Genomic DNA, 72,089 nt, shown 5'->3' on the forward strand with positions numbered 1-72,089 from the left:
TTGGTTTACACAAAGCAAATATTTTATCTTTTCTGCAAAATATATGAAGTTTACATTCAAAATATTCCCTGATCTGCAAGGAATCCAGAAATGTCAATTATATTATCCTAACTTTAGTCTGAAGTATTATTTATTACTAAAAACGTAAATATACTGTTTTCTCCCAATATATTTCTCTGGTAGGGAGGGAGAGAGGGAGGGACCGACCCAGCTAGGGCGGAGATAGGGTATTTTGATTGACAGATAGTGTCGGTGAAGAATATTTTTTTTTTATTAACTGAAGATATTTGTTTTAACTCATAAAATTCATACAAATTACCCGGCCAGAATATAATTTTCATTGCTGGAATTCTTACAATATGATGATCATTTTGAATATAAACATCATGGATTTTGCATTAGACATACAAATTTTAGATGTAATGTAATAATTTGGTTTACACAAAGCAAATATTTTATCTTTTGTGCAAAATATATTAAGTTTACATTCAAAATATTCCCTGACCTGCAAGGAATCCAGAAATGTCAATTATATTATCCTAACTTTAGTCTGAGGTATTATTTATTACTAAACGTTAAAATCTAGTGTTTTCACCCAAACATTTCTCAGAGAGGTAGGAGCTAGTGAGCTGGGAAGAGGGGGGGGGGATTTGAGTCCATTATTTGAATGGACATTAACCTGGCGACTGTATTTCTCTTAAATATTAATTGTGTGAGCATACCATCAAAAAATTTAGATGTTATTTTTACTACAACATAGGTATTGTGTCGGAAAAAGTGGAGTTTGGGGGTCGGGCCAGTCTCTATTGGAATTTATCCCATATGTTCTGTTGTTCACTTTATGCGGTTTTCACTTTCTGCGGTACCCTGTGGGTTCAATTGACCGCGTAAATCGGGGTACTAATATATATATATATATATATATATATATATATATATATATATATATATATATATATATATATATATATATATATATATATATATATATATATATATATATATATATATATATATACACAGCCCGACCCCCAAACTCCACTTTTTGACGACAAATAACTATGTTGTAGTAAAAATTCTATCTTAACTTTATGGTGGCATGAAAAACAAGTAATATAGAAGAGGTTAGGTTAGGAAAGATAAAGGTTAACATAGGAAAAATAAAGAATAGGTTAAAAAACGAAAATTTTTGAGGAACACTCACGGTAGTAGAAGAGATGGGTCAGCATACGGGGATGGAGGCTGGTTCCGAGGCAGAGGGCAGATTACTGCCCCTCAGGTGAATCACCATTACTAGGTGAATCACCATTACTAGGTGAATCACCATTACTAGGTGAATCACCATTACTAGGTGAATCAATATCACTGTCACTTACAGTTGTTATGGCTTCCCTGACAAATCCCTCAAAATCACTTCACTATCACTATCACTGGCTTGGGCTGGCTGTGGTGGGTTGCGGGCGAAGAACTCGGTTATGCTTTGCTGACGGCTGGCTTTGATGTTGTCATGATACACCGTGATGTACGGCTCCATAGCCTGCACCAGTCGGGTATGGAAGACGTCATGGCGTTCATCGTCAGTGTCGCGGGAAACGATGGACTTAATTTTTTCTGTTAACTCTATGAGACACTTAATATCACTATGACTTAAACTAGGTTCTTCGGAGAATGACGCACCTTCTTCCTCCTCTTCACTGGCGGGTTCTTCTTCCAACATCTCGTCGGCAGTCACTTCAGGATCTCTGATCACCTCCATGATGTCTTCGTTGGTGGTCTCGGAGAAGCCTTCAGCTGTAATACTGAGCGCAGCTTCTCTGGCAAGGTCCACTGCTATTGCAACAGTCTGAACCTGACCAGTCACAGGTTCACTCCTCCTCTCACCTGGTATGCCATGCAACACATGTCTCCATGCGTGACGAATCGTAGCAATAGTCAGCAGATCCCATGCCTCCACCAAGAAGTCTACAGCTTGTTTGACGTTAAACTTCTTCCAAAATTGTTTGACGAGAAGTTCTTGAGTCGCCGCCTCTTGTTCCTTGTCCTCGTCGCTTTTACTCTCGCTGTCGGTGTCACCCAGCTTACGCAACTCATCCTTGGTGTTGGTAGAGTCGTTCAGGAGCTTGAATTTCTTTGCCGAGTATGCAGCTTTAACATTGCAGATTAACTCCTGGTCCATGGGCTGGATTAATGACGTAGTGTTGGGAGGAAGGAAGACCACTTTTACGTTGGGGTGATGATCCATAAGTAGGGGCGAGTGTCCAGGTGCGTTGTCAAGGAGCAACAAAATATTGAAAGGAACATTCTGTTGCTCGCAGAATTTCTGCACGTCAGGAACAAAACAGTTGTCAAACCAGAAGAGGGACAGAGAAGAGGACATCCACGCCTTACGTGCGGTTAGCCAGTGGACATTAAGCTTGTTCATGTCCATATTCTTGTAGGCGTGCGGCTTGCGGGCTTTGTGAATCACCGATAACTTTGGTTTACAGGTACCGGAGGCATTGGTGGTAAACAGGACGGTGATGCGTTCCTTCTGCATCTTCCGGCCCCTTACCTTGCTCGCAGACTGGACAACGAAGGTCTTGGAAGGTAACTTTTTCCAGAAAAGACCAGATTCGTCCATGTTAAACACCTGGTCGTCAGTGTACTGTCCTTCCTCCATAATCTCACGTAAAAACGGAGGAAAATCTCTAGCCGCCGCACGGTCAGCACTCGCTTCCTCACCAACAATGCTGATGTTGGTGACCTTGTTCCTCCTCTTAAACCTATGCAGCCAACCATGGGAAGCATTGAAGGGTTTGGGCTCTGCAATTCCCAGTTTACGTGTCACTGCTGCGTATAGCTCACGTGCGTACTCCTGCACTGAGCGCGTGTTCACCGCCATGTTGCGTCGCGCCTGACGCACCAAATAACTCACCAGCAAAGTTTCCACTTTTGCCAGCACCCTGTTCTGGCAATACCTGATAGATGAAGCACCTGCAGACTTTGTGATCTTCATGTGCTCCTTTATCTTGGCTGCATCCTTCTTTATTGTACGAATCATAGATTCGTTGACGCCATGCTGGCGCGCGAGATCAACTTGGCGTCTTCCTTTCTCCAAATCTTGAACAATTTGGTACTTCAGCTCGTAGCTTAATGAACGTCGTGTCTTCTTTGGTTTAGTGCCGCTGGGTCCAGGTAAGGAAAGGTTTCTCTCTGGGGGTGGTGGTCCGGCGGAAGCCATTTTACGGAACAATGGATGCGCGTTAACCCGGCGTGGCCTTGAGGGATGAAACTGCCGCGGCTAGGTCAAGCGTCGTCTCTCCTCCCTCCCTCCCTCCCCGGGGTAGTCACGTCATAATACTTTAAGCCAATTACAGCTAGCAGCAGAGGGGGGTAGGGCTGCATGGCCAATCACAGTCCGAGACGTCATATGACGTCAGTGATAACGCAACAAAGACACACACTGCGCAACCTTACCGCGCCGCTTACCCAAGCGGAGGGAGGAGGAGGGAGAGGCAGGCAGGCAGGCGGGCGGGTGGGTGGCGCGTGGCGCGTGGGCAAAATCTAAAAATAGCATCCGAGCCGGACACTCACCGCGTATATGTGGAAAAAACCCGCGTTAAGTGAAAGTTCAGCTTTGGCAAGGCACCGCGTATATGCGAAAACGCGTTAAGTGAAAGCGCGTTAGGCGGGGTAAAACTGTACTGTAATAATTAATTCCAACAATTCGTTAATTATGTTGATAACTATAATGTAAATAATTTGCAAGTAAATTCTTCTTGGGATGGCAGAGAAATTTCAAAATGAGTTTTCTTGAAATTTTGATTTTATTTAAAAAAAAAAATAATCCCAACCAAAATGCTTTAAACTTGGATACAATCAATACTGTATAGATATGCAGAGCATATATAAAAATGATGATAATTGGATAATAAATAGAATTGTCCAAGTTGGTATCCTTAATTCAGGTTATGCAAATTAGCAGTGCCCAGACATGGGCTTGGACCAGTGATTTTTCGTATCCATGTGCCTGACACTTGCCCGGCAGACAAGTTAATATTTTCAGAGGAAAATACCTAGATGGGAATTTGTTAAGAGCTGCGTGACCCTGCCTCACCGTCAATGTTTAATTAGAGACGTCTATCAACCGGCCGCTTTTCATCAGTGTACAGTATCAGGATTAGTGACCTATATTAGATGAAGGTAATATATCTCGACATAAAGCCGTCAACCCGCCTCTTGTCAGTCAGTGTCAAGCTGTCAACATTTCAAAGAAGCCACCAAACTGTGAGGCTGTAGACATGAGGTGAGAGGAGTTATGACCTCACATGACAAGTGTTACTGCCACTGACACCAGTTAGATGGACACAATTGATCTGTGAGTTGATACAATAAATTTTGATATTTTAAGATATTTATTCAACTTTTCCCATAAAAAAATCAGGCAAGTAAATTTCCTCCAAAAAATTGTCAGGACAAATAAAATACATACTTGGCAAATAAATTTAAAAAATCATTTGCCTAATCTGCACAGGTTATTTTAATTAGTACCCTTCCACTAGTTCTTTTTTCCATGCTCATTACTGTTTTAAGAAAATAACTGCAGATGCTTTTCCTTTTTGACAAGCTTAAATTGCTTTAGGGACACGATTCAAATGCACAAAGTTTTTAATTCACATCAAATTGATCATTTTGTATGTTCATGTTGATCTTTTTCTGACCACTATGTTGATAATTCATCCTCTAATACTATTTATAAAAAGTATATATTTTTCAACAAGTGACACATTTGGCATGATGCATTTAGGATTACATTACTTATCTTCACCACTGATTTGCCTGTTAGCTGCTTGGGCAGTTAATCATGTCTCTGTTATACACGGTTGGCAAGTATTGGGCATGTACTGGTAGATTGTTCCAAGAGTTCACAACTCTCGTTCTAAAAAAGTTTGTCCTGACAATATCTAGTGTGTACTACGGAAAAAAAATTCATGATTACATTTTGTCGGTACTGTATACATTAGGTAGTTTTAATCTCTTCCTCACTATGTTTATAACCTTTCTAACAATGTTAAAAAATAATGGATTCTGAAAAGTTAGGAACCTTACTTGAAGATTAATTAATTCCCCATAATGGTACCTAGAACAATTTTTTTTTAAAGGATAAGGTCACAAGTTTGAAAATGGAATCACTTGGTGTAAACTGACATATTGTTCAATTACAATTTACTTTAAGCTTGTGAAGGTGCATTAAGCTTCTGTGTAGAGAGAGTAAAATTTTTCATATAATTTGTGTCATAGGGACATCAGAATGACATAATTAACAAACTTATGGTAGTTTATCATAATTTTGGTAAGCATAACACAGTGGTATCTTCGTTAGCCTAAACAGTTGGTGCAGAGCACTTCCGGGAATGAGAGATTTCTGGGTAAAGAGATTACTCTCTCAAAGCTGGAAAAAAATCCCTCATCCCCGGAATTTTCTGGGTAACGGAAAAATTTTCTTGGAAGTTCCAGAAATTGACCATAACTTCATCTCTCAAAGCCGGGAAAAAATCCCTCGTCCCTGGAATTTTACGGGTAACGGAGAAATGTTCACGAAGTTCTAGAAATTGCCCATTACATCATCTCTTGAATCTAGAAAAATATCCCCCTTCCCCGTAATTTTCTGGGTACCAGAATAATTTTTCTCGGAATTTCAGGAAAGTGCGCCTGATTTTCATTTCTCAAACCCAGAAAAACTCCCCATCCCCAGAATTTCCAGGTGGTATCTGGAAATTTTTCTTGTAATTTTCCAGAAAAAATGCCCCCAGGAAAATCTTTCCAAGAAAATTGCAATTCCAACTATCGGAGAGTTCCTGGTTTGAGGGATTCCAGCTAATGGAGATACAGTAATACTGCACAGTATATAGGTGTATGTCAGTGTTTATTACTCTCTTTAATAATGGGTGATTAATAACAATTAGAATTTTATGGTCACAGGTAGCTAATATGTCTTGTCCAGCAGATGTTATGATAGTATGTGCTTTCATTAAGAAAAAGGGGCCAGTATTGATCTGTAAACTAATTCACCTTGTAGATATTTTTTTAATCTACTGTAATTTTTTTTAAGTAACTAAAATGTACTTTTCAAGTGAGGATACAGGAAAAGCTTTAGTATCTAGCATCTGCCTGCGTGCCAAATATGAGATTATGCTGGTTATTAGAGCATTTCCTTTATATGTACAGTGTTCCAAAAGTCAATTTACCCTCCTCTTACTCTTTTCTTTTTCTTCTTCTTCTTCTTTGCCTCGCAACTAATACAAAATGTGTATTAGATTATTAATTATGAGAGATCCATCTCTCATTTGAGAGGACGGTAAATTGACACTCGTAACACTTTATTTTACTGAAAATTGAATGTAAAGTATTTTAGATAAATGTACAGAAGCTCTCCAGTTACAGTACAGTAGTTAAATGCTGAATAATAAAACTTGTACTGTACTGTACTCTTAGTTGGCCATAATATTAGTGATTACTTCTTGGTTTGGGCTTACTACAACTAGCACATTATTAACTTTTGTTCTGCTTTATGGTTTTAGTAAGACATTTGTTTAATATTCTTATCAGTCTTCCATTGATGTTGTGTTGTTGTTTGCCATAAATATTTAACAAAGATGTACTGTACAGTACATAATCATAAAAGAACAGTCAAAGAATTTCCAGCAAATTCTTTATGAATCCGTAAATAAAGATGAATAATTTTTTTTCTTTTATCTATATTGATTTTAAATATTTTCCTACAACTAACTATTAATAGTAATATTCCCGAAGCCTGAATTCCTGGTCCCCGGAACTCTCCAATACCCAGAATTAAAATCGGCCTTGAAGTTTTAGGGAAAAATCTTAATTCTGGGGATGAAAATCAGCCGTAAGTTCCGAGAAAATTAACAAAAATCTCTCCCCCACCCCCTTTTTTTTCCGAGGGTCTGGGAACAAATTCTGAGGATGAAATGATGTGCAATTTCCAGAAACATTCTTGAGAAAATTCCAGAAAATCTCTCCAAACTTTTCTGTTCCAGTCTAGGGACAAAAGTTCAGGGAGTTTCAAAAAATTGCATAACGCTTCAACACATCTTCACGTGGGTGGAAGAACTGTTTGGGTAACTTGTACCATAGTCTTGCATGCTATGGCTAATGCTATCATGTGATTGCATGGGATGCTTTTGATATACTGATACATATCCTAGCTTATCTCCCCGCGGTTGCTGGAGGATCGGCTTTTTTCACACTTCATTTTTCCAACATTCGCGGCCTGAGATCCAATTTTCCTTCTGTGGAGCACCCTCTATTAGCCTCTTCCCCAGACCTCTTACTACTTTCCAAACTTCAACTGTCTAAAGCAGCTTCACCCAAACCTTTTCAAGTCTCCAACTACAACCTTTATACCTCCTTCCGTTCTAAGGGAGGTGTATGAGCCTACTGCAACACACGTACACCTATAGCTCTACTCACGGATCTTGAATCTTCCCTTTATGATGTCATCTGGCTCAAAATATCTCTACCAACTGTGACTATTTTTCTTTGTTTCCTATACTGTTCTCCCAACTCTACCAACTATTTCAAACTCTTTGACTATCTCACTTCTTGCCATGAGTCATTGCTATCCACACACCCCAACACCAAGATCCTCTACCTAGGGGATTTCAATGTACATCACACAGAGTGGCTTGGCTCTGCAAGGGATGACCCCGGTCGAACTGAGGCACTCTCTTTTGTCCTACTTAATGATTTGGAACAAATAATCAAACGCCCTACACGTGTTCCCGATCAACTTGCTAACATTCTTGATCTATGTTTTACCTCTAACCCCTCACACTATTCATACTCAATTTCTGCCCCCTTATGGTCTTCTGATCATAACCTTATTTCTATTAAATGAAACTGGGCACGACTACCTACCCCACCCCCCTCTAAATGCCAACTATGGCATTATCAGAGGGCAAGCTGGCAATCCTTGCGAGAATTCTTCACTGACTTTCCTTGGGATGAATGTTGCTTTTCCACTCGGGACGCCTCGGTATGTGCTGACAGCATTGTTGGGGTTATACAGGGCGGTATGAGTGCATTTATCCCATCTTCCACCAAAACTTTCACATTACAATCATGGTTTGATCGCTCTTGCTCTCTTGCTTGCAGGGTGAGAGATAGGGCATATCGAGCTATGAAACTATCTCCTTCTCCTTTTACCCACACCTCCTTCATTACTTATAGGAATCGTTGTAAGGCTATTCTTCGTAGGGCCAAGCGGAATTTTATAAAAAGAAAGACCGCTGTCCTGACTAACTCTTCCTCTAGTAAATCCTTCTGATCCTTAACCAAAAACATCTGTAACAACTTCTGCAATCCTTCTTTTCCTCCTCTCTTCCGACCTGATAACTCTACAACTCTCCCCCTGACAAAGCCAACCTCTTTGGCACCTTATTCTCCTCTTAATTCCACTTTAGACGATTCCCACTCTATCCCTCCTACCTCTGCACCTCCTGCTGAACCTGTGCACTTTCCTATAATCTCTTATCGCAGGGTTGCTGGTGTGTTATCCAGGATGGATGTGAGTAAGGCGCATGGACTGGACGGAATACCCCTTCGTATTCTGAGGGAGTGTGCTGAAGCTCTGGCCCCTTTGCTTGCTCGCCGCTTTTGCCTTTGCCTCAAAACCCAAACTTTTCCTTCTTCTTGGAAGCATGCCTTGGTTCAGCCTATCCCAAGGAAGGGTGACCATTCTAATCCCTCTAACTATCACCCCATTGCCCTAACTTCACCCCCTCTAAGATTTTCGAAACTATCTTGAACTCCCATTTTCTCCGTCAACTTGAACGCCTTTCTCTTTTGTCGTATCACCAATATGGCTTTCGCCAGGCGAGATCTACTGGTGGTCTGCTCTCCTATTGCACCCATCTTTGGTCATCCTCTCTTAGGGATTATGGGGAAACTTTCATCGTGGCCCTCGACATCTCCAAAGCATTTGACAGGTCTTTGCTATCTAAACTTCCCTCTTTTGGTTTCTCTCCCCTACTTTGTTTTCTAATTTCTAGCTTCCTTGAGCACCGATTCATGACAGTTGCTGTCGAGGGATCGATCTCTTGCTCTCTCTACCAATAGTGGTGTCCCACGGGGTTCTGTTCTTTCACCTACTCTCTAACTTCTTTTTATCAATGATTTACTTCACACTACAACTAATTCTATCCATTCTCACGCTGATGATTCTACTCTTCACTCTTCTTCACATTTTCCCCTTCCTCCTAACTCTCAAACTAGATCTGTTTCTAGAGCTGATATCATTACTTCTATCAATGCGGATCTGTGCAGCATCTCTGTACACACTTGGTTAAGTTCAATAGTAATAAAACTCATTATTTACCAATTACACTTTGTAAATTAGACGATCTCCCATCAGTTACATTTCAGGACGCTTTCATCCTGCCAAATTCTGAAATAAATATGCTAGGCCTCACCATTTCCTCCAATGTGTCCTGGAAATCACACATCCTTAATATAGCAAAAGCTGCCTCCCGAAAGTTGGGAATGCAGTACAGATGCCGTAGCTACTTCACTCCTGAGCAATTGCTCCAAGTAAATAAGGGATTCATTCGTCCTAACTTGGAATACTGCTCTCATATCTGGGGTGGCTCTTCTTCTGTCCAACTATTAGATTGGGTGGAATCAAAGGTATTTCGTCTTATTAACCCTCCTTCTTTAGTTGACAATCTCTCTTCCCTTTCTCTTCGCCGCAATGTTGCTTCACTCTCTCTTTTACAGGTACTTTAACGGGCAATGTTCGGTGGATTTGGCATCCTGTGTACTGCCGGCAAGGCCGTGGTCTCGTAACACGTCTTGCCAAAGGTGCCTACCGTTTCTCTGTGGATATCAGTCACATGAGAATAACCCGTTATAGTATACCTCCTTCTTTCCTCACACAACCAAACTGTAGAATGCTCTGCCTTCTTCTGTGTTTCCATACTTCTACAATCTGTCTCACTTTAAAAAGCTGGTTTCTGGCATCTTCGTGGTGTAGATTAACACAGTATACAATACTGTACTTTATTAATGAGATACTTTTTTACTTCTACCAGAGTATACATTGAACTTTGGATATACTTCTACTTGAGTAATATTTTGCCAATGTAACTATACTTTTACTTAAGTAACAAAGTCTGGTACTATTTACAACTCTGCTATTTATGAGTTGCAACATTGCACCATTTTTCACATGACTAGGTAGTTAAAGGTAAATTTATAATAATATTTACAAATCTCACCTCTCAATATCATTCCATGCTTTTACTTTCATATTTTTCAAGCAGGCCTGAAGTTCCTGTGTCATTCTTCATTGGATGTTGATATTTGTATTGTATTGCTCGATAATTTCCTTCCACTTGTTTGTCTTGCATAGAATCAACACCGCACTTGTCTTCTTTGATTCTATGTCACTTTTTTTGGCAACTAAACTAGCTAGGAGAGATGTTTCCTCCAAGAATACATGTACAGTAGCAACGTATTTGCTGCCATATTCTTGTAAATATTGCTCTCGACGGTGGTTGGCAGCAGTAATAGTGTAAATGAAATGTGAGTTGGCTGGAATTTCAGTGTTCGAGTCCTTGCTTGAAACTGAATGACATGCATCAGACTACTTGATCTTGGGCTGAAGCTGATGTTCTAAATATTGGTAAAACTCTGCATGAAACCTCATATTGAGGATCCCTATTCACACACCTGATCCTAACTCTAATCACAGACTCAAACAACCATTCTGTATTCAGCCCAAAGTATTCCATATGTGCAGGTAACCATGTGCCCACAGCAAGGCTGGAGAAACTCAACAAACAGGATATGTTCCTAGATTGTGTCGATGAATTCTGTTACCAGGGTAACATGATCAGTGTCAGTAGGGGCAGGGCCATCCCTAGGAGGGTGCGGGGCCCGGGGCAACTCAGCCACTGTGGGGCCCCAGAAAAAATAATTATATATACATATATATATATATATATATATAGTTATATATATATATATATATATATATATATATATATATATATATATATATATATGTTGTTGTTGTTGTGGGTGTTGTTGTTGTGTTGTGTTGTTGGTGGTTGTGTTGTGGGGTGTTGTTGTTGTTGTGTTTTTTGTTGTTTGTTGTGTGTGTTTGTGGTGTGTGTGTGTGTGTGTTTTGTGTGTTGGTTTTGTGGTGTGGTTGTTGTTGTTTTTGTGGGTTTTGGTGGTGGTTTTTTTTTTTTTTTTTTTTTTTTTATATATATATATATATATATATATATATATATATATATGTTATGCCCCACTTAACGCTGTCTAATTGGAACCAGAGGGTCCCGCTGCTATGTGAACTGCTATGAACAATAGAATATGGGTTTAATTCAATAGAACCCAGCCCTAATTCCCCAAACTCCACTTTTGACGACACATAACTATGTTGTAGTAAAAATTTATTTTAATCTTTATGATGGTATGAAAACAAGTAATATAGAAGAGGTTAGGTTAGAAAGATAAAGGTTAACATAGGAAAATGAAGGTTACCAAGAGAAACTAAAAGTTAGGTGTGGAACATTACGGTAGTAGAAGAGATGGGCTGCATAATGGGATGGAGGTTGGTTCAGGCAGAGGGTTGATTATCTCAGGTGAATCACCATTACTAGGTGAATCAACATCAATTGTTACTACAGTTGTCAGCTCTGACAAATCCTCAAAGTAATTCACTTTCACTATCACTGGCTTGGGCTGGCTGTGGGTGGGTTGGGCGGGCTAAGAACTCGTTGGGTGCTTTGCTGACGGGTGGTGTTGATGTTGTCGTGGATAATACCTTGATGTAAGTGTCTATAGCCTGTGTCAGTCGGGTATGGAAGACTTCATAGCTGCCGCACGCTGGCTTTGTCGCGTGGGAAAGGACGGACTTAATTTTTTCTGTAAACTCTTGATACACTTAATATCACTATGATTTAAACTAGGTTCTTCGAGAATTTACTTAATTTTCTTCCTCCTTCACTGGCGCTTTCTTCCAAAATCTCGGTGGGCAGTCACTTCAGTGATCTTTGATCACCTCCAGGATGCCCTCTGGTGGTCTCTAGGAGCCTTCAGCTGTAATATTGAGCTTAGCTTCAAGGTCCACTGCCGCAACAGTTGAACCTCACTGTCACAGGTTCACCTCCTCTCACCTGGTATGCCATGCAAACACATGTCTCCATGCGGACGAATCGTAGCAATAGTCAGCAGATCCCATGCCTCCACCAAGAAGTCTACAGCTTGTTTAACGTTAAACTTCTTCCAAAATTGTTTGACGAGAAGTTCTGAGTCAGCCGCCTTTGTTCTTGTCCGCCGCTTGTTCTCGCTGTCGGTGCTCACCCAGCTTACGCAAACTCATCCTGGTGTTGGTAGAGTCGTTCAGGAGCTTGAACTTTCTTGCAGAGCACGAGCTACATTGCAGATCAACTCTGGTCCATGGCTTGATTAATGACGAGGTGTTGGGAGTGAAGGAAGATCACTTTTACGCTAGTGGACGATCCATAAGTAGGCTAGTGTCCAGGTGCGGTGTCAAGGAGCAACAAAATATTGAATGAACATTCGTTGCTCGAGAATTACTGCACGCCAGAACAAAACAGTTGTCAAACCAGAAGAGGACAGAGAAGAGACATCCTTACGCAGTGTGTGTTAGCCAGTGGACATTGCTTGTTCATGTCCATATTCTTGTAGGCGTATGGGTTATGTGTTTTGTGAATCAACGATAACTTTGGTTTATAGGTACCAGAGGTATTGGTGGTAAACAGGACGGTGATGCCTTTCTGCAATTCGCACCCCACTTTGATGGCATCACAACGGGTCTTGAAGGTAACTTTTTCCAGAAAAGACCAGATTCTGTTAAACACCTGGTCGCCACTGTACTGTCCTTCCTCCATAATTCACGAAAACGGAGGAAAATTTCTAGCCGCCAATAATGTCAGCACTCGCCTCACCACCAATGTTGATAGCAGGATCTTGTTCTTCTTCAAACCTATGCAGCCAACCAGAGGAAGCTATTGAGTTTGGGCTCTGCATTCCAGTTTACTTGTCATCGCTGGCAGATAGTCACACGGCGCATTCTGCACTGAGCGCTGTCCACCATGGAGGCCGCTTCGACGTGACCAAATAACTCACCAGCAAATTTTTCCACTTGCAGCACTCTGTTCTGGCAATACCTGATAGATGGCAACCTGCAGACTTCGTGATTTTTATGTGCCTTTGGATCTTGGCTGCATCCTTTGATCGCATTTAACGTAGATTCGTTGACGTTATGCTGGCGATCAACTTGCCGCCTTCCTCCAAATCTTCTGAACAATTTGCACTTCACCTCAGCGCTTAATGAACGCCGTGGTTTCTTTGGCTTAGTGCCGCTGGTCCAGGTGTGGAAAGGTCTCTCTCTACCGCGAGCTATTTACGGAATAATGGATGCAAGTAACCCGGGTGGCTCTGGGAGGATGAAATTGCCGCTAGGTCAAGCTGCCGCCTTCTTCCTCCCTTTCCCTCCCCGGGTGGTCACGCCAATACTTAAGCCACCACAGCTAGCAGCAGAGGTGATGGGCGGCCAATCACAGTCCGACTACGCCATATGACGCCAGTGATAACGCAACAAAGCACACACACACTGGCAACCTGGTCGCTGCTGCTCAAGCCGGGAGGGAGGTGAGGAGGAGAGGCAGCAGGCGGGTGGGCGGGTGGGCGTGCGATGTAAAATCTAAAATAGCATTCTCGAGTCGGGACACTCACCGCAGATATGAGAAAACTGTTAAGTGAAAGTTCAGCTCTGGCAAAAGTAATCGCCAGATATGCGCGTAAAAACGCTACTAAGTGAAACCAAGGTTAGGCGGTATATTGTATAGCATATATATATATATATATATATATATATATATATATATATATATATATATATATATATATATATATATATATATATATATATATATATATATATATATATATATATATATATATATATATATATATATATAAGTTGTTGTTGTTGTTGGAGCATATATAAGCATATGTTAGAGCAGTAGTTGTTGTTGTTACATATATATATATACATACATATAAGGTTATGTTAAGGTTGTTGTTGTTACATATACATATAAGGCTGTTGCTACATAAGGCTGTTGTTGTTATGTTGTTGAAGGTTGGGCATACATAAGGTTGTTGCTACAGCATACATACATACATATAATAAGGCTGCTGTTGCTGTTGCTAAGCATATACAGCATATATATGTTGTTGTTGCTGTTGCTGGCTACAAGGCTACAAGCAAGGCTACATGTTGTTACAGTGTTGTTGGCTGCTGCTGCTGGCTGCTGCTACATACACATGCCATGCCACCTACAAGATCTGAAATTTGAACATTAAAAAAATTCGCCCAAAGTTAGGTCGCCTAAGCAACAAATATAAAATTCTACATCTTAAATATTGTGGTTTACTGTAAGAGTGGTGATGGAAAACATCAGAAGCCACTCACAAAGTCCTACCAGTAATTATTTTATACCGAAACTTACGCTTTGGCAAGCTGGATTCCAAATTAAGATTACCGGTATATTAAGGTATCAATAAAAATGTGTTATAAACCTGTCTAACATAAATTCTGTAATAAACACAGTTGCTATCATCACACACCCCTCCCCACGCCCCCCACCTATTTGCCGCAGTGAGGAGACAAGCAGGGAAAGTGACCGCGTAGATTGCCATATTTTAGTCAGTTGAGGTGATCATAATGCATACCGGTATCGGGTATATTTACACTACACCAGCTGGTAATATTTGATGCCATTACTTGAAGTGAATTGGCCTTATTTTAAGTAACTAACTATAAATAAATACAAAAATTAAAAAAAAAGATCAAAACTGAGAAATAATATACTGTATGTATGTTGTGTTGTCAAAGTAAGAGGAACAATTGAAACTGCAATTGTGTGTAAATGAGGCAGAAAGTCAGGTCAGCAACCTGGGACTTGGTCACAATTTTCGTTATGCCATATAGCAGCAGGGTCTACCATTAGACAACACATTATGCTTCCAATATCTTCCCAGGCAGTAGTACCTCCCTGTTTGGTAGCTGCCTACTACCTACACAATTTTTAGTAATATTAATTTGATACATGATAAATTAGACAAACTGAAAATAAACATCAAATTTAATTACCAAGACGCTTCCCATTGGCAGCTGTAAGAGGGGGAGATGGGCTATTTTTATCCCGTCTTTGTGTCTGAAGTGGCCAGTAATACCATATATTTATTGATCATAATACTTTTCTCCTATAAATAATTAATTTAAAATTTATTTTTTTACATAGAATATTCAGTAAATGACTTTTAATTCTTTTAACTACCGACAGTGGTAAATTTAGGATGACAATGATGAAGAAGAAGTCAGGTCATCTGATTCGGAGTTTGATTCTTAATGATTACCATATATGTGTAAGGTGACCACGTTCAGGTCATGTTATCTATCCCCAAACGTGATACCCCTTCTCTCATTTGCCTTGTCCAGTTGTTGAGTTATCACTCCATAAGCAATAGCACTCTCTCCGTGTGAATACTACAGTATATTAATACTGTATCCAGCTTCCATAAAACCTCACCATGGCTCCAATTGTTAAACGCAGGAGATATGAAGCTTGTTTTAAGCTGAAAGTGATAGCATATGCCCAGTCACACAACAATTGTGCTGCTTCAAGAGAATACGGTGTAACTGAGAAGATGATGCGGGATTGGAGATCAAAGGAACACTTACTACGAAGTATGCCCAGGAATAAATGTGCAATGAGAAGAGGCACTGCACACTGGCCGATTCTAGAGAAGCACGCAGTAGACATGGTCCATGAGCAGCGTCAAAATGGGTATATTGTATCAAGAAACATGATACGTATGTGGGCACTTAAGTGGGCTAAACAAAATCAAGAGCACAGCAAAGACTTCAAAGCCACGGCTTCATGGTGTAGCCGTTTTATGGAAAGAAGCAATCTGGTACTGAGGCAGACAAAAATAGCACAAAAATTACCAGCAGATCTTAACTGTAAAATTGTTAATTTCCATCGCTACATAATACAACAACGTAAGAAACATTGTTATCCATTAAGCAACATCGGGAACATGGATGAAACACCTATGAGCTTCGACATGGTCGGTAATCATACTGTTGATACAAAGGGTGCAAAAACAGTGTTAGTGAAAACAACAGGACACGAAAAGACACGGTTTACAGTAGTACTTTCATGCATGGCAGACGGAACCAAGTTGAACCCAATGCTAATTCTCAAGAGGAAAACAATGCCCAAAATCAAGTTCTCGGCTGGAGTTTTTGTTCACGTCAACGAGAAAGGGCGGATGGACGAACAAGGAATAAAGTTATGGATTGATCATATATGGTGTAGGCGACCTGGTGGCTTTCGAAAACAGCGTAGCCTCTTAGTATGGGATATGTTCGCGAGTCATTTAACAGAGGGAACAAAAACCAGCATGGCGAGGAACAACAGTGACATTGCAGTTATTCCTGGTGGATTAACTTCAGTTGTACAACCACTTGATGTTTGTCTAAACAAACCATTCAAGGACCGCGTTCGTGAACAATGGAACAAGTGGATGATCAGCGGCAAAAAGTCTTACACGAAAGGTGGGAATATGCGTGCTCCCGAACTGGATGTACTGTGTGATTTTGTTATCAAGGCATGGAATGATATTAATGTGGAAACAGTTATCAAGTCTTTTAAAAAGTGCGGAATATCTAATTCAATGGATGGCATGGAGGATGATATGTTGTGGGAGGACGAGGATGAAACAGAAGCCGAAGCCACGTCATCTGATTTGGAGTTTGATCCTTATGATGAAGCAGCCATAAATGTATCTCAGGATGTACTTGAAGAACTTATGATATCAGATGTTGATGATGTGGATTTTGAAGGTTTTTAATACATGATGACGTCAGTAATAATCATGTGCTAATAAAATTTTTAACTTGTCGGGTAATTTGCTTTTAAAATATTGTGACTTAGTAAATTAAATGTGTGCATGTGTATGTATGTATACATACAGTATATATAAATATGTTTGTGTAATAAATGTATGTAGTAAGTACGTAATATTTTTTCACTCAAATCCTATTGAAACACTACTGGAGAACATTCCTTTGTCGCAAAACAAGTTTATAAATTAAAGAAAATAATTACAGTGTGTTTAATATATTACAGTATACACCTAGACCCCGACTTACGACGGGGTTAGGGACCCAAATCCAGGTCGTAAGTCCATATGGTCGTAAGTCCGACATAGATAAATTTTTTTTTTTTTTTTTTTTAAATCTACAATGAAATACAGTACAGTAAAAGTAATGAATAATGATGAATGGATACAGTACAGTGAAAGTAATAAATAATAAGGAATGGATACAGTGTGACTGAGCACTTAACCTTTAATGTAGTCAGCTGAATGGACATGGGGCCCCATAATTTTCTAATTATACGTGGAGACTACATTAACTGGAAACGTTTCGGTATAGAAAATGCGTGTGTCATTTAAAAAATTTTAGATTTTTTTTTTTTTTTTTTTTATCTATATCTGAGGCGGTCGTAAGTCCACGTAGTCGTAAGTCGGGGTCTAGGTGTAGTTCATTTTTAATCAATATATGTTTGTGGAATTCTAAATATATTATTAGCAACACAAACAATAGCATTCATTAAAAATATACGGTTCATAGGAAAACCAGGTATTCATGAATTTCAAGGAGTAGCTAGCCTAATTTCTATCACGCTTCTTTTTACTTTTATCCTCTTCGCCACTGATGGGCTTGTTAGCCGCTTGGGCGATCGGTCACGTCTCTTTTCATTTATCTTCTTCACCGAAAGATCGGCTCGCTAGCCGCCCGGGCGATCGGTCACGTCTCTGTCAGGCACTGTTGGCAAATACTGGGCATGCACCGGCTCCTGAATGTACCTGAACCCGCTCCAGTGTTGGTCAAGTCTTGTCTTGAAAGAGCTCACACTCGGTGTCGTCACAACACTCTCTGGTAGATTGTTCCAAGAGTTTACAACCCTCACTCCAAAAAAGTTTGCCCTCACTGTTTTCTGGACTTGCGGCTTCTTCAGTCTTGAGCTGTGACCCTTGTGGGGCGAGCGTCCGCCAGCTCCAAGTAAGGACACTCGACTGAGTAATGCCCCCTGAGATGCTTATATACCTCAACTAGGTCACCCCTTGCCCGTCTGTAGTATAAGCTAGGCAAGTTCAGGCGCTCCAATCTCTCAGGGTAGCTGAGGTGCTGAAGTGCAGGCACCAGTTTGGCAGCCCTCCTCTGAACATTTTCAACCAACTGACAGTCCCTAGCATATCTCGGGGACCAGATGGGGTGACAGTACTCCACATGGGGAAGCACTTCACTCGGGGAAGCACTTCACTCCTGAAGATCGTTACGAGGGACGGACCGTCTAGATATCTGAACAACCTTCTTATAAGACCCAATAATTTATTTGCCTGATTTACCTTCTTCTCACAATGGCCCGAGAACTTCAGCTCATTGTCAACATACACTCCTAGGTCCTTCTCACATACACAGTCTCAACGTGATGGAATAGATAAACATGAATTTTAAAGAATGAAAATAAAAATAATCCAAATGAATAAACAAATAAATAAAATATTGTAATATGTGGAGGCCCCCAGATTGTGGAGGCCCCTGGGCAGCTGCCCACTTTGCCCACTCCTGAATCCGGCCCTGTTGTCCGTATTTATGTGCTATCTCTATGTACATTGCATTTTGCTATGAATAACGGATTTTATACACCCACTCAGTCCTTTAGAAACACAGAAATATGAAATACAACTTTCTTGGGGCGGTAATAGAATATCTTTAAGGATAGCCAGTTAAACTAGTGCAACCGGAAGAGTTAATATATATTTTTTCTTTTACTTGAGAAGAGGGTATTTGTAAGGGTCATCCAGCAACAGCCTAGAAGCTTTGATAAATATGAAACAAGCAAAATATTGAAATAAATTAACAGACATTATTTTAAAAGTCTATTTTGTTGTTTATACATTTTGAATTTGCTATGATTGATGGCTAGTTTACTGTGTATCCCATACTCGTCCTGTATGTATGTACAGTACTGTACTTATATGTTATACAGTACTCGACTCAAGGTAACAGCAAAGAGATGTATGTGTCTGTGTGATTGACCTTACAGTCAACAAGAAACTATTTGTCCTCATGGCCTTACGATGTGGGTTGCATTTAGCCCTGTAATTAAACAGGAAACTTGTGACTGGGACCTGAAGGATACTTTCTCTCTTTTCCTTTCACTTTGGCCAGTCATGGTTTGGCTAATGTCACTTTAGACATTAAACTGATGATTGATGTTTTAAACTGGGGTGATGCATTAGTTATCATTTATCATGTTACTGCATTATTTATTTATTTTTTTATAGGAGCTTATTTGAGATTGCTTTTGAGTAAGCAAATGGTGTTCACAGATAATAAAATAAAATTCAGACATCTTATTATTTAGCACTTTATTTTGAAAATAATACTCTGTGTTCCATCTTTCACATCAAGGACAAGTTCATATCCTTTAAGCATCTACAGAAAGGTAAATTTTTTAAGAACACAACCATATTTACAATTGCTATGGGTCTACTAAGCTGAGAATACTTGTTTTATGTTCATTTGCTAAATCTTGCTCAGTTAAATCAAAATTTAATATTTATTCAGTACAGTACTGTATATGTCATTAGAATTTGAGAGCAAAGGTTTAGCAAATGGGAGCAAGAACCAGAGATATGAGTGACAATCTCCCAGCGGTAGGACGCTGCCAGTATCGGCCACCTTGTAAAGGAGTTCCACTATACAGCCAGTACTCCTCCGTCATAGTCACTCATGATTCCTGACTTCCGACACAAGAAATAGAGGAAATATTGAGCAGTTTGAGCTGATACAGGCCAGCTTATTTTAAGTTTCCCAAGCTATATACAAAGATGCCACTGTCATCACACATCACGTTGATAGAAATTACTGTACATATGATGCCATACCTGATCACCATGAAGGTAATACGTATTATTCTTTTTACACCTTTGTACTCACTGTGCCCTTACATCTGGGCCACCTTGCTACTCTTCATAAAGTCAGTCCCCCTATCTTCATTCTACGACTAGATGAGCAATACTACTGTAGTTAATATTATATGACAGTACCAAGCTGGTTTCCACCTACAATATTTACAAAGTCGTGAACATGATATGTACAATGACTTAAACTAATAATTTGCATTTATATACAATTTTGATTCACTTATTATGCCTCACATCCTCTCAATATGTTAAAGTTCAAATATACAATTCCTTTTAAAAAGAAAGGCAAATGCCAGTGATAATAAGAACATCAGAAGGTCCAACCCTTTTAGTACCTGTATTTATGCTCAGAAAAATGAGGGAAGTGAGATTTTATTATTGTACAAGGAGTGATTACATGGATAATTTAAATATTATACACCTTTCATCTGCAGATTTTAAATTGCTGCAAATGATGCCGTTTCATGATTAGGCTTTTTGGGTATATCCAATATTGAATTAAATTTTAGGCAAATAACTTACCACTGAATGGATCAGTCAAAACTTGATAGTTTAGATGGTAGGGAGGGTTGGCAGGCGAGCAGCATGGTGGTTGAAGAAGACAATCTTGGCTGCCACAATGTCAGGGGCGTCGTTGGGATAGATGAAGCTTTGGTAGCGTGGGTCTACCCTCATCACGGGGTTCACAAGGTTTGTAGCTGCTGGGGTAACACTGGCCTTAGTGACAACAGGAGTTCCAACAGAGATGACAGTAGGTGTGGCAGAAACGATCTCTGAAGCTGCTACAGCTTCATCTCCTGTAACCTCATTTCCTGGGGCCTCTTCAGCTTGGGTAGGTTCAGCAGCTGGAACAGATTCTTCAAGTGGAATCTCCTCAACTGCAGCAGCTTTCTGAGCTTTGATGGCTTCAACTGGAGCAGCCTCTTCAGCTGCTGCAGTCTCCGCAGCTGGAGCAGCTTCCTGAGCTTCAGTGGCCTCACCTGGAACAGTCTCTTCAGCTGCTGCAGCCTCCTCAGCTGCTGCAGCCTCCTCAGCTGCTGTAGTCTCCTCGGCTGGGACAGTCTCCTCAGCTGGAGCAGCTTCCTGAGCTTCGATGGCCTCACCTGGAGCAGCCACTTCAGCTGCTGCAGCCTCCTCAGCTGCTGTGGTCTCCTCGGCTGGGACAGTCTCCTCAGCTGGAGCAGCTTCCTGGGCTTCGATGGCCTCACCTGGAGCAGCCACCTCAGCTGCTGCAGCCTCCTCAGCTACTGTAGTCTCCTCGGCTGGGACAGTCTCCTCGGTTAGAGCAGCTTCCTGAGCTTCAATGGCCTCACCTGGAGCAGCCTCTTCAGCTGCTGCAGCCTCCTCAGCTACTGTAGTCTCCTCGGCTGGGACAGTCGGCTCCTCGGCTGGGACAGTCTCCTCAGCTGGAGCAGCTTCCTGGGCTTCGATGGCCTCACCTGGAGCAGCCCTGCTGCAGGCTGCTGCAGCCTCCTCAGCTGCTGTGGTCTCCTCGGCTGGGACAGTCTCCTCAGCTGGAGCAGCTTCCTGAGCTTCGATGGCCTCACCTGGAGCAGCCACCTCAGCTGCTGCAGCCTCCTCAGCTGCTGTAGTCTCCTCGGCTGGGACAGTCTCCTCAGCTGGAGCAGCTTCCTGAGCTTCAATGGCCTCACCTGGAGCAGCCACTTCAGCTGCTGCAGCCTCCTCAACTGTAGTCTCCTCGGCTGGGACAGTCTCCTCAGCTGGAGCAGCTTCCTGAGCTTCGATGGCCTCACCTGGAGCAGCCACTTCAGCTGCTGCAGCCTCCTCAGCTACTGTGGTCTCCTGCTGGGACAGTCTCCTCTCAGCTCGGCTGGGACAGTCTCCTCAGCTCAGGAGCAGCTTCCTGAGCTTCGATGGCCTCACCTGGGCAGCAGCCACTTCAGCTGCTGCAGCCTCCTCAGCTGCTGTAGTCTCCTCGGCTGGGACAGTCTCCTCAGCTGGAGCAGCTTCCTGAGCTTCGATGGCCTCACCTGGAGCAGCCACTTCAGCTGCTGCAGCCTCCAGCTGCTGTAGTCTCTTCGGCTGGGACAGTCTCCTCAGCTGGAGCAGCTTCCTGAGCTTCGATGGCCTCACCTGGAGCAGCCACTTCAGCTGCTGCAGCCTCCTCAGCTGCTGTAGTCTCCTCGGCTGGGACAGTCTCCTCAGCTGGAGCAGCTTCCTGAGCTTCGATGGCCTCACCTGGAGCAGCCACTTCAGCTGCTGCAGCCTCCTCAGCTGCTGTGGTCTCCTCGGCTGGGACAGTCTCCTCAGCTGCAGCTTCCTGGGCTTTAATGGCTTCACCTGGAGCAGCCACTTCAGCTGCTGCAGTCTCCTCAGCTGCAGCTTCCTGGGCTTTAATGGCTTCACCTGGAGCAGCCACTTCAGCTGCTGCAGTCTCCTCAGCTGGAGCAGCTTCCTGAGCTTCGATGGCTTCACCTGGAGCAGCTTCCTGGGCTTCAATGGCCTCACCTGGAACAGCTTCTTCAGTCTCAACTGGAGCAGCTTCCTGAGCTTCGATGGCTTCACCTGGAGCAGCCACTTCAGCTTCTACAGTCTCCTCAGCTGGAGCAGCTTCCTGAGCTTCAATGGCCTCAACTGGAGCAGCCTCTTCAGCTGCTGCAGCTTCTTGAGCTTCAATGGCATCAACTGGAGCAGTCTCTTCAGCTGCTGCAGTCTCCTCAACTGGAACAGCTTCCTTAGCTTCAATGGCCTCATCTGCAGCAGTCTCTTCTACTGGGGCGGTTTCTTGTGCTTCTACCATCACAGTTGAACCCGCTTCGTCAACAGCAAGTTCAACTTCAACTGCCGGTTCTACAACCCCAGTGTCTGCAGGAGCTTCAGCTGGTTGTGATAGGGACACCTCCGAGTCGGCTACTACAGGGGCATCACCCTCAGGCCCGACAAGTGGCGCTGCCTGAGCAGCCAGGAACAGTGACAGAAGGAACTGTAAGGAAGAAAACCCATCATTTTCTGACCACAAGTATAAGAGATAGCAATAAGATTACAACAAGTAACATTTAATTACGCAAGCTCAACGCCTTCATCAAGTAAAGGCAATTAAATGAAAACAAAATAAGAATGGCAATATCAATAACAATATTAAGACTAACTATTTGAATATTGTGCTAGTATCCGACGGGCTAGAAGTGTCAGCAGTAAAGAACACAAAAATAATGTAGATAAAGTGATTACGTTTAACCAAAATTTGTTAAATCCCTTCCTTTCCAAATTTCATATGAATTGGACAACGTGAAAGTAGTTTCCAAAGATGACTAGGGAATGGGGGATAGACATCATATGCTAAATATAAGTTTATCATGAGAAAAGAATAGTGGCGTGGAGTATTGTCTGGTTCCCGAGCCCGAGGTTTGCTAGAGACTGTCAATTGATTGAAAATGTCCAAAGGAGGGCCACCAGACTGCTGCCTGCTCTACGGAACCTCAGTTACCCAGAAAGCTTGAACCAACTGCAACTACCAAGCTTATATTACAGACGGACGAGGGACGTCCTAATCGAAGAGTATGCACATCTCAGGGGGCACTACTCGGTTGAAAGCACAATCAAAGACAAAAGTCGTGTAGCGGTTTTGTCCGAAGATTAAATATAACTTATGAAACATTATGATAGCCCCCTACCACAAGGCAGAGCGTACCAAAGGTTTAGCCCTTCGGCATATGTTTTCACCAAATTTCACGACACAACTTTTGTCTTTCATTGTACATACCTGGAGCTGGCGGATGCCCGCCCCACAAGGGGTCACAGCTCATGGGTGAAGAAGCCATAAGTCCAGAAAAGTGAGGGCAAATTATTTAGGAGTGAGAATTGTGAACTCTTGGAACAATCTGCCAGAGAGCGTTGTGACGGCACCGAGCGTGATCACCTTTAAATGCCAGACTTGACCAACACTGGAGCAGGTTCCGATATATTCAGCAGCCAGTGCATTCCCAGTATCTGCCAACAATGCGTATCAGAGACGTGACCGACCGCCCAAGTGGCTAACGAGCCAATCAGTGGCGAAGAGGATAAAATTAATTAAAAAGTAAGAGAAAGTCCAAAATTACTTAATCGAATTTCCACTGTAGAAAACACGGAAAAGTATAGCTTTACGACAAACTAGAATTAATGGCCTGCGAATGCAAGCAATACAGTAAACCATTACCTCACTGTCCCAGTCCTGTTCATCCACATCAGAATAAAAGCAGGGCTTAAATAACCAGATTTCACGTGTAATGACTCGCCCAAATCAGATAGTCAATATTTCCCCTGACACACTGAACTAGTATGGACATTTGGAGGAATAATGTCGCGACTAAGTTTCATGAAAACCAATCAACCTTATGAAGAGTTATCGCGTGTACATTAGGGATACAACAAGGAGGCCATGTGATTACAACAATGTGAGCTAATTCGGGGATGTAATGATACAATGATGCAGTTCTATTTTACAAATTGCTCATTCGCGGAAATAATAAGACAAGGCACGAGGTTGTATAAAATTGAAATTTGCGAGATTCATAAGATTGGGCTAATTTTGGCGTTTTCAAGCGATAATCGGTAAATTTTTACATTTGCCCATAATTTAACAAATTAATGCGATTTTCTCGAAAACGAATTATTTGCGACGGAAACATTACTAAGAAAAGCTGTTAGAAATGGCGAGATATACCTAGAACTGGACACAAACCTGCGCACTAAAACCGTAGTGAAAGTGTATTTTTTGTATTTCATTTAGTAAAATGTTGCATCAGACTGGCTTGACCTTCACTCCTGCCGGGGCTGACACGAAGGTGACACGTGTGCAAGTTTCCCCTTACGAACAATACAATGCTTATTAGACATGATTACATGTCTTGAATAAAGACGAAAGCTAGGGTGCTCCATTGTTTCCCTTTTCATGTGTGGTTTTATCGATATATATATATATATATATATATATATATATATATATATATATATATATATATATATATATATATATATATATATATTATGAATAATCATGTAATCATGTCTAATAAACACTGTATTACATCTTTTATTGTGATAGACTAATATATCGAGTAGAACAACGAAAATGCAGTATGATTTGGTGCAATAAATAAAGGAAATTCGATGGTCAGGAGAGATTTTACATCTAACAAATGGAGTTAGCTTTATCATTTATAGCCTGAAAATTTTCTTTACTGCATAAGTTGTCCGTTAAATAGCACAACAAAAACAGGGCGTATGGAAAGTCCAAAACCCATAGAATGTTATCCTTTTATTCTGATAAAATGTCACTTAAAAAAGCATTCGAAGGAACCTTACATGAAAGAATAGATAAGTGTTTACTTGCCAATGGTTTTCAAATAGAACATTTAGAATAAAAAAAATAACGTGAAAAAACTTTTCTTATGCATTCGAACTTCTGAGATACCGTGTATTATCTACTGAACAGAGCCACATTTGTTACCAGATTTAAAACTAGTCACATTGCAACTTCAATTTCCCATTATCGCTAAAAGATGAGCTTTAACATTAGCAAAACTGACTTTCACAATAATCCATATTTTAGAGAGCACACTTAAGAGTACATCCAAGAGATCAAATAGACACAAGCAGCTTACGGATAAAATTCAATTGTCACTAACAGTTAACACTAAGTGTACCCACCAGAGCTCGCATGTTGCAGTCACTCGCTGGGAGATTGTGTGCTTGCTCCTTGTCGACCGCCACCTTATATACCCGCGCCGCTTACCATCCCTCCCACTCTGCCCTTTCCTTGAACCTTCTTTAGGCACCCCGCAGTTGTCCCGGGCCTACCGCCTTTAGCACATTCCTAACACCACTCTATACGTCAGCGGAACTTGAAACACCATATAGTTTCTCGACGAGCTATGCTTATGTTATGGTTTTCTCTCGGGCATGTAATCTTATGAAATTTTGGGAGGTGTCTAAATATTACAGGGTTCGCAATTGAGGTCTCGCACCCATTTTTTCCCAGTTTTGATAATATCAACTGGCAGCTTCAGATGAATGTTTCTCCTTCAGTACGTCCGCGTCGAAGGATCCCGCCCCTCCCCGCGTGTCGAATGATCCCCCTGACCCACACGATACAATCATCTTAAGCCCTCAGGGAATTTAGTAGAGTCCACGTTCTTGAGTCCATATTCTCCATTAGTTTATTAAGTTCTTGTGTCTAATTTTATCTATAGTTTATCTGTCACCGGTGATCTATCCAGGCTGTCAGGTGTAACCAGTGATATAAATTAAGTTTCTTCACTGACCTGATTCACAAATAACACCAGTCATTTAGATCAGACATGCCTCCAGTAGTCTAGGTCACATGTGTCTCCAGTGCGTATGTATACGTCCATCCCTATACTGTGTATATATATATATATATATATATATATATATATATATATATATATATATATATATATATATATATATATATATATATTTTTTTTTTTTTACGGGATTAGCCCACCCGGGCATGTCATTGACCAACATCGCGGGGCCTGGGGGGCGAAAATTTAATAATAATAATAATAATAATAATAATAATAATAATAATAATAATAATAATAATAATAATAATAATAATTCATAGTAAATAAAATTTTTAATAAAAATACAAAATTAAAAATAAAATAATAAAACAATAATGATAATAATAATAATAACACTGTAATAATAATAATAATAATGAACCATAAAGAAATACAAAAATGAAAAAAAATCAATACTAGTGAGAAACGATATATGTATGTTGTGTTGTCACAGAAAGAGGAACAATTGAGACCTGCAATTATTCGATTCATACAAATAAGCTGTGGGAATCTGATGAAGTGACGCAACAATGATTCATTATACATAATGGAGAATTAAAAAAAATATGAGGTCTACAGGATGAACAATACTTGACGTTACAATGGCAGAAATAGGTCGTTTTATGTTGCGGTAATCTATATTATGGCCGTAGCGAATTTCCCTAGAATGGGATTGTGAGACGAAACCTAACCAAGCCAAACCTAACCCAACCTAACCTAACGTAATCTAACCTAACCTAAGCCAATCGAAGACAGTATTAAAACTAAAGACAACTGGTGAGATTTTGTCCATTCTGTTATTCTGGTGGTAGGATTTTGTCCAGTCGGAAATATATTTCGATTGAGTTTTGTTTGTCCATCTTTACACAATGAGACGGCGGCTTCGATCGGTTTTCTCGATCACCTTATGTGAAGTTATAATTTATAGAAAATTTGACATTAATGTGTTCTATACATTTGGGGCGTTACGATGAACTGGGAAGGCAGATAAAGCTTCAGTAACTTTACGCAATAACTCTAAATTCATGTTTCATTATAGAGAACTAACCACACCCTGCAAAATACAGTGCACTTAGCAAATGCTGCAGCTTCTGAGAATGTGGGGGGAGCGGGTTTATTACTAAGAGCAGAGACGTTACCGAGAACAAATTCTGGCTTGAATGTCATATACACTAACACTGACACGTTCCTTGATAAGAGGGAGGAGTTTGAAACACTACTAAGAGTACACCAACCAGATATTGTAGGAGTTGTAGAACTGTTGTACAAGAACAGGAGAATCGACCCAGAGGAATGTGAGTTCAGTATTGCTGGATATGACTCATTTACGAACCTATCTCAAGAAACTTGCAAAGGGGTGTGGTTATCTACGCTAGGCAAGACCTTAGAGCCAGCCAGGCGAGGGTACAGGGAGAGGATGTTTTTGAAGAGTCCAAGTGGTGTAAAATTAAATTAAAGGGAGGGGACTTACTTATCGTCGGGTGTATCTACAGATCCCCAAACTGTGGCCCACTAAATCAAAGGAACTTAAGAACCTTAATAAACAATGCGGCGATGCTCAACCCTAGCCACCTCCTTATCATGGGGGACTTTAACTATGGCGACATCGACTGGAGAAACGAGTCCACCCCGAATGACTTGAATAACCCTGCTACTCTTTTCGTAGAAACTCTGAGAGATAATTTTCTGTTCCAACATGTTAGAGACCCGACACATTACAGAGGGGAGCAAACACCCAAGCCACTTGACCTCATCATAACAAACGAGGAGGGTATGGTGGCCAAACTGGAACACCTTGCCCCAGTTGGCACCAGTCACCATACAGTGTTGTCATTCAGATTTAACTGTTACCTAGTTCAAGATAAGGCCAGGCCAAGGTGCAAATATTACAAGGGAAATTACACTGGGATGAGGGAAGAGATGAGGGGTATCAACTGGCCTGACTTATTAAGGTACAAGAACGCAGACACTACGCTGAATATCATAACTAGTAAAATGACCCATTTGATCGATAAATATATACCCAAGACCAAACCCAGTGCTTCTAGGAATACGAGGGGATCACTACACATGAACCATGCGGCGGTCGACAAAATTAAGAAGAAAACCCAGAAATTCAAGACTTGGGTTGGGTCAAACGATGAGCAAGACAGGAGGATGTATGCAAGAGCCAGAAACCAAGCAAAGATAGAGTCTAGGAGGGCTGAAAAGGAGTTCCAGAGGCTGGTTGCAAGCGAGGTCAAGTCAAACCCAAAGGCGTTTTACCGCTATGCAAAGTCGAAATTGAAAACGCGAGTAGGAGTATCAGACCTGAGGCTGGTGGATGGTAGTTACGCAGATTCTGACCAGGATAAAGCTGAGGCATTGAACAGCTTCTTTTCCTCAGTGTTCACAAGAGAGGATGCAACTAACCTTCCTGCGTTTGAGGACAGACGGTTCGACACAGCACTGACCCACATTGTGTTCACAGAAGAGGGTATTAGAAATAAACTGTCCAGGCTAAAGGTCCATAAGAGTCCCGGCCCTGACATGGTGCATCCTAGAGTGCTAAGAGAGTTGTGCAACGAGCTTGCAGAGCCCCTGAAGATCCTGTTTTGTAAATGCCTGGATGAACAAATGGTCCCCAGTGAATGGAAAGTGGCTTATGTGAGTCCTATCTTCAAGAAGGGCGATCGTCACTCCACGAACAACTATAGACCGGTGAGCCTGACCAGCATAATATGTAAAGTACTTGAGAGTATTATCAGAGATGCCGCAATGGAACATTTAATACGAAACAACCTTGTAAAAGATTGCCAACACGGCTTTATGCCGGGGCGCTCTTGCTTGACACAATTGCTCAAGGTATTGGATATTTGGACCCATATTCTGGAACGGGATGGTAATATTAACCTAGATTTTGCCAAGGCTTTCGACAGTGTACCCCACGAAAGGCTGAAAATCAAACTGGAAGGGTACGGAATTCGGGGAAATGTTCTAGCGTGGATAGAAGACTTTCTACATGACCGCAAGCAGTGTATGGTGATTAATGGCACGAAATCGATATCTGTACTTGTAACAAGTGGGGTACCACAGGGCAGTGTATTGGGCCCGCTGTTGTTTGTTTGTTTCATAAATGACATGCCTGACGTTGTACACTCCTCCATACAAATGTTTGCCGATGACGCCAAGTTATTTCGGGAAATTAAGAACCAAGCGGACTGTGAAGAGCTGCAGAAGGACCTCTGTGGGCTCCAGGAATGGTCGAAGAAATGGCTGCTGAGATTCAATGTCACGAAGTGTAAGAGGATGCACCTGGGGCGTACCAACGGTAAGGAGGCGTATCATATGTCCCAATGGGATGAAGAAACTGCACTAGTTGAGACTGTGTGTGAGAAGGACCTAGGTGTGTATGTTGACAATGAGCTGAAGTTCTCGGGCCATTGCGAGAAGAAGGTAAATCAGGCAAATAAATTATTGGGTCTTATAAGAAGGTCGTTTAGGTCCGTCCCTTGTAACGATCTTCAGGAGTGAAGTGCTTCCCCATCTGGAGTACTGTCACCCCATCTGGTCCCCGAGATATGCTAGGGACTGTCAGTTGGTTGAAAATGTTCAGAGGAGGGCCACCAGACTGGTGCCTGCACTTCGGCACCTCAGCTACCCTGAGAGATTGGAGCGCCTGAACTTGCCTAGCTTATACCACAGACGGGCAAGGGGGGACCTAGTTGAGGTGTATAAGCATCTCAGGGGGCACTACTCAGTTGAGTGTCCTTACTTGGAGCTGGCGGACGGTCGCCCCACAAGGGGTCACAGCTCAAGATTGAAGAAGCCGCAAGTCCAGAAAACAGTGAGGGCAAACTTTTTCGGAGCGAGGGTTGTAAACTCTTGGAACAATCTACCATTGAGTGTTGTGACGGCACCGAGTGTGAGCTCTTTCAAGACAAGACTTGACCAATACTGGAGCGGGTTCAGGTACATTCAGGAGCCGGTGCATGCCCAGTATTTGCCAACAGTGCGTGACAGAGACGTGACCGATCGCCCGGGCGGCTAGCGAGCCGATCTTTTGGTGAAGAAGATAAATGAAAAGAGACGTGACCGATCGCCCAAGCGGCTAACAAGCCCATCAGTGGCGAAGAGGATAAAAGCAAGTCACAGCTGGTGCTACAGTGATCCGTACACCAAATGCTACAATGGTCTTTAAACTGTAACCTCATTAAAGGGTAATATTTCTGAATGGTTACAATACCCGAGTCTAAAATCAAAAGCAGAAGGCAAGAAGGTTATTAACAAGTAGATAAACATGAATTATAATATGACAGTAGATTAAAATAGATAGAAGTACAGATGCAAACGAAAAAAAAAGTATTTCAAAACAACGGTGTAAGAACAAAAGAGAATTGGTGCTACTTGAAGAATACGAAACAAGTGAAATTTTAACCAAAAGATCAACAACATCAAGTGATTTACAATTTGCAATGGAGCTAAGAATACTCATGTGTTTCCATTACCTTCCTCTATTCGTCACTCTGAATCATTATTCTTGATTTCCCAACCACACCCGTCCACAGCCTTGCCTCCCGTCCTACCCCAATCCCCTGGCCCACTGATGACGCACGGGGAATGTACACCTCCTGGAGCAGTACCTGACACTACTCTTACACTGCCGACAAGATGTAACTGTTAGGAATTGCATTGATTAATTGTGGCATGCACTTATTAATTTGGTAAATTTTTATTTTAGAACATGAGTCCCTAGGGGTTGACCAATATGTTTTTCCAGTGTATTTTGGTGTGTTTTAAACGAATATGACCTTCATTTTTGTCGGAAATTGCTCGTCCTCCCCACAAGAATAATGGGGGAGAGCCTGGGAAATCGGGGTTTTTGGGTGGGGGAGAAAACGAAACCGAGTCATCTAACCTAACCTAACTATTAGCCGGGGTAGGTCTAGCTTAAACTAACCTAAATATTTCTGTAGTTTAAGACTTTGGGGCGCGCCATGTCCGAAAGTACAATACCTGTACCCAATACCTTAGTTAGAAGTGGAAGGACCAGGGATACGTAAGAATTGGATAGAATGATCGTCTTTCTCGTAAAACTCAGCAATAAACTTAAAATAATCGTAGGAGCACAAATGACGACCAACCTCCGCCACGGCCACTGTGAGATTGATCAATGAAATTAAGATCGTACCCAGGGTGATTCCTTTGAAAAAAATCATATGTGATTGGTCGAAAAAAAAATCGCGTGATGATATCGATACATCATTGGTCACGACTGGATGACGTCAATCAGTATTGAGCATGCGTGATGCGCCGATTAACATATCACAGATGGAGCCTGAAAGCTACGTAAAATCAATTAAATTTAATTGTATCACTATTATCCATTTCCGCATGGTATATATGGGGTTCAAAATGCACAAAATAGGGAGATCTAAATGTTTTAGTAGTTTAGAACTGTCGGGCACGCTATGTCCTAAAGTAAAATAATACCACAATGCACTACATTATATCCATCACAAAATTACTGTAAACTCATTCGAATTATGCAAGTAACATGGTAAATTTATAATTTTAGATCACTAATAAAATTACATGCCTATTATGGGTTATCTGATTTACTTTTATATAATACTTAGTTTTATATATTGGATTTTGATTATTTGGCCTAAGAAACATGAGGTAATATTTTAAGGGTCATAATGATTACAATGGAATAATGGGAATATCTGTATCCCCTAAACTAATTTTTCGTTCGCTCAATTGATGGTGCTGTAAGCAGGCCAAAATTTTGGTGGTATTTGGCATCGTTTTGGCTACACTTATTTGTAGTGCTTGATATGAACCTTCCTATCCTTCTTTAGATGGTCTTTGGTTATGTAAAATTTATTATTTAAGACATTTATTTCATTTATTTTAATAAAATAAATTTTAGGAAACAATATCATGTGATTTTAATGCGAACAAATTATTATTAGAATATAATTTATACATACAAGTGAAAATTACAGAAAACATTTCATTTGACTTTTGTTTACATCAAATGACTACACTCAGCATGAATTCCAAGCCTCACAAATAATTTGGACAAGGGACTCTGAACCTTCCCTTGTTAACAAAGTGAGGGGGTGCAGCATGTTGTCAGGTTTCAGAGATCCATTGTATCTCAAGAAAAACTTAAAACGAAAACACTTGGAAGTCCCGCCTTCTTTGTTATGTGTTTACGTGCCTCAGCGACTCGGACCTGTAAGTACAGTCTTAGTTTCCACTATATTTTGTTTTGTGTTTTTAGGATCTTTTTTTTCCATGGTTAATTGACAACTTAATTGCTATCTTTATGTATTTATGTGCTTCAGTAACTCGAGCTTTTAAACACACGAACTAAATTATTTAAAGCGAGACATTGTATGAGTGTGGAAATGCAGAAGGCAGATCATTCCTCAGTTTGGCTGTGTGAGGAAAGAAGGATGTACTAAAACGGCACAGAGAAACGGTGGGCACCGCGGGCAAGACGTGTTACGAGCCCACGGCCTTGCCAGCGGTACCTGTAAAAGAAAGTGAAGCAACATTGCGGCGAAGAGAAAGGGAAGAAAGATTGTCAACTAAAGGAGGAAAGTTAATGCAACGAAATGCCTTTGATTCCACCCTATCTAACAGTTGGACAGAAGAAGAGCCACCCCAAATATGAGAGCAGTACTCCAAGTTAGGACTAATTCTATATCTTCCTTCTCTATCTGAAATGTATTACAGCAGTGTTTCCATCAGTGACAATTGTTTATATAAGATACGCCTCTAGTTACCGTAGTTATCATTTCAAATATATTAAAGTTAGGTTTGGAAACAATGTGACGACATAATTTTCTCCATCTTATCAACCAAAAATTACAGGTGTAGGCGGGTAAAGAGGGACCAAATATGATTTTTACCCTGTGGAATAAGGCTCAAAGACTGCGTCATGTGGATATTTCAATGGAATTATATTTGAGCGGCCAGCGTTTCCCCAGTCTGTCAACATTTAAATTGCAAGAGCACGCAGGGTGTAAAACTGTGTCTGGTCATGGTTTTTACTTTCAAAAACATTAATGTGTGAACTATTCTATTCACTTAATTGTAGAGAAAAAAACGAGAGAATATGATCTAAAACAACGACTCTTGGTAAATTCCCACCAACATTGTTCTTGGTGTACTGGTAGAACCATTGTGATACACCAACACACCTTGACTACGATCACTGACTTAAAATGTTCTCCCTCGCTCACACACAAACTTGTTCACCCAGAGGAATATGTACAAATTTGGTCTGTGATAAATACTAAATGGTTATTATGCGAGGATTACAAACAGAACTGTGCTCGCTGAGTATTAAAGGGAGAAGAGCACTTCATGATTTATGTGCATATTTGTGGTGAGCTTTAATAAAAGTTTAGGTCATTTCTGGCTACAGAACCTGTAGCTTGTATTACCTACTGATACATCTTGTGCATTACGCTTATGTTGTCAGTGACGCGTAAAAAGTAAAACTTTCGAAAGAATGTAAATAAGCTTAAACCTACAATGATAGCATATCCAAATTAGTACTGAATACGTCAATGCGAGTACTGTAATTTAGTAAACAAGTTATCAAAGGAGATCTTGGTGTGTGATGTACGGAAGAGGAGATTTTCTTCTGTGCCATGCACTGTATCCAGTGTCGAAGGTCATGTTCTTCACTACTAATTCGTCATCCAACAATCACAAAAAATCACCTAAGTCGTGGTTAAAGCCATCCTGCAGTCTCTGGATATGTCAAAGTTACTGAGTTTAATGTCACATTCCAGGGACAAGTCACGGCTGCTCTATTTATAACAGCCTGTGTTGGCCGTCGAGCGTGATACTCCTGGCTCACAAGTAAATTGAAACCTCTAAGATGCCAGAGACGGTGTTTGATTAGCGTGAATACAATGCAATTGAGACGAAAAGGGTTAAAACAAAAGCTGGAAAGAATTATCGAAAAGCAACGGTAGCGCATTATAAAGACGACTGTATAAAAAGGATTTGTCTTAGAGCATTTAAACAACATTGTATATAAAATTATGAGCAAAACGTTATGATGTATAACCGGGCTTTAACAATTAAGGTTATCCGTCTCTGGTGTTTTGTTAGTTATGTACAGGAAAAGAAAAGGCAGAAGGACGGAGAACATAATCATAGCATAAAAGTAATACAACAATCGCAGATCACTTGTAATATGTTGATGTTCATTCCTTGTTCATGACTGAGGACCAAGTAATAAGAGTACTCTACAATATGTCAGTTTTAGTAGTATTACAATAATAGAAAAACGGTTGTAGAGAATGACCTCAAGGTGTATGGAGGAATAATTTACTCAGCCTCAGGTGGACACTGGTCAGTATTAAGCAAAGGTTCTACGCCATCTACCTGCATTGTGATGATCATAAAGCGGAGGGAAACTGCGAAGAGGAAATTTTTACTTTGATATTTGTTATCAATAATATATACGTAAATATAAATAGATCAAAAGAAAAATAAAGAAGTTATGAACGAGAATAGAATTCACAGAAAAGTACAAACAAAATGCAACACTGAACAGGCTGCAGTTTCATTCGGTGGGCCACTGTCGGTGTAGTGTAGGAGGAGGTTGAAGGGCGGTGAAGTGATTATACATGTAAGTGGAAATGTCCGCATTGATTGTAAGTGTTTACATGTTCAGCTTCATGTCAAGGGAGGGGCTGCTTTCTCACCCTGACTGTTTACTTATAACATTGACAGCACCCCGATACCGCAAAATGTTGGGTGACTCAGCGAATAAAGTTAGAGGTGAATGCAATGAAAAATAATGTGGTAATGGATGCATGATAAAGAACAGATGCCATGAGGGAGCAAGCTGTAACAGCAGATGCCTTACCAGCGCATATCGTGTTAAGAGTGTATACCGAGCAAGGCATATGAAAGTATAGTAGATAAGTATTAAAGACAATTGAGACATCATTCACGTGAAAGGACACCAACTTCCTAAAAATGAAGTGCCAGTTTATGCGTACGATAAGCAAGCTAACGAGCCAATCAGTGGCGAAGAGGATAAAGTAATAGCTTGTGTGAGGTAATTTATACATAGAAGACGAAGTTATTACCTGCCAAAGGACAACAAGGCGCTAGGCGGTGGACTTCACACCACTTGAGTCTCGTGTGCATAAGATAACATGGCATAGATTCGTATCGTTTAACTTTAACCGAACAAATGGCACCTTTTATAGAGGGTTATATTGTGTTTTAACGTTCCCTGTAAACCTATAAAAGGAAACTCTGCCTCTAGGACATTTTTTATCTCATATTAACAACAAGGTTAACAACTAGAATGTGTTTTGTTTTTGTAGGAAGTGTCAGGCCTTTCCCAAAAGGGCCTCGCTTTACGGTAGTGTCCCTCTTCGTGGTTTATGGGTTTACAGTAGTTGACACGAGCCCAAAGCTTGTAGAAACTGGCATCGAAGCTTATTAATACGCTTTAGAAGATTTAACTGATACGAAAAAGTAGTTTTTGGTTAAACGAGAATTAGAGAATAATACAAGGGTGAAGAATATCCTTGAAGGTGAAGAAGAGGAAGGTGGTTGACACAAAAACAGAGAAGGACGTGCGCGCTCGGAGAAGGGATGAGGGAGGCGCCAAGAGAGGGTTCTGCTTGAGTGAGTTTGACAGAAGAGTGTCGCTTCCACTGCCGAGTTCAGGTGAAGAGTTACATAACATATTTATCTTTAACAGAGATCCAGGTTCTACTTTTCCGTCTCTCTTGTGTGATAAAGATGTGATGCCTTCTTACCACCTCCCTCACAGTACTATTCCTTTCTCTTCCCAGGTTAGAAGCAAGAGTAAGTGTGCAGAATGAAGAACCCCAGTACACCTTGCTTATCGTACGCATAAACTGGCACTTTATTTTTAGGAAGAATGTAATGAGTTAAGTCGATGCAATTAGCAGCTGGGGAAGGGCGTGGTGGTGGTGGTTGGGCGATGCTGCCTCCTTCATGCTGAGACAGTAGTAATAGGTCAAGGGGGACGCCTTAGGACGCCTCACGAGTACGTTAAAGGCCGCCTCACTACCCCTGGCGAATGTGGTTCTTTAATCGCAATACAGAAGTCTGCCGACATATAACTCCTTTAATTTAAAATAAAATATATTACGCTACATGTTCCTGTCTTTTTTTACGATTGATGGTTACAGTTCGTATTGCATCCCTGCAGTGTTGACAACTTTAACGCTACATCTATACAGAACAGTAGTGAAATGTGACGAATAGTTATCAGAGTGTATTTTGCCTCTTACAAGATTTTAGAAAATTAGATTTTGTAATGGTTCTTGCACAGGGTGATGAAAAAGTCCCTGTACACCTGCATAATCAACGACATAGCTATTTACCTTGTTCTGCTTATAACAATGTAGGTATAACAAAGAACAATTATATTATTGAATACTGCAGGTTCGCAGCTTCTCATTTTCCCTGTAGTGTGTGGTGTTATGTATTGAATATAATGGTATTATAGAGCCTGTCAGCTGGGTCGAGGAATAGTGGTGTGCAGTCGGTCAGGGAAAAAGGTGGAGCAGCCGTAAAGGGTAAGAGAGGTCGATCCCTGAGGAGACGACACGTTAAAAACAACACTGTCTCAGGGTTATAGTCCACGAAATGTGGGGATTATGGAGGGGAAAGGCGGACAGCAAGGTAGTTGTATATCAAGGCGTATTATTTGGGCAGATAAACAGACAGATAAATTGGACAGGCAGGTAAATGGACAGGGGGGATATGCAATCAGGAAGTCGGTAGCCAGGTAAATACCTGTACGTAAGCAAGCAGGCAGGTTCTGCCTCCAACCTTCTAACATCTCACACACACACACACACACCTGCTCTAACATTTATGATAATCTGTGTAAACCACGTCACATATCTAACAGAATATCGCTTATAATAACTGCTGATAATGATACAGTTAGCGGTTCATAGCTTCTTAAACACTCACTTGTTGAATTATTTCTGATACTACAACACCAGGCGATTCTCTCTCTCCTTAACCTCCGGGTATTACAACTTCAGATAATGTTCTGCAAAATATACCGCAGACAAAAAAAATTAAACACACACGTACACACATACAAACTTGAACACACAATCGCACACAAGTACTCGTCTTTGGAGATGAAGAAGAATGACATTTGGCCATGTTTAAGTGTTTGAAAATGAACATAGTAAACAAAATCTATTTTTATTGCTTGTTCAAGGTTGGCAATTTTATGTGACGTAACTTTGAGGTCTTTTGAATGTGTGAGACTTAATAATATATGCTTAATAGTGTTCACCTTATTTTAGTATTGTGAATTTGGACCAATTTTCCTACCAGTTGCTGTGGAAAACATTATATTTATTTATAAAAGTAAACATACAGTACATATACTTTATATTATTGGTGTGCATGAATGTATAAAACTTCAAATTCTAAAAACCTTGAACCTTCAGGCGCTAACAACGACCCTTGTTATTCGTTCATCACAAAGAACAGGAAGAGACTTAAACTTTATCATCTTACAACAGAAACTTCATCCATTATGTCGTCTAACTGCCAAAGTTTCGGTGGATCTGCACATCGTTTTTCGTTTAAATTAATAATTCCTGATGACGTTTGAAGTCAGCCGGCTAGTCGCCAACTCTCTCCTTGATCAGACAATAGAAGGTCACACTATATTTTGTTTTGTTGTTTGACTGAATATTCTAGATTTGTTGAAAATGTTGTCACTTTACTATCCACAATTTCTAACAATTGTTGACACCATGGGGCTTTAATTTCTACAGCAAGAAGAAGTACAGTCACTCAAAAAACTATTTATACAAAATTGTGTTAAAAAATGACACAACAGATGAAGGATTTTGACAACCCTTCCAAGACAACAGACGTTCACTCTGAAATTCACCTACCTCCATCCCCCAAAAAGAGAGATAGTGACTGTACAGTACATCTGAAATTTTAGAATAAGTATTTTTTTAGTATTATCTGCTTGAACTTTTACTGTACTTAATCCCCTTCGTCACTCGTTTATAATTGGTGGGGCGGTCGGTCAGTTCTCTCTGCTTGGAGGATACTGGATGACCGGTAGCCGACTTAAGCTGAGGTCATTGTCACCGGATCCTGATTTGTGTGTGTATGTGTGTGTGTGTATGTGCGTGTGTGTAGCCCGACTGCTTACCGAGGCAGACAAGCACCAATGCCGGAAAGACGCTGCCCCCGCCCCTCCCGCACTGGATGTATCCCTCCACACGTGCAACATCTTTGGACGACCCTGCCGGTCCCGTATCGGCCTCTAGTTGTCTCAGAGCTCAACAACGAAGGTGACATCCCTAATAACTCATATCATTGTATCATAACTGATCATCATACTCGATTCCGAGTGACAGCAAAGTAGTAGTGGTAGTAGTAATGTGTGTGTGTGTGTGCTTGAGTCTTAAATAACTACTTCTGTTGAGTTTTTGGAGGACCGTAACCAAGAGGAGAAATCGTTCAACATGACAGAGGACAAAATTTCCTCCATAATCTTTTTGTCAGGGTTTGTTTCTCAGCCTCTTCATTGTTTGTCATTTTTAGAACAACTCTTTATTAGATAATAAAGATGCTGAGAAACATAGTTGATGTAATATAAACAGATATGTGAAATTATTATATTATATGGTAAAAGAAATTATAAAGTTAAAAAATTTAATGAAATAAATGTACAATTAGATAACTTTAAATCGGATAGTTATATAAAAAGATTATTAAGAAAATATAAGTTTTCATGACATTTAATTTTTTTACAGTATACTGCATACTCGTATAACACAAAGAGTTGTATCCGGGCCGGTGGAAAGTTGTTTGGACACACTTCCTAGCCCCCCTTGGTCCCTGTTCACCTAGCAGTAAAGTAGGTGCCTGTTGTAAATCGAAAAGCTGCGAATTCTTATTCAGGGAAAGTTGTTGGAGCTTCCAATAACTTGCTGACAAAAACCTATGACTCTTCAGGCTTCTACGCCCTTGACAAAAAACCTATGACCCTTCAGGCTTTTACGCCCTTAACTCATGAGACATAAAGGCAAGCATGAACTTAGCATGCTTCCCAGATGGGCGCTGTAAGCGCTTCTGCTCTTCACTTTGCACAGGATGTAGGGGGGAGCCCAATAAACTAAAAAAAAAAAAATTTATGTATCTCATAATTTTAAAATTTTGGTGTAATAGTGTAATTATTAACCTTGTTACGCGCTTTAAGACCTTAGTTGTTGAAACGCAGTAATAACATTATAACAACAACTATTTTATGTAGATTAATAAGATACACATATGTGTTACAGCCTGGCATATTTCTGTCAAATGTAACATAACCTAACCTAACCCCCAGGTAGCATTAGGGTTTTTAATCAGCAAGTGAAATAAGTTAGGGGCTAATATTTAGGTGATCCAAAGCCTAACCTATAAACAACATACACGTATATTAAATTATACTATAGACTACCAGTTTTAACTGCACCACACTAATACGGCGTGTTGCAATCATTACTGGAGACTCATCTACTTGTGCCAACAACGTGCTACTTTTTTTTTCTGATCCTCTTATTGTAACCCCGCAGCGGACCTGGGATAAGTATCCTAATATCCCCCCTCCCCCCACAAACAGCCACTAGCCACAGTACAAAAACTCTAGATATTCATTATTGTTCCTAGAATGGTGGAGTCCCTGGATCAGTTATTATTTTATTATTGGAATATATGTTTACTACTGATCCAGACAACTTATTTATAATCAAAGAAGTGTGATTTTCTGGTTTTCTCCACTTTTATTTTTCATATTATTCATACATTACATATTCTAACCCTTAAAAAAGAGTCAAGTGTATTATCAGCAGGGGCGGATTACTAATGGGGCTGTAGCTCCAGGCCCACCAGCAAAATAGGCCCACAAAATTCGATACAAAAATAGCGCCCGTTCTCTAATAGGTCTCTTAGACAAGCACGAAATAGCCAGTCCGGTCGCCACAGACAATAAAAAATTCTGATGGAAGAGTTGAAATATTAGAGCTTTTCCGGCTGGCAATCAATATTTTAGATCTCATTACAGTTTATAATTTGCGCCGCTGATGTTCAAATTTACTGCCCTGGGCAAGAGAGTATTCCGGCCTTGGGGTTGGCAATAGGAGACTTATCGAGCTGTGATTGGCTCTTGATGACATAAGTCTGATGCTATTGGCCAAAGCTCTGGAGCTTCTCAGTCGCAGGAGACAGGAGTTCGTTTACGGTCTTTCAGCTGAAAGTGAGTGTCTGATTTTCGAGTGATAAAATACTTATAAAATAGAAGTTTATAACTGATGACACCTGCTAATGATAGTGTATATATATTGAAGAGATTGTAATAGATATGTCAACTAAAAATCAATGGTGTCATAATTATATACATGTAAATAAGCTAGTGTTATGATCGGTGGTAATATCGCCGGTTAATATTGATGACTGACCCGAGGACGAGTTATTTGTTTTACTGTTTATTTTATCACTTTATTTTCATCAATGAGTTCTGATATGATAATCATTTCTTGTGAAATTGTTTCGTTTGCTAGATAATTAGGCACTTAGGCGCCCACTACTTTGTCTTCTCGGCGGTAATGAGGCGGCGTTCTAGAGAGGAGTCGTCTCTTCCCCGCGGCAGTTTCATTTTCAGCATGGCGTGTGAAGGTTGTCGCTGGTCTTATATGCAGTGCTGGATATAAACCTGTGGAGGCCCATGGGCAGCCTCTTTGTGGAGGCCCCCTCATTATAACTACCCAAGAGGGTGGGGTGGCGAGTGAAGCGAGCCTAAACATCTGGGAGTTCCGGGGAGCGCTGTAAGCCCCCCCGGGAAATTTTGAAATTTGAACACTTCTTTGGAGAATTTTGAAGCCATATGCAGTTATATTGAGGAAATTAGAACATTGAGAAATTTTTAATTAACTATATATTTATTGATAGTGTACAAATTCCCAACACACACACACACACAAAAGTGAGACATGACTGGAGTCATTCAAGTAGTTTCAAGTCGACCAGCCCTGATATAGCTACTACCGCACGTATCAAAATTTTCAAGAAACTTCACAGAAAAGAATATATTATTAGTTATTACAGAGATGATTCTTTGCATTATTAATCAGATAAACCTCTACTCAAATAATGGTTCTGTCCAAATGAATAAAAAATAAATAAAATATTGTAATATGTGGAGGCCCCCAGATTGTGGTGGCCCCTGGGCAGCTGCCCACTTTGCCCACTCCTGAATCCGGCCCTGCTTATATGGAAGTAATTTGCGAATTTAGGGATAAAGACAAAAAACTCAGATTACACCATGTCATAGTAAGTTCTTAATGTTTAAATATACCGGAGGGTCTGAGCTCCCCGGTAAGGAAGAAGTTAGGTAAGGTTAGGTAGGTTTGTTTAGCTAGGTTAGTGAGGTCCGTTTTTCATACCCACTAAGGTTAGGTTGCGTTTATTTTAGAAATAAACATTTTTTTTAACACATTTGCTTAAACTACAACAGTGTCCACTATAAAAAATAAACAGTGAAATTGCGGCGTTTTAAAAATCGTTTTCTATGAATTTCGGCTGCTGGTTAGACATCTATAATTACCGACCCTTAATCCGGCCCGTCTGCATGTCTAAGTACAGGGATGACCAAAACTTAAAATTTACCCAATACAGCCTGTTTCACTTCGCGTTTCTAGTTTATTGTGGAGGTTTTGAAGGAGAGACGATGCACGAGACTCGGGTTTATTGGTCGTCAATCGTAGCCTGCCCTTTAGCGGTCAGTAAACAAAACATGCACTTTGGCGTAGCATCTGTCAAAAGTTAACACAGTATACATCTTTCAACATTCACTTTCTAATAATGTAGCACATTACAATAGGATATTGTAACATAGTCTACAGTATCTCGAATCTACACATCAAAACACTTATGGTAGTTATAGTAAAATTTTACCCATTATTTAATATAAATGTTGATATATCCCAGTGGTTCATTCGTGAATCATCAAAACAATAACAGCACTATGTTGTCATGTTTAGCTAGCATCAGGCATTATCAAAACAAAGTCCAGACAATGTCATCACTTTTAAATTTACTCCATCTCCATCTAATACTGATATACTCCATAATTCACAACAAGCGCAGTAGCTTTCTGGTTTACATTGTAGGGGTATCGAGATATTAATGTTGTCTAGCACTCAGGATGGAAGGAAACTCTAATGTGGTTTTCTTGTATAATATATAAGTTATATTATAGACAGTCTGGTGCTGGAGGTGCAGAATGAGAGTTGGTTGGTGAGGAAGCTCAGAGGAGGACAGCTGGTGGGTCGCCATGCTCGCTGGCGGGAGCGAGGACCGCCAGGCAGGCGAGGAGATGCGAGGGGCTGCCAGGCAGCGGCAGAGGAGGAGGTGTTGCTTGTTCAAGAAGAATGATCAGAATGAATCTCAATGGAGAGACAGAGCTTATATACCCAGCAGCCGCTATGAGTCATGTTGGGAAAACCCGAGAAGTCGCCGGCCTTTTGGCTCGGTTGCTAGGATACGGCGACATTGGAATGCGGATACGCTTGGTTGCTAGGGAAGACGGTAGCAGGTGGTGGCGTGGCTACGCAGTTGTAAGCAGTTGTAGGGGAGACGTCCACTACAATACTCCCCCTCCCCTCCAGGCGGTGTAGGAGACTTGTTGATTGTAGAGTTGCTTAGCACATGTGAGGCAGACCGGGCGGTGCATGCCTCATGTGAGACAACGGCGATGGCATGATGAGCCGATCGCTGAAATACAACTGTCTAGATACACACTATCTGAGGGAGAAGGGAGAAAAAGGGTGTGTGGAGGCCATGATTGGTGTGCTTCCCTCACGACAGGTACAGGGTCGTCAGATGCGCCTGCTGGAGTGTGTGTGGGCCTGGGTCAGGAGCAGGGGCTGCGTCAGCAGAAGCGGATTAGGGCTCCTGACAGCAGCTGGGTCCACGACAGCAGCAGGGTGCAGGACATTAGCAGGGCGTACCTGAGGGAGAAAAGAGGGTGTGTGTGGGTCCGGATTCAGGAACAGAGGCCGCGTCAGGGGTTATTGCTGGGCCGGGGTCGGCGTCTGAGGCAGGACGGGTGTGCTGGGGTCGTCAGAATGTGGTGCGTGAGGCAGGAAGAGGAGCCGGTGTCTGCTTGAAGACTGGGAGCGTGATCAGTGTCTCCTCCATCCTGTGTGAGTGCTAATCTCCGGGAGTCACCATTGTAGGGGTATCGAGATATTAATGTTGTCTAGCACTCAGGATGGAAGGAAACTCTAATGTGGTTTTCTTGTATAATATATAAGTTATATTATAGACAGTCTGGTGCTGGAGGTGCAGAATGAGAGTTGGTTGGTGAGGAAGCTCAGAGGAGGACAGCTGGTGGGTCGCCATGCTCGCTGGCGGGAGCGAGGACCGCCAGGCAGGAGAGGAGATGCGAGGGGCTGCCAGGCAGCCGCAGAGGAGGAGGTGTTGCTTGTTCAAGAAGAATGATCAGAATGAATCTCAATGGAGAGACAGAGCTTATATACCCAGCAGCCGCTATGAGTCATGTTGGGAAAACCCGAGAAGTCGCCGGCCTTTTGGCTTGGTTGCTAGGATACGGCGGGCATTGGAATGCGGATACGCTTGGTTGCTAGGGAAGACGGTAGCAGGTGGTGTGCAGCTACGCAGTTTGTAGGGGAGACGTCCACTACAACATTATCACTTTTCTTTCTTGGTACTCATAGAGCATTTTATGTTTTCAACATTTGTCTCTCACAACTCTCCCTATTATTATTGCAGTTTATTTACTTTGATTATACTTTGTTGTCTGTAAGTCAGGCCGTCGTGATCAGGTCAATATATCCCATTCTTCTAATTTTTGCAATGAAGATATTTCGTAAAAGAAAAAAAGTAATTGAAAAATTTCCCATATTTTGTGTTTAGTTAATGGTTCCTCACCTACCAAGATAATTTATAAAACAGTGTTCATTACTTGTGGAACATGAGAATTATTTCAATGCCGACACACATTATTATAATGTGCCATGTCCCTTAACATTGAACACAATTACTCATTCCCTTGAGGACGAAGAAATGCCAATTGGGGATTAAGACATCGTTTTCGAGGTGATGATGTTGACTCCGAGAGTTTATTAATAACCATATCAGCGGCAGATCCAGGTTGTTCCTGGTGACTCGAGTACGTTGCTGTAGCCTTATGCTCTGCAGGTGTTAGCAGCAACATGTCTATGGTGTTAGTACACTTGCTGAAAAAACTGCCTTTACAATTATGTTTAACAATACGACACAACTGACGAAAGATTTTGACAACCCTACTGAGATAACAGGAGTCGCAGTGTTCATTTTGAAATTCATCGACCCTCCCAAGTAAAGATAGTTTTTGAGCGACTATACATATTTTTCTTATAAACTGGTAGATAATGTTAACAAAGTATCAGTGAAAATTAAAGGCGATTATAAAGTGTTAAAAAAGGTCTTTCAGAAAGTTAGAGCTCGTCACGTTAACATATTAATCTTGTTCAATAAATCGACACGAAATGTTATTTATTTATTTTTTTTTTGCGAAATTCATATTACTGTACACTTTGGAAAGGTATTTATGAGACCTACAGTGAAGACAGATGTTGGTGACATGTTATATATACAGTACCTAACAACTTTACTGACATTTATTGACATTTTAAATATGAATAAACACCCTGACAGCTTATGAATGTGAGTCGTACAACCTGCAGCAGATAGTATCCATATTTATTTTTTACTTTTATCCTCTTCGCCACTGATCGGCTTGTTAGCCGCCCGGATGATCGGTCACGTCTCTGTCACGCACTGTTGGCAAATACTGGGCATGCACCGGCTCCTGAATGTACCTGAACCCGCTCCAGTGTTGGTCAAGTCTTCTCTTGAAAGAGCTCACACTCGGTGCCGTCACAACACTCTCTGGTAGATTGTTCCAAGAGTTTACAACCCTCACTCCGAAAAAGTTTGCCCTCACGGTTTTCTGGACTTGCGGCTTCTTCAATCTTGAGCTGTGACCCCTTGTGGGGCGAGCGTCCGCCAGCTCCAAGTAAGGACACTCAACTGAGTAGTGCCCCCTGAGATGCTTATAAACCTCAACTAGGTCCCCCCTTGCCCGTCTGTAGTATAAGCTAGGCAAGTTCAGGCGCTCCAATCTCTCAGGGTAGCTGAGGTGCCGAAGTGCAGGCACCAGTTTGGTGGCCCTCCTTTGAACATTTTCAACCAACTGACAGTCCCTAGCATATCTCGGGGACCAGATGGGGTGACAGTACTCCAGATGGGGAAGCACTTCACTCCTGAAGATCGTCACGAGGGACGGACCGTCTAGATATCTGAACGACCTTCTTATAAGACCCAATAATTTATTTGCCTGATTTACCTTCTTCTCACAATGGCCCGAGAACTTCAGCTCATTGTCAACATACACACCTAGGTCCTTCTCACACACAGTCTCAACTTGTATGTATATTATGTATGCTGGATTATGTATTATGTATGTATATTATGTATGTGCTCCATTTACATTTATTCAGCCTAGCTAGCAGCGTGTGGCAATGTTATTACCATATCCCACATGCTTAATTAATGTGCCTGGCGACGTATGGAAGCTGCTAATGTATCACTTGCCATACGTCGTCTATAGCAGTTGACCAGGAGCCTAGCTAGGGAGGAGTGCTACCCCCCTCTGTGTACATACTCTTATCCAGTAAACCGAACCTACAAAACTATACAGGTGTTTGTGTTCTCTCCTGTATATAGAACTTATTACCCAGAACACCTAACATGGCGCAGTGCGTAGTTTTACTGGATTATTACGAGTGATTAGTGCAAGTTTGTGGAAAGCCGGCTGATGGATCCCCGCCTTGGTGTCAACCCCGCGTCATCCCTCGAAGAATTTCGCAACTTTGAGCAGTGTCAGTGACAGTGATTTTCTGTGAAGTGTTAAGTGCATTGTGTGTTTCGTGCCATTCATGTGTGACCTTGTTCGAACGGATTTCCAAGGTATACGGCATGTTCTGGGCATTTGTGGGGAGTAGAGTTCAGCGCACCCTTCTCTAACCGTTTCCAGAGGGTGACTGAGCTCCTCACTGTCTCCACCCCCCTCCCTCACAGCGCCGCCTCCACCCCCCCTCACAGCTGGGGCGAGACGCTCTGCCTGCCTGGGACACACACACATACATGTACTAACACTGGCTGACCGCGCGGTTTCTTATATATATTTTATATATATAACCTACTTATCTGTGTATTTAATTAAATTTTTTTGTCTGAAATCTTGTTGATACGACGGGCTGACCGGTCAACACTGATTTAAGACACAGTACACAGAGGAAGTAGTTATGTCTCATGCCTTACGTAGCCGTGGACCCAGCGCCTGGATGAGTCAAGCGGATGATAGTCCCCCAGAGATGGATGACCAGGCTGACCATGACACCCCAGCTCCCACAACATCGCGCAGCCCTTCACCTCAACATTCAGCGTTATCTCCAGAGATAATTGCCTTAATGAAGTTTATGAGAGATGAGAGACGCGAGGATGAAGCTCACAGACGTTTGGCGGATGAGCACAGAAGGCAAGCAGAGGCAGAACGAGACCACCAACGGAGAATGGAAGACAGTGCACGGTTTGAAGCCTTGATATCTCGCCTCACTGTTAACCAAGCCCCTGGCTCTAACACTGCCTCGGTACTGAATGGTTCAGATACCTCATCCATGCTTCCTTCACGCCCCCCAGCCCCACCTAAAGCAGCAGCTCAAACACCGCCCATCTTGGAGCCTGATGTAAATTTCCAGACTTTTCGCGAATGGCGGCGGCGGTGGGCTGATTATGCTACAATGGTGGATCTCCAGAGTTTGTCACAGCCTAAACAACTCATCCAGCTGCGTATGTGCCTGTCCTTGGAAGTTCAGCGTGTCTTAGAACATACGTTGCAGGTACCCCCAACCTCTTCGCTGTCTGTAGAGGAGGTACTGGACGTTCTACAACGGCACATCAAAGGACAGCAGAATGAAGCTCTGCGCAGGAGGGAATTGTTTAGCTGCAGACAGATGGAGGGTGAGTCTTTTGACGCTTTTTATGTACGTCTTAGGAGAGCCTCGGAAGAGGTAGATATATGTCTAGGCCACCACCAGCAGTGTGAGGAGACCCAGTTGAAGCAGGTGATCTTGATGGGTGTTAAGGACGAGGAACTTGTCCAACGCCTCACCTCCCTCGACTCTTCCTCTTCTCTTCAGGATGTGTTGACGATATGTCGCTCCTATGAGGCTGCCAGGTGTGCCACCTCTGCCATCCGAGCTCCCCCTACAGCTGTACGCGCTGTGTCCCGGTACAAGAAGGACAAGAAGTCTGCTCCTACGCCTTCGCCCACCACGTCCACGCCCGGTTCATTTTGTAACAACTGTGGTAAGCAGCACGGAACACAGGTGTGTCCAGCTGCTCAGTCTACCTGCAACAGTTGTGACCGTATGGGCCACTGGTCGCTCACAGTGCGGTGCCCAGCTAAGTACGTACAGTGCAATGTGTGCGGTCGTCTGGGCCACTATGACAAGTGTTGCCCTACCCACGAACCCAAGGGACAGCGTCGGCGGAAGCTTCGGCGCCCTTCTACCAGTGAGGGCCGCCCACAGTCGCCAAATCAGAGGCACGACGACCCTGGACAAAGCCCGACCCATTTTAGGAGGGTGTACTCCTCGCATCCCAGGACCAAAGTCCCCCAGTACATCAGCGTCATCGTGACCTACGGCGGTGTGTCATCCCGTCTTCAGATGTTGCCCGACACCGGCGCTGATGCTACAGTCATCGGTCCCCAGCATTTGCGATGCTTGGGGCTCTCTCCAAGCGATCTAGGACCGCCTCCCGAGGACCTCTGCGTCACGGCAGATGGTTCACAGATGGCCCCAGCCCTGGGTTCACTCTATGCACATGTCACCTTTGGCAACAGGTCGTGTCAGGCCTGGATTGACGTGCATAATGGTGTCCCGACTCCCTTGCTGTCCTACAGACATTGTCAAGAGTTGGCCATCATCTCCCAGGACTTCCCCAAACCTATTCTTGAGGTAAGACACGCCAACAGGGTGCACGAAGGGAGCAGCAACTACCCTGCTGCCGCCCTACCCCTACCTCTGGCCAGTGACACCTCTCCTTCGGTAGTTGTCCCTGCTGCATCACGTCCCCACGCCTTGGCTCGCCTTCACGACAGTCACCGTGGAGCTGAGGCCACCAAACGACGTGCACGACAGACTGTGTTCCGGCCTGGCATCGACCCCGACATCTCCAATGCTGTCCAGGTGTGTAAGCCCCGCCACGTATTACAACCCAGCCAGCAGCAGGTACCCTTCATGAGTGACGACAACCCCACCCGCCCCTTTGAGTCTGTGTCGGCCGACTTTTTCTGTGTGTCAGGAAAGTCCTTCCTGGTTATCGTCGACCGTCTCTCTGGTTGGCCGGTTGTCATCAAGGGCGGTAATGACACGACGTCTGCCGCCACCATCAGCAAGTTCCGCCACTACTTCCGTGACGTGGGCGTTCCTGTACGCCTGCGAACCGACGGAGGGCCTCAGTTCACAAGCCGGGACTTTGCTGCGTTCCTTGACCGATGGGGAGTCCGGCATGTGTTGTCATCGCCCCATTACCCGCAGTCCAACGGCCACGCTGAGGCTGCTGTCAAATCCTTGAAGCACCTCATCCTTAAGGTGGCCCCTTCTGGGAATATTGACTGCGAGGCCTTCGACCGGGGTCTTCTTGAACTCCGCAACACACCCAACTACACCGGACGCTCCCCTGCCCAGGTTTTGTATGGACGCCCCTTCGTTCTTGTGTCCCTGCTCACCCTCAATCCTTCTCCAAGGAGTGGCAGGCCAAGACAGAGGATTGTGATCGCCGAGCCGCCGAACGTGTTCAGGACGTCGTCGCCCGCTACAACGACCACGCCGTTCTCTCCCCAGGCTGAGTGTCGGCACCCAAGTCCGTGTTCAGGACCCGACCTCCCTACGTTGGGACAAAGTAGGCGTAGTCATGGGTCTCGGCAGGTCACGGGACTACCAGGTGCGGTTACCCAGTGGTCGTGTGTGGTGGAGGAACCGCCGTTTTCTCCGCCCCGTAACAATGCCTTCTGCTGGCCCCGCCACCAGTGTTGAGTCCCATACCCTTCCCAGTGATGAAGTCCCTCGACGCTCAGAACGGATCCAGAAGAAAAGGTCCGCTCAAGACTTTGCTATGAGCGTATAGGGGGGAGGGAGGTGTATGTATATTATGTATGCTGGATTATGTATTATGTATGTATATTATGTATGTGCTCCATTTACATTTATTCAGCCTAGCTAGCAGCGTGTGGCAATGTTATTACCATATCCCACACGCTTAATTAATGTGCCTGGCGACGTATGGAAGCTGCTAATGTATCACTTGCCATACGTCGTCTATGGTAGTTGACCAGGACCTTAGCTAGGGAGCAGTGCTATCCACCTCTGTGTACATACTCTTATCCAGTAAACCGAACCTACAAAACTATACAGGTGTTTGTGTTCTCTCCTGTATATAGAACTTATTACCCAGAATACCTAACACAACTAGTACATTTTCTTCATCCCGTTGGGACATATGGTACGCCTCCTTACCGTTGGTACGCCCCAGGTGCATCCTCTTACACTTCGTGACATTGAATCTCAGCAGCCATTCCTTCGACCATTCCTGGAGCCCACAGAGGTCCTTCTGCAGCTCTTCACTGTCCGCTTGGTTCTTAATTTCCCGAAATAACTTGCCATCATCGGCAAACATTTGTATGGAGGAGTGTACAACGTCAGGCATATCATTTATGAAACAAACAAACAACAGCGGGCCCAATACACTACCCTGCGGTACCCCACTTGTTACAGGTACAGATGACAATTTCGTGCCATTAATCACCACACATTGCTTGCGGTCATGTAGAAAGTCTTCTATCGACGCTAGGACATTTCCCCGAATTCCGTACCCTTCCAGTTTGATTTTCAGCCTTTCGTGGGGTACACTGTCGAAAGCCTTGGCAAAATCTAGGTAAATATTGTCGATATTACCACCCCGTTCTAGAATATGGGTCCACATATCCAATACCTTGAGCAATTGTGTCAAGCAAGAGCGCCCCGGCATAAAACCGTGTTGGCAATCTTTTACAAGGTTGTTTCGTAGTAGATGTTCCATCGCTGCATCTCTGATAATACTCTCAAGTACTTTACATATTATGCTGGTCAGGCTCACCGGTCTATAGTTGTTCGTGGAGTGACTATCGCCCTTCTTGAAGATAGGACTCACATAAGCCACTTTCCATTCACTGGGGACCATTTGTTCATCCAGGCATTTACAAAACAGAATCTTCAGGGGCTCTGCAAGCTCGTTGCACAGCTCCCTTAGCACTCTAGGATGCACCATGTCAGGTCCAGGACTCTTATGGACCTTTAGCCTGGACAGTTTATTTCTAATACCCTCTTCTGTGAACACAATGTGGGTCAGTGCTGTGTCGAACCGTCTGTCCTCAAACGCAGGAAGGTTAGTTGCATCCTCTCTTGTGAACACTGAGGAAAAGAAGCTGTTCAATGCCTCAGCTTTATCCTGGTCAGAATCTGCGTAACTACCATCTTCAAGCCTCAGGTCTGATACTCCTACTCGCGTTTTCAATTTCGACTTTGCATAGCGGTAAAACGCCTTTGGGTTTGACTTGACCTCGCGTGCAACCAGCCTTTGGAACTCCTTTTCAGCCCTCCTACACTCTATCTTTGCTTGGTTTCTGGCTCTTGCATACATCCTCCTGTCTTGCTCATCGTTTGACCCAACCCACGTCTTGAATTTCTGGGTTTTATCCTTATCTACACTTACTCCGCTCCACTTTTCTTATTTTTGAGGATTCGTCTCAACCCTTTGCTTACTACAGTGTCGTGTGTGTGTGTGTGTGTGTGTGTTTGTGTGTTTTTTTTATACCACCGTCTCTATTAACTGCCCTTTCACATGAGTATGAAGACTTAACCTTTGAACAAAAACAATTCACTTTTCTCGTGTAGGGTGACCGAGACCTTTGAAAATATGTCTCAACTCTGAAGCGTGTGACTGTCACTGTAAACGTTTCTGTAGCGTTTATATAATTCTGTACCGACGCTTTTACTTTTGTATAGGACTTGTGAATCTGTAGACTTTTTAGTGACTGTAGCCTTTGAATGTAGCAGCATGACCCCTTCACTAGTTTCTTAATTTGTTGTGATACTGGGAAGGTAAAGGCCGACCACCGACCCCTTCGACCTTCCTTCCAAATGTCCGCACCCGACTTCCTCTCTCTCTCTCTCTCTCTTCTTTTATCTTAACATTCACTCGCTTGTTGGTTGAATGTGTTTGCCCAGGTGGAGCTCTTGCTGATCTCCATCATCATTTGCCCTTGGTGACAAAACAGAGTTGATGGTGCACTCCCTCCTCACTGCTCTATTTATAGTATGCAATGCGTGTAATTTTAGTTTCGAAATATAATTAAAATCACTCCAGATGGCTGAAGATTTTTTCTTCAATACTTTCATCATCTAAACAGAGAAGTGGTATTTTGTGGCAAGTGGACCACCTTCTCAAAACTACCGACGGTGCAATTGACACACACACACACACACACACACACACACACACACACACATTTTCTCCCGCCTCTATTCTCATATACACGTGTCTATCACCGTCTCATCCTCCCGCTAAAGTATTTTACTGTACATACTGTCCAGGTTTTTCATTTTCCAACACTTAAGGACAGTTTTTTCTTCCAACATTTTTATTTTAGAATATACGAGCAATAATGTGAAGGTACAATTTAGATTGGTATATTTGTTTTTACTCGTCGTATCACAAACAAATGTGCTGTCAACAGCTTGCAGTGAGAGAACAATACTACACTGTTCTTGTCGACCCCGGGAGAGTAGGTCATCATGCCAGATTTCCCCGGGAGATGAGAGTCAAGATCCAAGCATTGGTACAGGATGACCCATGCAAGCAGGTTTGCCCCACCCTGCCCAGCCTTGTCTCACACTGGCGCTCCCTGCTGTGCGCCCGTCGCCCCAAAGGCCGAATCATCATATAGAGCACAGTTCAACTCTGCTGCACAATTTAGATACTTCCCCGTTCACTCTCCGGTTAACCTTTGGAACTTCGGTTGGGTGTTGGAGGAGAGGAAGGCGTTCAGACTCATATGTAGTTGTTTAGCGATTTCCACTAAATAATAGTTGTCATTTTTAAGTGTGAAGACATCCGGGAATACCGTGTGAATGTTTGTATATCTTTGCAGTCTGTTTACTGTTGTTGGAGAGAAACTACAATATGTCAGTTTAATTATTTTTTCTTATTCCAGCAAGACGTAAAACAAACGCTGACACTTTTTCCTGGAGAACATTAAACAAATAAAACAGTCATTGTTAAAGAAAGACCAAGGTCACGACTGCAAAAGAATATTTATTATCCAGGTGACGCTAACACACCAAGCCAATCTTTACGCGATGAAAACTCTAGGGTCTTAATGAAGTTTTGACGCCATATTGGATTAGATTTTTTGATGGGTCATTGAGGTGAACCCGATATATTGCTATATTACCAGCTCTAAAGAAAAAAGTAGCGCACCAGTTCCATACATAGTGGTTCACTTCGATGACCAATCACGTACAGCAAATTGAAGGAATGATATAAAAGCAGTATCGTCTTATAATATGGTGCAATAAAAGAGTCATCAAACTAGTGTCAGCATTCCAGAAATTATGCAATTAATACGTCATTCACTCCAGGAAACACCCATTGAAGATTGCAAGTCACCTTAAGTTCGACATTTTTTGTTGAGGGCAAACTACAAGGTGGGACCCCAGCTTGTCGGAGCGCGGCGCATACAGCGATGGATCACCTGGTATACGATAACTCTTAATAAATCGACGATACAGTGTAAATAAACATTATAAACGGGGCAAGGTACGAAATTAACGATACATTGTAAATAACATAATTGACGAGAAGGAAATAAGTGGTACAGGTATTACATAGTGAGATATACGATAATTGCTGGTAAATCGATGATACAACGTAACAAACATTATTGACGAGGACAGAAATAAGCTAATTCCTAATAATTTGTCGACATAGTATTGGCCGAAATAGCGAAGGGCTATAATTGACGCGGGGAGAGATGATTAAATCATATCAATTCGACGATATAGAATAAAAAAATGCCGTTGGGGGAAAAATAAGCGGTAATACATAAAATATATACGATAATTCCTAATAAATGAACGTTATAGTCTAAACAAACCTAAGATAACGGATGGTTTATATGAGGTTATTTCTGATAAATAGACGGTATTGTATAAATCCGCATGATATAACGTGTGGGTATATAAATACTGATGCAATGATTTTCAATGTAAGGTTGATATAATATAAATGTGCATAGGATGACGAGTGATTCAGCAACTTGACACAAACGTACGACACTCGTAAGTAAACAAAACACCCAGAAAGCACCAAAGCAAGATAAACTGCCCATTACATAATACCCTGTGAGCATCCTGGTTTTCGCAAATTGAGTTACCTGTTGACTCATCATCAAATACTCTAACAGAAGGAGAAAAAACTTGAAAAAAGTTATCTGTAGGACACAGATGCCTGGCCTTACACATTGGCCATAAAGGTTAAGCGTACTAGAATGGTTCAAATGCAACTTTGTACATCTAAAAATTATACAACGCAAAAAAAGTCGGACTGTAGGTTACGATGACCTACTTTTGGTGTAAAGATGCAATAATCATCAAATGAATCTGTACAGGAGGTCCATATTCGTATGTCTGAGAAAATATAACCACACACTGAGGTATAGTCCTATTAATGGACCAGTGACGGTAAAATTGCATTGCTTGCTTTTTCTTAAGTCATGGCGGAATATGAAAAAGTAAACAGAAAAAGGGAATATATATATATATATATATATATATATATATATATATATATATATATATATATATATATATATATATATATATATATATAGCCTATATATGCAATAAAATCACTGTAGGTGCGCGTGATCCAGGTATATGCTGATAACCACAAGGAAAAAGAAAACACGAAAGCGCTTGGGAACTTCTTGTTTTCTTTTTCCTTGTGGTTATCAGCATATATATATATATATATATATATATATATATATATATATATATATATATATATATATATATATATATATATATATATATATATATATATATATATATAATCAACGACCTTACCATCCAGGAATCGAATCCTCGACCTACTGGGTGGGACTAGGGAATGCTACCGACCAACCCACAAGGTTGGTCCGTAGCGTTCCCTAGTCCCACCCAGTAGGCCGAGGGTTCGATTCCTGGCTGGTGAGGTCGTTGATTATATGTTCAAAGTCTGCTTGTTATATGGACTAAAAATGAAGTATATATATATATATATATATATATATATATATATATATATATATATATATATATATATATATATATATATATATATACACAGTATACGGGTATATGTGTGTGTGTGTGTGTGTGTGTTTGTGTATGTACCGCCGGAATATATCCACTATTTTATTTATCTATTTTTGTTTGTGCGAAATGTCATGATATTATCAAGCTCATTCGGTCAATATAAATTTTTTCCATATAATGTACTCTTACAGGCAGTGTTGATGAGATGGTCTGCTCGTTGATAATGGCAAGTTTTGTTTTAGTGAACCCGGAAAAAACATAACCCCTGACATTAACATCTCGGGGTCGGCACCAGTGAACGCGTGATTATACTGGATACGTCATGACCCTACGATTATTTTACCCGGTGACTCGAAATCGATTCTAATATTTCCTGAACCACAGTTAATAGTATGATAACTAAACGTGATAATTGATGCGGTATTGATTAATATGTTGGTAATTATTGTGACATTACGTTGTAACTTGGGGATGATATCGTCGTAACCCTGTGACCTCTCGCCTTTACCTGGCCTCGAACACCGCTCAGAAAGCCACTTGTTAACATTTCCTCAGGTGTAGGTGTGTCTAGGTGCAGTGTTTACACCTCCAGGTGGTGTCTGTGGGTTGTCTTTACTTCCCAAAGTGGTGTGTGGGTTATAGACCAGTGTTTTACACCCTAGGTGGTGTATCTGGATGTAATGCTTACTCTGCTGTGTCCATCATCACTCGACAACGATTACTGGGAAATGATAATAATAGTATTAATGATAATAGCAATACTACTACTGCAAATGATAATAATAATAATAATAATAATAATAATAATAATAATAATAATAATATTAATATCTAGCTGGGGTACCCGGTTTGTTTTTGATGGGCAGCTTACTCAAGATGGTTTTGTTGTTCTTTCTGAATTACCTTAAGGCTTTCTTGTACAACTCATTTTGTGTCACACCATCCTGAGCAATTATGAAGAGAATTTTGCTGCTCCCAACTCTGGAACAATCCACATGGGAGAAGAATGGATTTTCCAGGTTATTTCCCATAACTTTCAAAGACTGTCCCTGAGGAAATGATAATCTAAATGGGATCTGAAGCATCTTTAATTGAAGTGGCATACAGGAGGGCTAATTTTAGGTGGGAGTTGGTTGACCTGCCTTACCCCCCGAATTTAGGCGTATTTACAATAAGCGGGTTCAATCCTTGGGAATGGGGGGGATGAGTATTGAGGTAACCTCTGAAATATAACAAATAAAAACTCCTTGCCAACTAACAAACAGACAGACAGTAGTTTAAATGCAAAGATAATGATGAGGATAATACTAATGTTATTACCAATAATAATACCCCATTTCTATTCTTGTTTTAGTATATTCAGAAAAAAAAGAAGATTTACAAGCTAGAAATATGATGTTCATAAACACAGCTACAAGGAACGTTAATGAATCACGAGAAACATAACCACAAGGAAATCGCTACCTGTAATTATCCCAACCAATTCTCCGCACCTGAACTCACCTGTTGGACATGAACCAAGCTCCTATTTTGTATGATAATTCGTTGTTGTTATCATACATGTAATTAACTATACTCCCGATCTGTCCTTCTGGTGTTATCTAATTCCTCTCTTTAGTGTACTTGTATCCATTTCTTCCTTGTTCTCCCTCTCTCGCTCTCGCCTTCACCTCTGCTGTTGCATATATATGTCTAACTAATCTCTCACCTGCCGTGCACTCAGTGATATCCATCCATGTTATCTTAGTGTGTGTTCGTCTGTCCTACTTTCCGGGGGCAATTTTGTCCCCACGCAATACTTCGGACCACTTAAAGATCACCTCTCCGCCGCCTTTGTTTGCTATTTCACCTAACCTAACCTAAACTAACCTAACAAGGGCGTTTTAATCATCAGGTGAAATAAGTTTTGGTTGCCTAATCTTCAGGTGATCCCATGCTTCACACACACACACACACACACATATATATATATATATATATATATATATATATATATATATATATATATATATATATATATATATATATATATATATATATATATATATATATATATATATATATATATATGGATAGGTATAATAAACGCAGAATCTGTAGACAGGGGTACCTAGTGACAGCACTAGGATCCCGCTTCCTCTATCAAGGAATAAACAATTGAAATTGAAAAAAAATCTGTAGTTATGGTTTAGGTGACAGGAGCGGCCTCACAATAATGGTGTGGTTGGCCTCCTCACACAAAATACCACACGTGGGGCGCCAGGGTGGCTCCTCCCTCAGTAAAGTTTATCCCCAGGTAGAAAAACACCACCCAGCTTCCCCCCCTCCCCAGCATAAAAAATACCTCAACAAGCAAACACAGACACGGGTCAAGGCGCTCATGCAACCTTCACTTACTTGTTTATAATTGTTTATTAATTTCCCTTTTGTGTTGATCACACATCCCCCATATGGAAGTTTAGACTAAAAAATTTTTGATAATTATTTTTCTTTGGGTCGTGTTTTGAAGGTGTCAGGCTGCGGATTCTCACCTAACACTGCCTGTCAATACCTCTCATGTTTTGTTTTAACTTTTTTAAGCTTTTGCGTCGAAGATCTTGTTAAGTTATGGCAGTTTCAAGGTTTCAATGTCGCTTTGGAAGACTCGATTGCCAAGGGCAAACAACTTACTCCGTCAGTTACTGTAATGCTATAAACTGGAAACAGAAATAGCTCTGTTCGGTAAACTGATTAATATACATAATAGGCGAGAAAACTTTTGATGTTATTCTCTTCATCTATATATAATTGTTGTTGACTAGTATAGATACTGTACTATCCTAGAATATATGCTTAAAGACCTTAGGTTATGCGTTGGGGCGTAGTAATACATAAAACCAACAAGTTTTTGGACAAATATTAACGATTAATTTTAATAGTTGATGTTTTCTTTGGCCTAATTACTACAAGATGCGAGTTGTTGAAATATGGTAACACAGTAAAAACAACCATATCAAGCACATGTCGTAAGTTCTAACAGTTGTCTTAAGTGTAAAAACTTGTCTGTGTACGTGGATTAAGTTCTTATGCTGCTGAAGACCATAAATATTATACAACGAGACCAATATATTCAGTAATAATGAATAATAAGCCAAATACATCAACCAAACAGAAAAACAAAAGCAAAATGAATAAAACAAACGTTAGAAAAGAAAAACAAATGAAGGTTATGTGAGCTCATGAGATGGTGGGCAGGATAATATTTATATGTCTTGTTTTTATTTGTTTATTCTTTTAGTTCAGTGATTCATGATTCTCCTTATTTGTTTAGAGAGAAAGTAGACTGCAGCAACTGAGTTCGTGTTCGTGTTTGCTGTGCCTGGACGGTTAGAGCACAGTAAAGGAGATCGCCTACCACATGACGCCACTTACGGTAAATGAAATGGAGCCTCGCAAATATATAAAACGCTAACTGTTATAAGTATTATTATTATTATTATTATTATTATTATTATTATTATTATTATCATTATTATTATCATTATCCTGTGGGCTTTTCACACCCATTATTGTTAATGCCACTTAATTCATTATGTATATTCTAGACATATATATCCATTTATGTGACAGCAATCAGTACTGCATTGAGAGGGCAATTGTTGATTACCATGGCTTTGCATTTGTTTATAAAGCATCTTGATCTGACCATAACCGCTTGTCCAGTCGTCTCTCGAAGGTGAACTCTTTTTTGTAAATCTTACCTAATTTCTAGTATATACGTATATATATATATATATATATATATATATATATATATATATATATATATATATATATATATATATATATATATATATATATATATATATATATATATATATATATATATGTATATTAATTAAGAAGATTTTCAAGGTGATATGAATAGGGGATGTACCCCGCTCTGGGTGTGTGTGTGTGTGTGTGTGAAGCTTATTCCTGACGAAGAAGAGACGAAAGGGTTGTAGTAGGATGTGATTTTTATTTCTTATCCAGTATGGTAATAGTATTTTCATTTAACATAATGGACGTTACTGAATGGAGTTGCAAATAAAGTTTAGGTTTCCAGACAGTGTGGAGTTGGTCGTGAGAGAGAATATGCTGTGTAAGGATGCGGTTTGATATTCCCTTACTTCCTCCACCTTCTCATCTCTTCACGCGATAGAAGCCGATAAGGTGTTGAAAAAAACAAATTGGAATTTCAGAGGTGACTTTTCACAACAGCTGATCAAGTAAACAATGCCTTACAGATGCTGCCCCGTTCGTAACTAACGTACGTCATTACCAAGGCAGCCTAATATCTATTAAAAACAAATACTGTATACTTATCGTTAATGTAATCACGTGTCCCCGCTGATTAATCTTTCAGTTTATGAGATGTGATTATAACCTAGTTGTTTGTCTCCTGTCAAGGCAAGAACGGACGATAAGGTCTGAGGTTGGTGTGGTGGTGATGGTGGAGAGTGGTTTGGGTGGGGTGTGGTGGCGGTAGTGGTGGTGGTGTTGGTGGTGCGTCTCAGTTACTACAGTAAACACTCACAACTACACTATATATATATATATATATATATATATATATATATATATATATATATGTATATATATATATCTCACCTAACTCGGAGTACCCTCAGTCATCAGGTGCAATAAGCTGGCGGAGTAATAATTTTCGTAAGTTCCCAATCAGTATGCCTTCATCCCAGACATCCTGATTTGGTAGACAGGTAGACAGGAAACGAGTTGCTTCAGTCTATTCATGAAACACTCAACATCATCTCTCCAACGTCTGCGTCATACCTCTGACGCCAATGATGCATAGAGGATATAAAGAAATGATCCAACGAAGCCTTGGTATTATATGAGACGATACAGTCCAGGTTTTTGCTGTCAACTCCGAGATAGGAAGCGAGACATCAACATGCACTCTTGACCTACCGAGTGCTCTAATGAATCTCAAATTGGCACGAGCTCCTAATGAGCCTGTCTCAATGGGCCTCCATCATAATGGTTAAAATAGGCTATGGCCTTATAGAAATGGGGCTAATAGGACTGCGGGCTATTAATATTAGGGCCTATTAGGACGACCCTATTAGCACGGGCCTATTAGGACTGAAGATCCATTTGATTTACAACCCTGAGTGCGAGACGCATTCTTCAGCTGTCAGACAAGAGACCAGATTAAAACTGTCGCCTCACGTCTTCAGGAGGCACCTCCAATGTGAATTAAGTGGTTGAAAACAGGAAAAAAGTGCACTAAGGTGGAAGTTTAAGCAGAGAGAGAGAGAGAGAGAGAGAGGCCAAAGGGGTGAATAGCACAAATGTCTCTATGGAGTTATGATCACAAGCACCATCGACACTCATCCATGCCTCTCTCACACACCCTATCCACCTTACTTCTCTATTCTTCAGGTGACACACACACACACACCCTCCCTCCCCTCCCTTAGGCATCTCACTAATGGTGACGCAGCTGAGCAATCAAACCATTTCGTAACTATATGCCAGACGCTCCCCCGACTTCACACAACCAGTCTCCCTGTTTATATACCAGACCCCTATTCCCACTGACTTAGTGGAAGAAGTTAAAGTCGTAAAACGTCTGGAAAAACTGAAGTGAAAGCGCTCCACAACTCCCAATAAACTTACCAATGAAACTTTACAAGGCGTTATCCCTGGAACTAACTAAACCCCTCTGCTTCATCATCAATGTTTCCCTCAGTCAAGCAAGATGCCCAGCTGACTGGAAGATCTCATATGTGTCACCAGTGCCCAAGCAACGTGTTTACAATCCTTAAATGAGGTACGACCCATTGCTATCACCCCAATACCCAGCTTAATCTGCGAAAGTTTCGTTTTTGACCGGGCCTATACTGATATTGCAGGCGCCATAGATTCTCAGCAATTTAGCAACATGAAAACTTCCTCCACCACTCACTGTCTTGTCAGCTTTCTCGACTACATATACCGCCACCTGGAAAAACGAAAGACGTCTGTGGCTGTCGCCATCGTTGACTTCACCAAGGCATTCGACCTAGTCGACCACAATTTAATCATCAACAAAGCTATCGGTCTAGGGATTCGGAGAAGTCTTATACCATGGCTTACAGACTTCCTCTGTGACCGACGCCAAGCCGTATGCTTCCAAGAGGCTGTCTCCACTTTTCAGTCACTTACCTGTGGAGTCCCCCAAGGCACCAAGATGGGACCGCTCTGCTTCCTCATCCTTGTCAATGATGCCCTAAGAGAAACCTCTGCTCACTGGAAATATGTTGACGACTCCACCATTGGGATCAGTGTGAACAACTCGGTTCCTGACTACATCGCCCTCCAGAAAATATTAAACAGTCTCCAAAATTGGGCCACCAACAACCATGTCACCACCAACCATACCAAGATGGTTATGCGCATTAACATCTCCTCTGACCTTGTCCCACCTCCCTCCATCATTTTGGGCCCCAGCACACTCCAGGTTGTGGACTCCACCAAGCTCCTCGGCGTCTCTATAGATTACAAACTAAATTGGAAAACACACGTCAGTACAATTGTCAAACACACACACAAACAAACACTTCCTTCAGCCTTCACAGGGTGAGGACGTGTGTAGTCGGCGCTGTCCGCTGACGCGGCTATGGTCTCTTGACCATGGAGACAGCTGCCAGCCCGGTCTGTCCGGCCTTGCCCTTCCCCATCTCCTCCTACCCATCTGGATTTATCAACATCCTCCCACCAACAGTACAGTGCAAAGATTGACCATCAACCCACAAGCGATAAACTAAAATGACAATTTCAACTCGAAAGAAAGAAACAACTGTTAGAGTGACAATCAGTGTTTAGCGCTCATTGTTGACCTGACGCGGACCTGACACACCCAGGGTCCGCCGTACACTTACCACCACCAACACTGGATGAGAAGCCAAGAAAGACTCTAAACTACACCAGGAGAGAAATGAGGACTCCCTACTCCACCCAGGTGAGGAACTATGAATTCCTAACTACATCACACGTGGAACAAGAACCATCTCCAACACCCTGTGTGAGCTGGAGGACCTACCCGGACCACGTGGTACATCTGCAGCTGTAGTGAGGTAGTGGCTTAGCAGCTAGGTACAACGGCCATCAAGACAGTGGGAAGGACTTTGTTGGCGCCGACATAAGAACATAAGAACATAAGAATGGAGGAAACTGCAGCGGGCCTATTGGCCCATACTGGGCAGTCCCGTTTACACCCAACCCCTATTGCTCATATAAGCACCCAACCTATGTTTGAAGCTATTCAGCGTATTCGAGTTAATGATGATATTTGGTAACTTGTTCCATTCATCCACTACTCTGTTTCCAAACCAGTGTTTACCTATTTCACGCCTAAATCTAAATTTGTCTAATTTAAAACCATTGTTACGAGTTCGCTCCTGGTTGGATAGTTTGAGTACCTTTGTAATGTCCCCTTTGTTTAGCCCTGCCTTCCACTTATACACCTCTATCAGGTCGCCCCTCGCTCTACGTCTCTCGAGGGAGTGCAAATTAAGATGCTTTAACCTGTCTCTATACTCAAGGTTTCTAATGCCCGGGATTAGTCTTGTCATTCTCCTCTGAATTCTTTCCAAGGATTCTATATCCATTCTGTAATACGGTGACCAGAACTGAACTGCGTAATCCAGGTGTGGTCTCACAAGAGCAAGATACAGTTTTAGGATGACCTCGCTAGTCTTGTAACTAACACTCCTTTGTATGAACCCAAGTACTTTATTAGCCTTGTTACGAGCAAAAACACATTGTTTACTTGGCTTAAGGTTCCTACTTATCATTACTCCTAAATCTCTCTCGCAGTCGGATTTCTCTATGGCATCGTTGTTCATCTGGTATCTGGTTTCCCTGTTTACATCTCCTATACTGAGTACTTTACATTTGTCCACGTTGAATTTCATCTGCCATTTTTCAGACCATTCGAAAAATTTGTTTAGATCTTCCTGTAGTTTTGTGGAGTCCTCGTCAGATTTAATAACACGTCCTATTTTAGTGTCATCAGCAAATTTGCTTATGTTGCTGTCTATGCCGATATCTATGTCGTTTATGTATATAATAAATAATAATGGTCCAAGTACTGAGCCTTGGGGAACTCCACTTGTGACGTTGCTCCAATGGGACTTAGTGCCATTAATGCTCACTCGCTGTTTCCTGTCCTGTAACCACGCCCTAATCCATTTAAGGATATTACCTTTGATGCCATGTGCTTCTACCTTTCTAATTAGTCTTTCGTGGGGGACTCTGTCGAAGGCTTTGCTAAAGTCGAGATATACCACATCATAATTGTGCCCCTCGTCCACCTATTCGAAAACTGATGAAAAGAATGTTAATAGATTAGTTAGACATGAACGTCCGCTTGTGAAGCCATGCTGGGAATCATTGATCAATCTGTGCTTCTCCAGGTGATTTCGAATAGAGTTTGAAATGATTGCTTCCAGTAATTTGCCTACTATTGATGTTAGACTGATTGGGTGGTAGTTAGAGGATAGTGATCTATCCCCCTTCTTGAAAATCGGTATTACATTCGCTATCCTCCAGGATTCTGGTACTAAACCTGTTTTTAAGGTCATGTTAAACAACTTTGCTAAGTGCATACTAAGCTCTTCCTTACATTTCTTTAATACTCTGGCAAATATCTCATCGGGACCAGGTGACTTTTTAGGCTTTAGTTTGTCTATTTGCTTACTAACATCGTTACTAGTCACTACTATCTCGCTTAATTTGTTTTCTTCACTATCTCTGAATAAAGTCGGTGCCCAGGGCATCATGTTTAAATTTTCGGTGGTGAAAACTGTTGAAAAATATTTTTTCAAATTATTGCTCATTTCTCTGTCGTTATCAGTGAGCTCGCCGGTGTCTGACCGTATTGGTCCAATCTTTTCTCGTGTTTAGTTTGATACATTTGGTAGAATCCTTTGGGGTTTGTCTTCGCCTCCCTTGCTATCCTTACCTCATTATTCCTCTTGGCTTTCCTTATCTCGGTTTTAATCCTACTCGCCAATACCCTATAATAATCCCGGAGGTGAATTTCGCCACGATTTATCCTTCTACCTATAGCCTTCCTTTGGCCAATGATGTTCTTTAAATAATTATTTATCCATTTAGGGTCATTGTTGTCTGATCTGAGTTTTTTGTATGGCATGTTCTGCCTTTGTGCATTAAGTAACTCACTATTTAAATTGTCGTGGAACTCGGCAATCTCAGATCTCGTTATCAGGTCGGTGTCATCTGTCAGGTTCACGGCCAAGTGCCACACCCCCTCTCTCAGCTGCCTCTTTAAACTGTCAAAGTTTGCCCTTCTGAAATCTGGTACTTTAGTGGAATTTTTCTTACGTCTGCCCTGAAAATCTAACTGGAATCTAATTTCTTTGTGATCGCTGTTTGCAAGTTCGTTCCCTACCTCGACATTGCTAATGAGGTTTTCTTTGTTTGACAGAACTAAATCGAGTATATTATTACCCCGGGTGGGTTCGGTTATATGTTGACTTAGAAAACAGTCCTGGATCGTCTCGAGAAAATCCTCTGATTCTGAGTTACCTGTAAGGTCAGCATAAGGTCACAAGAATGTCTACAGACCTGCTCCCACAGTACCAGAACTAAAGTTAATCTATATGTTGACTCTATGTTTCTTATGTTTTTGTATTGAAAGCTTTTGTCAATCAAGTGACTCACTCCCTGACTTCACCATCTGTAAGTTACCATTGTATATTGTATATGTTCATTGTATATTTTCAGCCATTGGGCTGCCATGTTATCTTAATAAACCGTTAATTATTATTATTATTACACACACACACACACACACACACACACACACACTCTACTACTACTACTACTACTTTTTTTTTAACGGGGCCTCCATTCTCCCCCAATAGCCACACCTTCGCTAATACTACTACTACTACTACTACTACTTTAACGTGGCTTCCATCCTCTCCCAATAGCCACACCTTCGCCGCCATTTTATTACCTTAAAATTAAATATCCTAATGCATAAGTAGCTATCCTAGCTGTGTTGAGTTAATTGAGCCGCAGATCTATGCCGCATTCAGTGACTGTTGCCTCATAGTCAATATCTGCAACTGTTGTCGGCTTTCGGGCTGATGCTCTCATTGCCCTGAGGCAGAGCAAAGCAGACCTAAGGAGTGAGAAGGACAGTCGACATCTCATCCAGGCTGTAACATAACTTCTGGGCTGCTGCTTCTGTTCGGATAGTACCTCCACGAGTCTGGTGTAGGAGCATCTTGCACTTGGTCCCATCCCACCAGAGGTTGTGAACACTAGAGGAGTGAAGCTGCCTTGATCAACGTTCTGAATTCTCTCCCCGTATGCCCTTATCTTGTCGTTCTCGTTCCTCCTGTGTGCAGCATCAAGAGCTAAGTTATGGCGACATGCGGCCATGAGATAAAAAATCCTGATGTGGAAGAAGGCACTCTGTCCCCGCGTCCAGAATCCTCGGTCTGTGACGTCAACACGGCTTCGTTGGATGTGTTTGAAGTCCCATGTAGGAAATTCTCACCGTCCAATGGAAGGAGGGTCGGTTTTACCCTGACATCACGACAGAGTTCCTTCAACATATTTGCTGTGAGATCCCTTACATCGTCATGCCTCATGCATATGAAGCCCCCTTTCTTGCACACCATGGCGTGATCGATGTCATAGGAAGAGCCACACACTGATTGGGAGGGCAAACCTTCTACTGGTCTACCGTACCTTAGAGCAATGGCATCTGTAACTTCTTGTTTATTGAGACTGAAACCATTTGCCCTTATCGGTAACGTAGTTAACCAGTTCGAGGCGCCCACCTCCTGCACTATAGCTACTTTTTTTTTTCAAATTCTCTGGTACTTGCAGCATCAGCTGCTGCAACTTATCACTTTTACTACTACTACTACTATTGCTACTTTGCTGTCACTTGCAGTCGAATATGACGATCATCCAGCTATGATACATTGATATGAGCAATTAAGGATGTCATCTTCGTTGGTGAGCGTCTTTCTGACGTTGGCGCTTGTCTGCCTTGTTATGCAGTCAGGCTAGCTCGAAAGTATTGAGACCTTCTTTTGCGGTGCTTCTCGAAGCGTTACGGTGTGGAGTAATCGACTCCCAGGTGACGGGGTCGATTTGACACTTTTTCAGGTTTGTCTTAAGACTATCCTTATACCTTTTCAGTTGCCCACCATCGTTACGTTTACTATCTGTTAGGTGACTGTAAAGTAGCTGTTTTGGCAGTCTACTGTCGTCCATACAGGTAATATGGCCAGCCCAACATACCTGTAGTTGTGCATGGATAATAGTAGCCTCGATGCTCCAACAATTAGTGTCAACGAGAATACTGGCATTTGTTCTCTTGCCTTCCAAGCAAACTTGGAGGACGGAATGTAGACTACGTTAGTGAAAGTTTTCAAATGCCATGAGGTGTCTCCTGTATGTAACCCATGTCTCTCTGCCATATAGCAGGGTGGGGAGGACCACTGCTCGATATACGTGCAACTTTGTAGCTAATTTCAGCTCCCTACAGCTGAAGACACAAGTACGGAGTCTACCAAAGGCTTGGGATGCACATCTGATCTGATGTTGAATCTCTTCATCGATGTCCGTGGTGATGGACAGTTGGGAGCCAAGATACTGAAAGTGGGTAATATTAGAGAGGGTAGTACCATTAAGCTAGATGGATGGTGGAGGTGTGGCTGAACCAGGGGCAGGCTGAAAGAGAATCTGAGTCTTGCATACATTCCCTTCAAGGCTAAAGTGTGCATAAGCATCTGCACAGGTGTTCAGGATCTCCTGTAGGTCGCGTTCAGTGTGAGCAACAAGTGTGAGGTCGTCTGCATACTGAAGTTCAGTAATGGAAGCTGCCGACACCTTTGTTTCTGCCTGGAATTGTCTTATGTTGAAAAGACCCTTAATCCGGCACTGGATGTACACCCTGCCGGCTAAATTGGCACTAGCACGAGTGAGGAAGGCAGCCAAGAAAATGGAAAAGAGAGTTGGTGTCAGTACACATCCTTGATTTACCCACGTTTGGATGAAGAACTCAGATTGGGTACTATGGTGCATGACATTGTGCCTCACAATGGCGATGGATTTTGGTGGGCAGCCGAAATGGCTGAGAGTCCGCCAGAGGGGTTCCTAGATGACCGAGTCGAAGACCTTGGTTAGGTTGATGAAGACCATGTACAGGTCATGATGCTGTTCTCTGCACTTTTCCTGTATCTGGTGAGCAGCAAAGATCATGTCAGTGGTGCCACGTGATGGTCTAAAGCAACATTGAGATTCTGGGAGGAAATTTTTCGCCTCAGGAAGAAATCTGTTTAGTAGGACTCGGGCGATAATCTTGCCAGCTACGGACAGCAGCGAGGCCCCGCAGTAGTTGCCACAGTCTGCTCGGTCTTCCTTGTTATTATAAATATTGATGATGGAGGCGTCTTTAAGATCTTGAGGGACTTCCTCCTTTTCCCATATATTCTCCAGGAGAGAGTGGAGATGGCTATTAAGCAGAGGTCATCCTGTTTTATACGCCTCAGCTGGGGTTCCATCACGCCCCGAGGCTTTATTATTTTCCATCTGTTTGATGGCAGTAACTACCTCATCCAGGGATGGAGGATAGCTGGAGTGGGTCAGGTCTGGAAGCTGAGAGACCTGTTGGGTAGTCAGGACATCCACATTAGTGTTTTGGTTGAGCAGCGAATGGTAGAGCTCTTTCCAGCACTGTGGGATGCCTCCGTCATCTTTAACTAGGGAGATACCGTCGGATGACCAGGATGGGGGTTGCGATATATATATATATATATATATATATATATATATATATATATATATATATATATATATATATATATATATATATATATATATATATATATATATATATATATATATATATATATATATTTCGTTAGCCCAATAAACACGCGGACTTCTACATACAATCAACACCTCAACCCGCCAGGATTCGAACCCACGGCCCACGAGCCCATACGCTAACCGCTGGACCACCAGGATACTAAAAGCAGTCCTAGACTCTGTTATATTTCACACAAAGCCTGTTCAACGAGCTTATGGCGCCGTGAACCTCTAATGGAGACTACCCATTATTTATTTATTTATTTATTTATTTATTTTATTTTATTTATTTTTTATTTTTTTTTTTTTTACAGGGAATAGCCCACCCAGGCACAGGTCATGGACCCAGACCGGGGCCTAGGGGGGCGAAAAAATAAGAGTAAAAAGGAATTAAAAATAGAAAAGAAAAAGATTATATTAATCTACACCACGAAGATGCTGGAAAACCATCTTTTTGAAGTGAGACAGATTGTATGAGTATGGAAACACAGAAGAAGGCAAAGCATTCCACAGTTTGTCTGTGTGGGGAAAGAAGGATGTACTATAATGGGTTATTCTTTTGTGACCGACATCTACAGAAAAACGGTGGGCACTGTGGGCAAGACGAGAGTTACGAGCCCACAGCCTTGCCGGCGGTACACAGGATGCCAAATCCACCGAACAATGCCCGTTAAAGTACTTGTAAAAGAGAGACAGTAAAGCAATATTGCTGTGAAGAGGAAGGGGAGAAAGATTATCAACTAAAGGAGGAGAGTTAATAAGACGAAATGTCTTTGATTCCGCCCTATCTAACAGTTGGACAGAAGAAGAGCCACGCCATATATGAGAGCAGTACTCCAAGTTAGGACGAATGAATCCCTCATATACTTGAAGCAACTGCTCAGGAGTGAAGTAGCTATGGCATCTGTGCAGCATTCCCAGCTTTCGGGAGGCAGCTTTAGCAATGTTGAGGATGTGTGGCTTCCATGACATATTAAAGGAAATGGTGAGGCCTAGCATATCTGTTTTAGAATTTGGCATAATGATTGCATCCTGAAATGTGATTGGTGGGAAATTATCGAATTTGGAAAGTGTAATTGATAAAGGCTGACTTTATTACTATTGAATTTTACCAAGTTCCTACCTCCCCATTCGGAGATGCTGCACAGATCCGTATTAATAGATGTAATGATATGAGTGATCGGCCCATGAAATGTTTTAGTGGAATTGAAAAATTCGAACATCTTGTGTTGATCTGCAAGTTTTTGCATTTCACAAGCTTTAATTTTAAACCAGTCGTTCTTTAGATTGTGAAGTTTGCGCTGGGCCGTCACTTTTTTCTTGCAGAAGGTATCAGCTTTGGTATGAGACTGAGGGTTGTTCTGCCAGTCAGCTAAAGCAGCACGTTTATCATCGACGAGTACATTGATTTCCGGGTCTTTTTCATCAAACCAGTCCTGGTGTATTCTTTCGATCTGGCCGAGGGTCTCTCTGCAGGTTTTTGTCATGACAGTGTCGAGAATACCCCATTCGGCACTGGGATTTTGGTTGTTTGTTGTTGGGCTGTTTATCAGTCCATATTCGAGCTGTTCTCTGAAAGCATGTGCTACTGCTGGATCCTCCAGACGCTGAGTGTTAAAACCTCTTCTGGAGGCTTGTTGCCTTAGCTGTTTTGGGGCAACATGTTATGAGCTTGGCTCTGACGAGCTGATGATCAGTGTCACAGTGGTCTGAGCCATGCATGGCTCGGGTGATGAGGACATCTCAGCGCTCTCTTTCTCTGACAATGATGTAGTCAATGAGATACCAGTGTTTGGATCATAAGTGTTGCCACAAAACCTTGAACATGTCGGCCTGCCTAAACAAGGTATTGGTCATAGTGAGGTTGTGTGCAGCACACTTGCTGAGGAGGAGTAGGCCGTTGGGATTACACTTGCCTAGTTCATTTCTCCCTATGATTCCCGTCCAAATGTCAGCATCTCTGCCAACTCTGGCATTAAAGTCACCTAGGAGCACAACCTTATCTTCTCTGGGGATAGAGGTTAGCACTCTGTCAAGGTCGGTGTAACAGGCCTCCTTGATGTCATCCTCTGCATCCAATGTTGTGACTTATCCACTGATGAAGAAAGCATGACGTGAGTGATTCCGTGGGAGTCGGAGTATCATGAGGCGCTCGTTTATCCCAACAGGCATTTCAATTAGCCTATGTCGGATGCATTGGCGGAAGGCAAAGCCAACTCTATTAATGCGGCTTCTCTCCGCAGCAAGCTTACCCTTCCAGAAGAAGGTATAGCCAGATCCCTCTTCTGGGAGCCGGGACTTACTAATGGCTGTTTTGTCGATGTTATACTTAGTCAGCTCTTTTGCCAGAAGGGCAGTTCTTCTTTCAGGGCGCTCATTTGTGCCAGTATCCAGAAGGTTCCTGAAATTCCATGCAGTGACCATAAGAGGTTGTATAGTTTTTTGGTTTAGATCTGTGACTGTGATTGTGTTTTCGACTGCATGAGGATGGCCTTACTGGGTGCGGTTGCCCAGTCAGGTTGGTTCATTAGGCAGGCACCTTTTCTAGCCCCCTCCCCATGTAGGGTGAGCAGAGTGACTCCTCGATAGGGCTGCTCAGTTGCACGGACAGGACCGGATTGCACTGCTGCCTAGATCCCAGTGCATAAACGACCATCTTATCTATGTCACCCATGTGCAGAGTTGTGACTAGAGACTCTCGGCAGTCATCTCTGCCTGTCCCCGTCACCACTCGTCCATCGCCATAGGACTTTTGGGGGTGTAGGGTTTTTCATGATGAGGAGAAGTATGATGAGCTGGATGATGACTGTGCATGAGTTGATTTATGTGGTGAGGCAGGAGTGCAAGGTGCAACCACACATCTTGTCTCTCTCTTTTCCTGATCCAGTGGTGCAAGTGTTGCAACGACTGGAGAGAGGGAGACTTGCAATGGACTGCCGATAGCCGAGTTTGTTAGGTTTCGCCTGAGTTGCGTTCCAATCATGCATTGCCTTCGTCCGCCGGTGTAGCCGTTGGGTTCCTGTGTTGGTCACCTCTTTTGCCTATATCGCTGTTGGGGTCTTGTCGGAACTTTGTAAGCATGTCTGCTTGAATCCGGGCTCCACCACAGATTTTTCGTTAGGGGTTTACCCCCGTAGCTTTATACTTATGAAGGTTAATCCGCAAGGCAGTGGGGCAGTGGTTGGTAGCCGCCAGGACGTATCCACATGCCAGTGGGCCTATGCGCCGTCCCTCTGGGGCCCACTGCTGCTCCGAGATCCCCTGCTGGTCTACCCCGGGCCCACGAGGCACCCAGTTACCGTGTGTTGCCACGAGGAGGCACACCAGAATTCTTGATGGTGAAGAGGCTATGTATTGGTAGGGGAAGACTGAATCAAGCTGCTTCCCTGTTAGCCACGAGGGCTAGCCAGCGGCGATAGCCGAAAGCAATAGGGACCACCACCAACACCACCATCTGCCAATGATCCAGGACAACAAAACCCCTTTTTGGGAATACTGCGAGACCTGGATCTCTAAACTGCTCTTCAGTGGCAACAATGAAGATACATATAGTGTGATAACACTGGGTTTGGACAAACAACTATGATAAGCATATATATACAACTCCCAACATTCTTCACAAGTTTGTCAATACGGCCTTAATACTTTCATACTGTGACCTCCACTGCCTATGTCGGTAAAAAGTTACAGAATCTGACGACTGTGTTACGTTACCACTATTTCCTGTAATCAAGGCTAAATCTACGCTTGAATAGCTTTTTATGTGTTTCTGTTACGACACACACACACACACACACACACACACACACACACACACACACACACACACACACAATCAATGAGAATCGGGTCCCCATGTCCTATAAGAACCTTCAATGTTCCACGCTGCCCGCATCACTTTGTTTTCTACTCACAACTCAAAAGTGACGTTCTGTCAGAGCCTCTTGTACCCAGTATCGGTATTGAGATGCTGTTTGACTAATGCTTAGTATTGTATAGCTAATGCTTTGTATTGTATAGCTTGACTATGATGAACTTGAGTTGACAATATTCTTATAAATATCATCCAGAATTGTGTTGCAAAATCCCAACGTCTACTTGTTAGACGTTGCTATCACTCCCATGTGCTGTCACTCTTGGCTATACTGTACCTTGACACTATACTGTATTAAGTTGTATGACGGGTATATGACGGCGCCAAGGTCTTGCT

At 42.0% G+C, this 72,089-nt stretch overlaps 1 protein-coding gene across 9 annotated transcripts; it reads right to left on the bottom strand.

Annotated features, from left to right (window-relative positions):
• Positions 1-19,534: 19,534 nt before the first annotated feature.
• On the bottom strand, positions 19,535-25,820 carry LOC121858316 (myristoylated alanine-rich C-kinase substrate-like). Of its 9 annotated transcripts, none has more exons than XM_042354659.1 (6): positions 25,762-25,820; positions 22,372-23,053; positions 22,253-22,335; positions 21,808-21,912; positions 21,601-21,723; positions 19,535-21,510 (listed from the first exon to the last, which is right to left on the bottom strand). In XM_042354659.1, the coding sequence occupies exons 1-6, from the start codon at positions 25,771-25,773 to the stop codon at positions 20,662-20,664; spliced, it is 1,854 nt and encodes a 617-aa protein (XP_042210593.1). In that variant the 5' UTR covers positions 25,774-25,820; the 3' UTR covers positions 19,535-20,661. The 9 variants fall into 9 exon arrangements, with proteins under 9 accessions (XP_042210593.1, XP_042210595.1, XP_042210594.1 ...); XM_042354661.1 differs by having other exon boundaries at positions 19,535-21,243; positions 21,331-21,510; positions 22,253-23,053; XM_042354660.1 differs by having other exon boundaries at positions 19,535-21,174; positions 21,262-21,510; positions 22,253-23,053.
• Between the last annotated feature and the right edge of the window lie 46,269 nt (positions 25,821-72,089).

The sequence above is a fragment of the Homarus americanus genome, unplaced genomic scaffold, assembly GCF_018991925.1.
Source record: "Homarus americanus isolate GMGI-L3 unplaced genomic scaffold, GMGI_Hamer_2.0 scaffold57980, whole genome shotgun sequence".
Lineage (NCBI taxonomy): Eukaryota > Metazoa > Arthropoda > Malacostraca > Decapoda > Nephropidae > Homarus > Homarus americanus.

Coding starts and splice junctions, on each gene's coding strand:
- LOC121858316 (XM_042354658.1), bottom strand. Junction 21,913..22,252: donor AGGAGACTGTCCCAGCCGAG/GAGACTACAGCA, acceptor CTGTCCCAGCAG/GAGACCACAGTAGCTGAGGA. Junction 21,724..21,807: donor AGGAGACTGTCCCAGCCGAG/GAGACTACAGTT, acceptor GCTCCAGCTGAG/GAGACTGTCCCAGCCGAGGA.